At 37.9% G+C, this 72,089-nt stretch overlaps 2 protein-coding genes across 2 annotated transcripts; one reads left to right on the forward strand and one right to left on the reverse strand.

Moving 5' to 3' along the window:
* Positions 1-17,836: 17,836 nt before the first annotated feature.
* On the reverse strand, positions 17,837-29,962 carry LOC127812726 (uncharacterized). Its single transcript, XM_052353250.1, has 4 exons — positions 29,504-29,962; positions 26,681-29,283; positions 18,296-18,417; positions 17,837-18,033 (listed from the first exon to the last, which is right to left on the reverse strand). The coding sequence occupies exons 1-4, from the start codon at positions 29,960-29,962 to the stop codon at positions 17,837-17,839; spliced, it is 3,381 nt and encodes a 1,126-aa protein (XP_052209210.1).
* A 15,886-nt stretch (positions 29,963-45,848) lies between these two features.
* LOC127812727 (calcium permeable stress-gated cation channel 1-like) lies at positions 45,849-46,636 on the forward strand. The gene is made up of 2 exons (XM_052353251.1): positions 45,849-46,196; positions 46,502-46,636. The coding sequence occupies exons 1-2, from the start codon at positions 45,849-45,851 to the stop codon at positions 46,634-46,636; spliced, it is 483 nt and encodes a 160-aa protein (XP_052209211.1).
* The last annotated feature ends 25,453 nt before the right edge of the window (positions 46,637-72,089 follow it).

Below are 72,089 nucleotides of genomic sequence, written 5' to 3' on the forward strand. Positions count from 1 at the left end.
CTCATGGGTTTATCCTTTAAAGTTGAAATCTGATACCTTACAAACCTTTGTAAATTTTCATAAGCTAGTTGAATTACAGTATAACTCCAAGTTGAAAGCCCTGCAAACTAATAATGGGGGTGAGTTTAAGGCCTTTTTACCCTATCTTCGTACTTGTGGCATTTAGCCTTGTTTTTCTGGTCCTTACACACACCAACAAAATGGTGTAGCTGAGAGAAAACATTGCCATATTGCTGAAATGGGACTAAGCTTGCTAGCTGATGCTCAAATGCCTTTGTCCTTTTGGGTTGCAGCCTTCCACACAACTGTTTATCTCATTAACCTTTTACATTCAACTGTTCTTAGTTTTTCCTATCCATTTGAGCTGCTCTATCATAACAAGCCTAACTATTTTGCTCTTCAACCTTTTGGTTGGATGCACTTGTTTTCCCTATCTTAGACCTTACAACCGGCACAAGTTTGATTTTCATTCCTCTAAGTGTTTTTATTGGGTATAGCCATGATCAAGTAGGGTATAAGTGCTTACATCCTTCAAGAAGAATGTATATCTCAAGGTATGTTCAATTTAACCCCAATGAGTATCCCTATCCTAACCTTTTTCAATCCTTGGGTGATTTAGTACCTATGACTAAATCTGAATCTGCTGGACCTTCTACTGAAGTTTTCTGTTATGTTCCCTATTTTTCTTCAAGTGTTCCTCAAGTGATTGAATCCTCAATTCCTTCCTTGTCAAACACTAGTAATGTTGGCTCGGTCCATGCCTCTCCAGTGCCTTTGGAGAACCCAGCAGTGTCCCATCACTCTTCTTCATCCTCATCTAATCATTATATCTGTTAGCCTTCTTCGCCTCCTCGTGTACGTACGAACTTCCTCCATCACCTTCAGTTCATCCTATGCTTACTCAATCTCAAGCTAAACAGTTTGTTGTTGCTTCTCCTTAGATGTTGTTAACAACCTTAGAACCTAGTTCAATGCATGAAGCTCTCTTAGATCCTCATTGGACTAAGGCTATACGGGAAGAGTTCACTGCTTTACAGTCCAATCACACTTGGGATTTGGTTCCCTTCTTCGTGTCAAGAATAAATTTGATGGATCCACTCTCAAACACAAGGCTTGATTGGTAGCTAAGGGTTTCTTACAAACACCCGATATAGACTATGGAGAGACTTTTAGCCCTGTTGTAAAGGCTCCAACAATAAGAGTTCTCTTCTCTTTGGCTATAAAATTTGGTTCGGATATACAACAGGTTGATATTAACAATGTTTTCTTAAATGGAGATCTAACTGAAGATGTATATATGGCACAGTCAGAAGGATTTACTGATTCTCGATTTCCCTATTGTGTTTGCAAACTTAAGAAGTCCCTTTATGGGCTAAAGCAAGCTCCAAGAGTACACCAAGCTGCGACAAGCTTTACAAGGGGGTTTTGTTCGATTAGTTTCAAATGCATCCTTTTCCATTAAACAAACTGCTAAGGATGTGTTATACCTTTTGGTGTATGTGAACGATATTCTTATCACGGGGTCTGATTCTTCAACACTTAAAGCTTGTATACATGATTTGGACACCTATTTTGCTCTCAAAACCTTATGTTCGGTCAATTACTTTCTAGGGTTTGACGCATTTAGGGATAAGAATGGAATGTACTTCACTCAATCTAAATATACAGTGGACTTGTTGCACAAGGTTGGTATGCAAGATTGTAAGCCATGTGTGACACACCAGTGAATTTGGGAGTTCCTTTTACTGATGAAGGTGATATTTTCTTGGATCCATCATTGTATAGAACCATTATAGGTTCACTTTAATACTTGACCTACACCCGGCCAGATATTTCCTTTGTGGTAAACAACCTGAGTCAATTTTTGTCTGCTCCTAAAATACAACATTGGACAGACTATCGGCTTGGGGTTGTAAACATTTACTTCAATATTTGAAAGGTACTATCGGCTTGGGGTTGTTGTTTACACCTATTGTATCTGATTTGGCCTTAACGATTTACACAGATGTAGACTATGCTAGCTACAAGGTAACCAGAAAGTCCACCAGTGGTATTTGTGTAATGGTTCAAATTTGTTGGTGTGGAGCTGAAGAAAGTAGTCTGTTGTTGCTCGCTCAGTGGGAGAAGCTGAGTATCAAGCTATGGCCCAAGGGGTAACTGAAGTTATGTGGTGAAAATCCCTTTCACTGAGTTGGCTAATTCTTTGTCACATGTTCTAGTTTTGTGGTGTGATAACCTAGCAGCTAAGAGCATAGCAAAAAATTCGGTATTTCACTCCCATACAAAACATATTGAGATAGATGTTCACTTTGTTCGAGAGAAGGTGGAAAATGGAGACATTAAGATTCGGTATGTTCCTACCCTGTATCAAGTAGCAGATATTTTTAACAAAGGGTTATTGAGGGATAGATTCTCTTTTCTATGTAACAAGCTTGGGCTTCGGTGGCCTCCCATTCATGCTCTTATGACAATAGATTCAAGTTCAGATGAGGCTAAGCAATTGTGTTCTACTACTACCAGGAGGTCTACATTGAGGGGGAATGTTGAAGGAATTAAGACTGCTTGAAGTCTTGTTGAGTTGCTGATAAGTTTTCTGTTATGATTGTTTAGTAATAGCTACTCTTTGTTGTTGTTATTTCTATTATGTTTAAAGTGTTATTAGAAGAATAGGTTAGTTGTATAAATATATGGTTCGCCTATCATTAATTAGTAAGTGATCGAGGCATATTTCAAACAATTTTTCTCTCTCATTTATGTCTATCTTTCTGTTCAAATTCATCAACCCTAATTACAGAGCAAATGCTAGAGTGAGCTGATAGATACAGTCTTTAAGAACCCCCGAAGTAGCACTAGTCCTGATCCCTTGTCCTTGAAAAAACAAGAATCAGAGTGAATTTCAGCAATTAAATTGTGATCTTTAAGTAAGTTGAGAAACACTAATAAGGTTATTTTTCATGTTAGGAACATGAAGTACATTAGGTAAAGAAATGAAGGATTTAGGAGTACTTTGAGTATACAACAAAGGCCGATATTAGAAATAGAAAGCTTCTTATCGTTGCCAATTGCAACCTTGTCATTGCCATTGTAAGGAGAGCGGAGAGAGAGAGATTGCTAAGGTTGGAGGTTATGTGGTTACTGGCTCCAGAGTCTACAATCCAAGAAGGTTCACTGTGATAGGATGAGGCAGAAAAAAATTGAGACTGTTTCTGAAGGTTGAAGCAAACAGCCATAGTAAGTTCCAGGATCAGATCCTAACTTAGTCAAGTAGGCTTCATTAGAACCTATGGGATGAGCTATAAATGACTATGAACCAGATTGCAACATACCTCCTCCTCCACCAAACTGTGATCCAAAATTTGGAGTGAAACTCCTTTGAAAATTCTGATCAAACCTATAATAGCACCTATCTGCAAAATGACCAGGCTTCTCACACAATTGGCAGTATATTCTCCTATGTGAGCATCTGCCACGTCCTCGTCCTCCTCTAGAATTTTCTCCTCTAAAAGAACCTCCTCTATTTGAAGAACCACCTCTATTCAATCCATTCTCATTTCTAGACCATTGAGAGGCTAAATTTACATTTACATATTCAAGACCAAAAATTGAGAAGTTAGATATATTCTTGGCAATAAGCCTTTGTTCACGCATCAGTAATAAGTATTGAACATTTTCTATGTTGATTTCATCCATTTGATACTTAATAAGACTCATAACTATTTCATAGTCGTTATCCAATCCATGTAATATTGCTATCAATAATTCTTTGTCATTTAAAGGTTCTCCAATAGTAGCTAGGGCATGTCCTATGGTCTTCTTTTTTAGAATATAATCATTTACAGACAAATCATTCTTTCTTATAGATCTAGGTTGTTGTTTCAATTGAAAATATTTGGCAACCGTCTGTTGTGAGTAAAGATTCTCAAGAACACTCCAAACTTCGGTAGATGATTCGCAATGAATCACTTGCACCAAAACTTCTTTCTCAATAGTAGAAAACAACCAGCCTAAAAGTAATTGATCTGACCTTATCTAATTGAGATATTCGGGATTTACAACCTGAGCCTCGTGATCAGTATTTCCTGGATCATTGATGTACTTCGAAGGTGCTGGAGATATGTTGATGTAAGGTAACAAGTCAAATGCCCTAATCATAGCCAATATCTAAGCTTTCCAAAACAGATAATTGTTGGAATCAAGTTTGATCGGCATGAAATTGAATGATTTTACTACCACTGTAAAGTCAAACTGAGAAGTCGATGACAACGTAGAAGCGGAGTTAGGTAAGGAGAACAGGAAGAACTGAACTCACGATTGGAAGCCATTAACGTAGTTAATTGGCTTTGATACCATGAAGCGAGAGCTTTACAGTCGGAAAGAATAACAATCAGAGATAGAAAAATACCTCAAAAATATTAATCTTTTATGCTTGCAAAGAAAAAGGTGAGCCAAGAACGAATGGAGTTTCTTTCATGACCTTCGCAACCATAAGTAGACAAACAGTTTTGACTTTCAAAGAAGTCAAAGATAAACAGAGGTCGTAGAAAATAAGAAAAAGAAATATGTAGTCTCTAGATGAAACTACTGGTATGCAAACTAACTAAGCCCACCGCCACGTAATGCCTATCATTTTAAGTTGTGTATTGTGTCCCCTACCTAGATTTACATGATCCAAGTGACCATACTCTAAAACTTATTACAAAAAAAACCTAATTTCAATTTCTATCTTTCCTTGCATGCCCACACATCCATTGCAATATCACATGCATATTTTTCTCTAATATTCTATGAGATAAAACAAACCTGATCTTATAGTCATCCAATAAAGCTTTCTTTTAAGTTTGAAAGGGAATTCTATAATTACATAACACGGTGGAAGCATTTCTCCACTCATTTCTTTAAAAAATGAGAAATCTAATCTAATTTCTTAAAAAATTAATTTTGGGAAATCAATAATCTCCTCATTTCTTAAAAAGTTTATTTTGAGAAATCTAATATAATTTTTTCTTGAAATAATTTGATCCAAGTCTCATCATAACATCATCCATAATCCTATTTTTACTACAATTACATCCATATATTTTATTTTCAACCCACTCAACTTGAAGCCTTCTTATGTGTGCCTCCATAAGTCCATCTTAGTGATCGTGCCTACTTTTATCTCATTAACTAACACAATATCTTTTGCGAATAGTGACCAACCCACCTCTTCTTAGGCATGCCTAATCAGTTCATGCATCACTAGAACAAAATGGTAAGGCTTAATGCAATTCCTTTGATGTAATCCAATTGTAATTGAAAAAGTCATAGTATCTTCTTCGTGAATCCTAGCACACGTTTATGCTCTATGATACACGTTTTGGATAATTTGAATATAAGCAACCCAGACTCCCTTTGAAAAACCCTCTAAAGGAAACACCATACTTAGTAACACAAATACTTCCGTTTATCTCTATGCCACTACATCAAATGCCCTAGCAAATAGATAGCTATTGTTGTCTACCTACTAGGCATGAAACTAAATTAGTTTTTATACTAGGATTCTCTTCTTTAGCTTTTGCTTAACAATCATTTTCTTTTATCACAACCTAAAATAATAGAAGTCTTAACCACCACCATTGTAAGCCTTTCACACCAACTATGAGAAATTAGAAGGTTAGCTATGAGAGATTACTAGATTTCTAAAATATGACAATAGAATGTTCATATAAAAATTGTATAGAGTTTGTGGTATCCTTGAACCGAGTACCAAACAGAAAACAAATGATAGAGGAAGGTCAGGAATCCAAAACTGATTTACCTGTATGAAAAGAGCCAAAAAGTTGCGCCATTATTCTTGTGATCACATCTTCATCATCAATTGCCAAAGGAACCTATTATTCATTTATAAGGTTCAAATAAAATGCCAATTTCAATATCTTCTATGGAAATCTAAAATTTCAGATGACCAAAATATGTTGTTATCATTACTACCGTCTATCTCAACATGCTCGTTAGATCTTCAAATCTTTTTACTGGCAACCCTTTTGTCAATATATCAGCAACTTGTTCCTCTAATGGAACATATGGCAGGTGAATGAGTCCAACTTCCAACTTCTCTATTATGAAGTGCCTGTCTATCTCAACATGCTTAGTCCGGTCATGTTGGACTGGATTACGTGTTATACTGATTGCTGATTGGTTATCACACCACAACTTAACTGTGTCTTAGACTGAAATTCTTAGATCATCGAGAACAATTCATAGCCATAGAATTTCACATAGAGCAACGGCCATAGCCCTAAATTCTGCCTCTGCACTTGATCTTGCCACAACACTTTGCTTCTTGCTTCTCCAAGACACCAGATTCCCTCCTAGGAATACACAGTAGCCACTTGTAGATCTTCTATCAGTCATGGACCCTGCATAATCTGCATCTGAAAAACCTTGAATGTTCAATTTATTTCCTACTTTAAATAGGATCCCTTTACTTGGAGTAGCCTTGAGATAACATAAGATTTTTCTAACCGCTAACATATGCTCCTCAGTTGGGTTGTGCATGAATTGACTTACCAAGCTGACAGGAAAGGCAATATCTGGTCTTGTGTGAGAGAGATATATCAATCTTCCAACTAGTCGTTGATACCTTCCTTTGTTTATAGACTTGCTATTAGGGTTGTTCCATAGCTTGCAGTTAGGTTCAATAGGAATTTTTTCCCTTTTCCCTCCAATCAATCATGTTTCAATCAATAAATCAAGCACATATTTCCTTTGAGAGAGAAAAACACCTGCCTTAGAATAAGCTACTTCAATTCCCAAAAAATACTTGAGCAACCCCAGGTCTTTGATTTCAAATTCCTTAGCTAGCCTTTCTTTAAGCTTTGCCTGTTCTCCTTCATCATTGGCAGTTACTATCATGTCATCCACATATACCAGTAGCACAGTAACCTTTCCTCCTGTCGAGTGTTTGATGAATAAGGTATGGTCCCCCCTACTTTGACTATAACCGATAGTATGCATGGCTTTAGATAACCGCCCAAACCAAGCCCTAGGGGATTGTTTGAGCCCATATAAGGCCTTATTTAGCCGACATACCTTCCCACTGAGTCCCTCATGAAATCCTAGGGGTAAATCCATAAACACTTCATCTTCTACATCTCCATGGAGAAACGCCTTTTTAACATCTAGTTATTGTAGATTCCACCCAAATGAGGCCGCCAATGACAGAAGAATACGAACTATGGTCATCTTTGCCAGTGGTGCAAATGTCTCTAGGTAGTCAATCCAATATGATGAAGGATCATCACGAGGATACATAGCATGCAACGGAAGCGTTTTTAAATAAAAACTTTCCTCGTATTGATTAGAATCTAGGAAACTTACTTTTCCTTCGGATTACCGGACGGAATGAAGCGATAGGAGGAGGATGGGCGGGAGCTTCTTCTCGTGGTGGAGATGACAGCTATCCTGCAATCCTTCGGCTCCTTCGCATCAGAACTTGAATGTTCTCTTGATCTTCCAAAGGTATGACTCAAACTCGTGGCCTCTCTTTTGGTGAAGAAGAGTAGAAAAAACCCTTAGATGAAAAACAACCAAGGAGAGAATATATATAGGGAGAACTCTAGGGTTAAAACCCTAGTGGGCCAAACTCTAGTGGGCCAAGTTCATTTAATTAATTTTCTAATTGGGTCAGCCCAATTAATTAATTAAAAAACTAATGAACTATTATTTTATTCTAGCCCAATTAATTATGGACCATTCTGAATAAAATAATTCTCTCTCAATGTAATTCACCCAACAAGCCAAATGTATTAAATAATACATGAGTTATATCGAGCTACCCCGGGGACCAAAAGACAAATTATTCACGGCTACTAAAATGATCAAAATATCCCTGCTACCTAGTAGCTATATTTTGTCATTCTAAGTGTTCCAACTATCACCATATGGTAACACTGACCCCACGAATAATTTTGCATATGCAATGTCTTTGACCTACTAGTGTAATGACGAAAATACCCCTCTGCGTAACACCCATCATTTAGAAAGGAATAATGTACTAACACCTCTCTAAATGATTTCTACCATCATTAGATCACTAGTCCAATAATCCGTGACTACTCGAATGTACTTGCTTATCACTGGGAGCTACCCAGAAGCACACACTCTTAAGTCACGTTCCCAGGGCCCTGGATTATTTGATTATTCTTGGACAATCACAAGGGGGTGAATCATAGAAACTATCTTGTATTAGTCTGTCTTAGCTAATTAGAAACCATACTCCCAACTCAAAAGGTTATTGATCTTTGATAGACCTCACCTACAGTGAATCTAAGAATATAGCTCTAGGTTCACTAGACCACCAACTAATACTCAAGTATTAGAGTACTCGTCCACGTAGTAGCAGTGATAGACTAGCTCCATGATAATTAGTATTTTGTCATTAGCTTCTATCACAGGTCCACTCTACGCATTCCAAATGCGCTTGTACAATTAGAGTAAACGGACTGTTTACTGGCTAAGGCAAGCCATCCTCCATTAGGATCTATTGCACAATGATCTTATCATGATAGAATGCCCAGTTCTATCAAAAGATCAAGAGTAATATTTTCTTGCTTATTAAGTACCCATGATTCATGCCTAACTGTGAAGAACGACCCATCACATGAATCACTTACTTAATAGCATGGACACTTTTCCAACAATTAAATGCAAATAATATATGTGCCATAAACTGACTAAAAGAAACATCATTACCATAAATTAAACAAAACGTGTCTTTAGGGCATACATTTCCAGCAGCTCCATCATGCACGGCCGCAGCCACCGCAGCGCTGCACCACACCCGATGCTTCCATAGCTGCTGCCATGGCCACGCCTTCTCTCTCTCTCTCTCTTTCTCTCCCTTGCTTCTCGGATTGCCCAGCCCAAGCTCTCTCTCCCTTGCATCTCTCGCCCTTGATCACTGCCAATTTATAGGAAGCCATTGCGGCTCTCCACAGGCGTATATATAAATACTATACATCACATTAATTGCTCAATCCTTAAATCTTGCTGACATAATCTCTCATTCTTGCGCAAATCTCAAATCTTGCTGACATAATCTCCCATTCTTGCTCAAATCTCGGCCGATTTTGTAGAGGCATGGCTGGAATGGAGTTGCAGGGCGCCTGCTACGTACATACATATATATATATTTATATATCATATATTACATAAAATTATGCATTAAATCTCAATTTTTCTCATAATATCACTTGGGGAATTCCTTTTATTACAACTATGCCCTTAGACTGCAAATTAATTTGTGTTACAATACCGAAAATCCATAATTAATAACTTCAAAGTTACTCGATTTGGACGATTTTGTCCCAGTGTCCTCACCAGGCTGTCGTTTCATCCCGAACCCACTGAAGGGTTGCTCGTTACGCAAAATCGGAGCCCCCCTAGGGTTCCGTTGATTTTTCGAGAATCTCTTACCATGATTCGGTTTTACAGCCTAATGACAGCTGTATTTTAGCTATAGCGAAAATCGTTCCCGATCTGATTTCTTTCGATACCATAAATCTTATCTCGGAACTCTCATCAAGACCATATAATTTTTCTTAGATAATTTCACTCTGAGGTATTCCCTATAGCCAATTCGGTACTTATAACTGCTATCAAACCAATTTTTCGGTATTCTAAACTCATCGAAATGACGTGGCGGCCTTATACAAACATGGGGTATTACACTAAATATGCCTATCCCACCAATAATAACACATGTTCATATAATAACCCCAGTATCAACTCCATGTACTTCAAAAATATGCAATTCAACAATGGTACTTAAGATTCCTATAAAACCAAACCATATTTAACCTCAAACAGGTTATCCAAACTGACTTAAAGTTATAACAGCCGAAAACACAACAGAGACTTGGGAACAAAGCAGACTACATAATCAGTGCCATCCTCGTGAAAATTGCCAAGATAGTAACTCACATGGTCAAAATTATCTCCTATCATAGAACTAAGTTCCCATCAGTTATTATGAAACATTGTTATAGACAGATTATAGTTGGTTAGATCTTGCTTTGCGAAAGCTAGCAATCAACCAAAACATATATTAATATTGAGTTCGTCACCAATGTCTTATGCAAGGTGTGGCAACTCATATATGTGCCTCAACTTATTTTCAACGATAAGATGCATAATTCACACAGTACCCTTTATAATAGACCACTTAAGGCAATATTTAACTGTTATTTATCTCGCATTGATTAAGGGAATTTTGCACCCCAACCTCATCAAAAATATGCCAAACCAAAACAGAAAGGAATAAGAAGAAAACAACATATCAAACCTCTATTCCACAGCAATAGGATAAAGAAAAAGACAACAGTACATCAAAATATTACCTTCAAAAAAGGGAATGGTTAAATCAAGGTGTTTGGCGGCTGCCAAGAATCTCAAGTTCGAAAGAAACAGAGCACATCTGTAGAATTTCAATGAGCCACAAAATAACTATTTCTCACTAACCAAAATGAAAAATTATGAGGCAGCAAGAATCGTAATTAATTAAATAAAAGGAAAGCAAAAGAAAAATAGTTATGGGTGAATCTGAGTACTTAAATAAAAGCATAGCATATTATAGTTTTTGCAAGTTCAAAAAACTCGAGAAGATAACATCTGTCAATGCCATTTAGAAAAACAAAATCCACGAGTGAATCAGAACAGCATTCTATAAAGAATAAATGTTCTAGAAACATTAGAATCCTAAAATAAATACTTAAGAGGCACAATCCAACACCCATATCGGTTCCTCCAACAATGACAATATTTTATGTTACGGATAAAGAACCTTATCATTTAAGATAAGGAGTGGCGGTTAAATGATGAGAAGATAAGGAAGCATGAAGTCTAAGAAGATAAATCAAGTTTAAGTTTTCATATTTTGTATAAATCTGTAAATTATAGATGATTATTGTTCATACTTATTAGGTTGTTATCCTCTCCTAGTTTTTAGGAGATTTATTAGCATACTTTTGTATATATAGGGTTTCATACTCATGGAATAAATAAGAGAGAATTTATATTCAATCCAAACTCTCTCAACATGGTATCAGAGCTTGGTATCTAGGGAATTCTGTTTAGGCCTTCATTGCCGATTTTTCCTACTTAGTACCATTCCAGCCTGGTTTTTCTTGTTCCGTTTCTTGAAGTGATCAAAGTCAGTTATCACTTTCTTCTTCACCCTTCATTCGTTTGGTTCATCATCCGATAAGTAAGTCCGAGTTTTTCCTAAGATGTATACCGTCTCCAACACCAAACCTACATCAGAAGCGGTTGAAACAAGAAACCCATTAGAAGCTCCATTCACTGGATCTAGCAACTCAAGTAACGGAGGAGAACTACAAAATCTCTAAGCGGCCTACCGGTTGAATGGGAGAAACTACCTAAAATGGTCCCAGCTTATCCGGACCTTTCTCAAAGGTAAAGGTAAGATAAGTCATCTCTTAGGAACTGACCCTAAAGAAAGAGATCCCATGTTTGCTGCATGGGATGAGAAGGACTCTTTAGTTATGTCTTGGCTTTGGAATTCAATGGTGCCCGAGATAAGTGATACAGTGATGTTTCTAACAACTACTAAGGATATTTAGGAGGCTGTCAACCTCACATATTCTAAAGTGAAGGATGCAGCACAGATATATAAAGTCCGAACTAAGATTGCAGCAACCAAACAAGGGGTAAGGTCTGTTACTGAGTACTCTAATACGCTGCAAACTCTATGGCAAGAATTAGATCATTATCGATGTCTAAAGATGAAATGTAGTGAAGATGCAGCCTTACATAAAAGATTTGTGGAAAAAGAGAGAACTTATGACTTCTTGGCAGGTCTAAATATGGAGTTTGATGCAGTCAGGGTTCAAATACTTGGAAAAGAGGATATACCTTCCCTAAATGAGGTAATCTCTCTAGTCCGAGTTGAACAAGGGAGAAAGGAGTAATGCTAGACACTACTCCTATAGAAAAGTCAGCATTAATAGCGTTCAGAGGTCCTAACCGGGGTCCTAAGGAGGAAAGGAAGTCTGCTGGATATAAAACTTCCAGCGATAGAGATTCTCGAGACTCTCTATGGTGTACCTTTTGCAAGAAACCAAGGCATACCATAGAGAGATGCTAGAAGCTACATGGAAAACCATCTAAAGGAGGACAGCTTGGGGTCCAAAATCAAGCCTATATAGCCAACAGTCAACAGTAGCAGACAGAGCACAAGCAAGGGGAACAAAAGGAGCAGGCAGATGGTTTGGAGTTCAACCGAGCAAAAATTGAAAAGCTAAGAAACTTTCTAGACTCTCTTGAAAAGAAAGAAAAAGGTACCTATTCTCTTACACTTACAGGTATGTCCTCTCATTCTCTTACCTCACATGCTTTAAAAATAACCCAATCTAATTCTTGGATTCTTGATTCCGGGGCAACAGATCACATGACCCCTTTATCCCATTATTTCACTACCTATAGTCCTTGTTCAAGCTCAAAAAAGATAACACTAACAAATGGCTCTTTGACCACTGTTACTGGCTAAGGAAATATTATCCTTAATAACCATCTAACTCTCAAAGATGTTCTCCATGTCCCTAAACTCTTCACCAACCTCATCTCCATTCAAAAGCTTACCCTAGATAACAATTGCAATTTTAATTTTTCTTCTACTTGCTGTGAAATTTAGGAACAGGGTTGAAAAAGAGGATTGGGCTTGCTAAAGCTAGGGCTGGCCTATACTACTTTGATGGATCAAATGGGGAAGAAAACAAGGACAAGGTGAATCTTGTGTCTTGTTTGGTGCAATCTAATAAGGACCAGATCTGGTTACATCACCATCGTCTTGGTCATCCTTCATTTTCTACTCTTAGAGTTATGTTTCCAGCTTTGTTTAGGAGTTGTGATATTCAAGACTTTCATTGCCTTATTTTTGAATTTGCTAAACATAAAAGGGTGTTTTGCCCTTCATCCAATAAAAGAACCTCTAGTCCATTCTCTCTTCTCCATAGTGATGTTTGGGGCCCTACAACTGTTCCCAATCTTTTTGGGGCAAGGTGGTTCATAATATTTGTGGATGATTGCACTAGGGTAATGTGGTTGTTTCTTATGAAAAACAAATCTGAAGTAAGCACTATTTTTCCTAACTTCTATAACATGATTAGTACTCAATTTGGAGTGCCAATCAAGAGGCTAAGGACTGATAATGCCAAAGATTTTTTCAATCAATCCCTTGCACATTTTTTCCAACAAAAAGGAATTATTCATGAATCATCTTGTCCATACACACCCCAACAAAATGGGGTGGCTGAGAGGAAAAATGGGCATCTATTAACTGTGACTAGGGCACTACTTTGCCACCATAATGTTCCAAAAAATTATTGGGGAGAGGCTGTTCTAACAACCACTACCCTTATTAATAGACTGCCATCTCAAACTCTTGAATCCTATAGCCCTTTTCAACTCTTAAGCAGTCATTTTCCTGATTTACATATATCTAGCTGTTGGAAACCAAAAATATTTGGGTGTGTATCATTTGTACATGTTCACAACCCTAATAGAAGCAAATTAGATCCCTACGCTCTGAAATGCATTTTTATTGGATATTCCTCCAGCCAAAAGAGCTATAAGTTTTACCACCCTCCTTCCAAAAGATTCTTTGTCTCAGCTGATGTTACTTTTGTGGAAAATTCTCCCTATTTTGATCACTCTCATGACAGTACAAAAGTTGCCGCAAAAAATCCAATTATGTCTCTACTTGATTTAGATCCCTCACCTCAAACTTCCTCCTCACCAGATTCGGTTACTACAAAAGATACACCAGACAAGACTCTAGAGGAAACCTCACTAAGTACTCCTCCCCTACAGGTCTACTCAAGGCGGCAGAAGCTGGCTACTAGCCCAGTGCAAATCCAAGAATCTACTTCCTCCTCTGAACCTGTTAACAACACTGACACCAGCAGCTCTCTTGTGACACCAGCAGGCAATAATCCTATTGACTCCACTGCATCTATAATTGAACATCACACACCTCAAAATGCTCCTACCTTTTCCCCCAGTGATCTGGAATGGCCTATAGCCCTCAGAAAAGGCACCAAGACCTGCACTCAGCATCCTTTACACCTGGTCCTATCCTACTCTAAACTGTTTACCTAACACAAAACCTTCCTAACCAGCCTACATACCATTCCAATTCCTCACCATTTTTTTGAAGCAATAAGGGATGAGAATTGGAGGACTGCCATGGAAGTCGAGATGGCAGCCCTTGAAAGAACAACACTTGGGAACTCGTTCATTTACCCAAAGGAAAACAACTGGTAGGATGCAAATGGGTGTATACAATCAAATACAAATCCGATGGGAACCTAGACTGGTATAAGGCAAGGCTAGTAGCAAAGGGATACACTCAAGTATATGGCATTGACTATCTAAACACCTTTGCCCCAATTGCAAAGCTAAATACAGTGAGACTTCTTCTATCTCTAGCTGCTAACCTAGGCTGGCCATTGATGCAATATGATGTAAAAAATGCCTTCTTGCATGGAGACCTAGAAGAGAAAGTTTACATGGACTTACCACCGGGCTATAGTACAAATATTAGCGGGCAGATAGTGTGCAAACTAAAAAAGGCATTGTATGGCCTTAAACAATCTCCTAGGGCCTGGTTTGGCCAGTTTACCCATGTGATGCTTACCTTAGGGTATAAACAAAGTCAAGGAGACCATACCCTTTTCATCCATCACTTGGACACAGGGGGAGTAACAGTCCTATTGGTATATGTGGATGATATTGTTGTGACCGAAAATGATGAAGAAGGTATGACTAGATTAAAGGAATGCCTAATTAAAGAGTTTGAAATTAAAGACTTGGAGACGTTGAAATACTTCTTGGGCATAGAAGTTGCACACTCAAAAGAAGGCATCTTTATTTCTCAACAAAAGTATATTGTGGACTTGCTAAAAGAAACCGGGCTACTAGGTTGCAAGGCTGCTACTACTCCAATTGAATTTAACCACAAATTGGGGGAGGTTCCAGAAGATAAAGAGGTGAATAAAGAATCCTACCAAAGGCTAGTAGGGAAACGAATTTATCTAGCTCACACTCGGCCAGATATTGCATATGCAGTGGGGGTGGTCAGTCAATTTATGCATTGTCCGAAAGAAACTCACCTTAGAGTAGTTGTTAGATTACTTCATTACTTGAAAGGGACACCAGGGAAAGGCATTATTTTCAAAAGGGGACAGAGTATGATACTTGAAGCCTATACTGATGCAGATTATGCAGGGTCAGTGGTGGACAGAAGATCTACATCCGGCTATTGTACCTTTCTAGGAGGTAATCTTGTAACTTGGAGAAGCAAAAAACAAAATGTGATGGCCCGGTCAAGTGCAAAGGCAGAGTTCAAATCCATGGCGTTAGGGGTATGTGAGTTACTTTGGTTAAAAATCTTGTTAGATGATTTGAAGAACACTTTGGTGGAACCTATGAGACTATATTGTGACAACAAATCAGCAATCAGTATTGCTCACAATCCAGTACAACATGATAGAACCAAGCATGTTGAGGTGGACTGACACTTTATTAAGGAAAAATTGGATAGTGGTCTAATATGTACTCCATATATATCATCTTGTGAACAACTTGCAGATATTCTCACTAAAGGGTTGCCTATAGTTGTGCATCAAAAGTTGACTAGCAAGCTTGGAATGGATGACATCCATTCTCAATCTTGAGGGGGAGTGTTACGGATAAAGAACCTTATCATTTAAGATAAGGAGTGGCGGTTAAATGATGAGAAGATAAGGAAGCATGAAGTCTAAGAAGATAAATCAAATTTAAGTTTTCATATTTTGTATAAATCTGTAAATTATAGATGATTATTGTTCCTACTTATTAGGTTGTTATCCTCTCCTAGTTTTCAGGAGATTTATTAGCATACTTCTGGTATATATAGGGTTTCATACTCATGGAATAAATAAGAGAGAATTTCTATTCAATCCAAACTCTCTCAACATTTTATGTGACAAGGCACATAATAAAAATGCCAATCCCACCAATGAGAACACATCTTGACATAATAACACTAGTATTAATTCCAAGTACTTCAAACATCTGCAATTCAACAATGTTACTTAAGATTCCTATAAAACTAAATCATATTTAACTACAAACTACTTATCCAAACAGACTCAAAGTTACAACAGCCAAAAATATAACAAAAATTTGGGAACAAAGGAGACTACATTATCAGTGCCATCGTCGTGAAAATTGCAAGGATAATAGCTCACATGGTCAAAATTATCTCCTATCATAGAACTAAGTTGTCATAAGTTATTATGAAATAATGCTATAGACGGATTATACTTGGTTAGATCTTGCTTTGTGAAGGCGCTATCAACTAAAACATATATCAATATTGAGTTACTCACCAACGTCTTATGCAAGGTGTGGCAAGTAATATATGTGACTCAATTTATTTGAAACGATAAGTATGTATAACCTACATGGTACCCTTTATAATATACCCCTTACGGCAGCATAACCTCCAAGCATCAATAAAGAATTCCTCTCACTAAGACCAGGATGTGGGACATATTTCTCCAAGGCATGCAATCCAAGTGTTAGTAATAATGGTCGTGATGATGGCAATGAAACACCTATGAACATATTACATATGAGAAGTTTTTTCCAAGTTCATATAATCTCCCTAATGAACCTCATGTGGGAAGCATGATTAACCATTGAATAATCATGGTCCAAATAATAATCCAATAAGCAAGGATAATGAACTTATGCTACTATCTCTATCACCCTAAAAAAGAATGTGTATTTGTACAGTAATGTGACATCTGTACAATTTCATTTAGCCACAAAATCACAACTTCTCGCTAACCAAAATGAAAAATTATGGAGACAGCAAGAATCACAATTATTTAAATAAAAGGAAAGTAAAAGAAAAATAATTATGGGTGAATCTAAGTTCTTAAATAAAAGCATAGCATATTAAAGTTTTTGTAAGTTCAAAAAACTCGGGAGGATAACATCTATCAATGGTATTTAGAAAAACAAAATCCACGAGGGAATCAGAACAGCATTCTATGAAGAATAAATGTTCTAGAAACTTTAGAATTCTGAAAGAAATACTTAAAGAGGCACAATCCAACACCCATACCGGTTCCTCCAACAATGGAAATATTTTATGTGACAAGGCATAGACTAAAAATGCATATCCCACCAATAATAACACATGTTGATATAATAACACTAGTATGAATTCCATGTACTTCAAACATCTGCAATTCAACAGTGTTACTTAAGATTCCTATAAAACCAATAGACATAGATGCAAATCTCCTTTTTCTCCTCCAAGTCATGTGGTATCAAGTAGATTCCTTAGTAATGGAACCATCTTATATTATAGAAATACTACCAACTTAAAGGCTCATGACCTATCTAAATACCTGTAATCAACTTTTCATGCATATCATGCGCCCTAAAATTAAGGGTCCAAGGAGATATGACACTTCGACGCACCCGCACTGGATTTCATACTGAGTTCATGTACTAAAGATTTGATTGGTATGTAATTCAACATTCAAAAAACTAGTCGAAACTACTAAATATTTATGCGTAGCTATAGTGAAGAAAATGTTATATCCTAGTGCAAAAGGGCAACATCATGGAAGAAGTGCAAATTAATATCTCCAACTTCCCCGTCAGGCTGCTAAAGGGAAGATTTATGCTCTTAAGGGAAGACTCCAAACTTCAAAAGATAGGTGTTCATGTAAAATGCTACCAATGGAAGCAATCAGAGATGATTTCTTGCACCATTGTCCTAAGAAAACTTCCAAAAGGACACAGAAGGCATAGGTTGTTCAAACTTGCCAGCTTGAATATCATCAAACACTGCATGACATCCTTCCATCTTCTCCATTCTTAACCTACACCCTTCAAACATCCTTGCAAAAGCATCAACCGCTTTATCCGATGCACCAAAAATTATCTCATTAATATACATACAGCAGTGCTGGCCTGTTACACCAACAGAACTGATCTAGTCCTATTGTACCAAGCTTTCCAGCTTTCTTTGTCTTTCACCTAACTTCAGCAACCAATTTCCTCAAGAAGCCGAGTGGAACGTCAATGACAATTGATAGGGACCCTTCACTGCTAGAATCTAGTCACAAGGATGATAAAATAAAAAGAAAAAAGAAAAAACCAAGGCTAAGATTGGAGCAGAGAATAAAGACCTAAGGCGAATGTAGTAACTTCTTTTTCTGAATATGAGGAAAACTTGAGTTGTCATATGGAGTAGCATCTGTGATTGCCTCATCATCTTTGGTATAGGAAATGCTAGCTCTCTTCTCAGTTAATGACTGTAGGTATCCAGTTAAGGACGATCTTCCTGAAATAAGTCTGTCAAGAGAACTAGCAAAAACTGAATTCTGACTCAAGCAGAGGGAAAAAAACATCCAAGAATCTAGCAGTTGTCACCTACACAATCCACATACAATATTAGCAAACATGATCATTACCAAGGCCAAGAAGTGGAAGAAATATTCTAACTAAGCTGATATGGTTAACGAGAACAAATACAACATAAGTAATATCAAAGAAGGAACTTCTAACGACTCTCCAGTGTGCTTGTTTCCAGCTTCAAATAAATTATCTCCTTTAACAGAAGAACGTTCTGATATAATCTGGTTGGAACCAAACCATTACTTCTTTGTAATGAATTCGGACATACAATTGTGAACCTTGTCAGTAGTCATAAACCCACTCAATTACCTCCAAAGTCAAATGAAAGATCATTAAATATTATTAAGCAGGTTAAAGTTATGATATAGTCAATTCAAGAAATCCTGTATTATTAAGCAAGGCCACTAGAAGCAGGGATACAACAACCTTTCCTAACACGAACAACCTCAAGAAATCCTGAACTAGACAGAGAATGAGATACTGAAATCAAAACCCCCATGACATAATCGATACCGAGATGCATCAAGAAATCATCACACCTAGACAATGAAAAATAGCAAGGAGAGGCTGATGCCAAACCAGAATTTCACCTTAAGCTTGATTGCACTGAATATTTAAAAATAGGAACATGACATTGGAGACCCAATTCTTCCAATTAAGTTCAACCACATTTTCCTATGGAAAGATAAATAACAAACTGCTTCTCCTCAACTCAAACCACTCATCCTTTAGGACAGCCTTCAAACTATCAAAGACAGCATGGAGACGCCAAAGAAGACATGGGTTACTTTATCTCCAACCCCACCTTAAACTAACTTCAATAAATGAAGACCCAAAAATGCGATCAGGAGTAGAACTCATGAAAACAGAAGATCACCTGATACTTCCAATCTGCCCAAAGCAATCACACATCATTACCTGACCCCCTAACACCATGAGCCTTAAATTCTAGAAGCCAACTCACAAATTGCATACCAAATGCTGCTCTTACGATCTCATTGTCTTGTATGTCAATTTGAACAAATAAGCTATACCAGCATGCGAAAACCATCGACGGAAGCAATCAAAGTACAAAGAGACAGAGAGAGAGAGGACCTGCCGAAATCGAACTCTCAAATTGCATTTTTGCTACTAAAATGGCTTATTGCCTGAACGCGTTCGTTGTGTCTACAAAGATGGAGAATTCTCTCATGACGATGTAATTGCCAAACCCTAGTAAGAGCGGCGAACCTCTTTGGGCGATGGGTTTCAGACAAAGACTATGGGAGATAGTGAGAGAGACAGAGAGAGAGAGAGAATGGAAGGTTAATAGAAAATATATATTATAGAATTCGGCTCTGGCCTTGGAGAAAGGAAATGTGACCTGCAAGTGAGGCTGTGTGTTGTCTCGAAGAGGCGCGAGGGAAAAGAACTGGCAAATTCTATACTGGTGTGGGATGGCTTCGAGAGAATGTATTTAGCCCTTGGGTTTCACGTAAAGCTGGATCCATATTATATACCTCCTGTGCAAAGGTTATAAATTGAAGAAAGTTAGGTCAAAATAAATCATGGTAGTGGAAAGTCTTTCTATGAATATAAATTTATTTTCTTAGGAAGCTTAGGGATACATCGACTAAGCTGATTAATATTACTTTCATATGAGAGAGGGGGATAGAGAAATTATATGATTTCTTCACCAATCAATCACTTGCAATGTTGGTTGACAACACATTCCCATATAATGACCTAAATACCCACAACCCTCTTCACTATTTTTCTTCTCCCAGATATATATATGTATAATTTATTAAATATTATTGTATGTATTCTGTGTATGTTTGAATGAGAACTGCCTGATGAAGCCAAGGCAGAGGAACTGGACATGGCTGAATGCCCTGGCGTCGCCATCCACAGAAGAAATCCTCTTCTTGCTGTTACCACTCCATGCCTGTGCTAAGTTTAGTTTTCCGCTATTTCATGAAGCTTATTTTCAAGATCCGTACTCTGTCATAATTATCCCCTTAACTGTGTTCAATGTGTTATGTGGTTTGAAGAACCTTTTTTTTTTTTTTTGTCTTATTTTTACCTCTCAGTTCAATTGTGGCTTAGTACCACACTCATTGTAAGGAACCAAATCTCATTCAAACTTAAGCACCAAATCCCATTTTGTGTATTTTGTGTATGTATGTATCCTGTATATGTATATATATTTTTATGTAGAACGTGTATATGTATTCTGTGTAACTCCATTTCCTATATTCTGTGTAAACTCCATTTCGTGTAACTCCATAGGAAATTTCGCGTAACTCCATTTCGTATATTTTGTGCGTGTCTTTTTTCTGTGTGTATATTTATGAAAAATCTGTGTATATATATTTAACATATATTAACATACGTTAAATATATTTAACATCTATTAACAAAGAGAATGAGTAACTTATATATAAAAATAACTTACATTTACGTCAGAATGAATAATCATAGGGGCTTTGAGAATGGATCATAAGGTAGTTTCAATTTTAGATCCCTTGAACATAGCATGAGAATGCGTAGGGGTTGTTCATCATCTTTTCCCTTGAATACTAAAGAACACCGTTAAAGTAAATTTGTTAAATAGTTGTTATTTACAGTCCCGAAATAATATTTAATATCATGCTCAAAACAATATATTAAATAGATTAAATAGTTGTTCGTCATCTTCGTTTTGTTTACCAAAAAACAATAAGTTTGTCGACACTAAAATACAAACAACTTTTTAAGAAGTGATTTGGAAAATCAATTGTTTTTCATTGCTCTTATAAACTGCATGAGTAAACTAATAAACTAATAAGTTTCTGACGTGGCTGAATGAGTATCTTATATTTACGTGAATGAGTAACCGTGCATTTTAATCTTAATCTTAATATTATTTACATTGAGTTGAGCTATGATTTATTTTTAATCTTAATATTATTTATACTGAGTTGAGCTATGATTTAATTATAATGTATGATGATTATAAACAACTAAAAGCAGACTCTTCATAAAATAAAATATAAAAATAATTCTTATAATTTATGTAGGACGATTTCTCTATTTTTTGATTTCTTATATAGTTATAATTTGATGTCAGTAGCACTAATTGGTGTGCATTTTAATTTTTGATTTCATTTAGATTGCAGAGTACTGGTTGTTGTGTATTATTTGATATTTAATTTTTTTTTATATTTGATTCTTTTGGAATTGTATAGTATAGGCTGATAATTAATTATAGAATATAGGTTGAAATTATAAAACCCAGGTTGCTTTATTATATTGACTGATATTTTTTTGTAAAATACAAATTGAAATCTTTTTGTTTATACAATAACTTTATATTCATTGTTTGATAATTTTGTGTTTAAGAACTATATATATTGTCTTCAAACACGTGATATAAGCGAGTTTAGGTTCTTAATTTAATATGTATCCAAGTTCAATGCTTGATTATTTTTGCATTTAAATTCAATGTTCGATATTTTTAGTTGCACCGTGCCTTCAGGCACGGATTATCCCTAGTACATATATATATGTAAAACAACAACAGAGGCAAGGAAAGCTTTTTCCAATTTGCTAAACATTATTTTTTTTATTATTTTCTCATTCAAACATTGCTAACAAAAAGTTTCATTCATATCTTAAATTCGATAACATAATTCCAACTAAAGATGATTAACCATGATTGTCTAATAACGTAATTCCAATCAAAGCCTAATAAAGTTATTTTTTTCCAGTGTGAAAGGTATGTAATATTTGCGGCTTAATTCCTTTTTTTCATTTTTTTTCCTGCAACAATATGTGTTTTGTTCATGTTTGCAATTGTTTTTGGTTTTTTTCTTATATTTATACTTGTGTTGTTGTTTGCTATGAGTTGGCCATATGACACGATATAGGTTTAAACTTGCAGGAAATGGCTTGAAAAAATGATTCCGTCAATGAAATAACGGCTTTGAAGGAAAATTGGAAGATTAAAGTTAGCGTAGTTCAGATATGAAACCTACCAAGTTTCAACAAGTCTAATGAAATCAATAATGTTGAGTTGGTTCTGATGGATGAAAAGATATGACAATCTATGATACGATAGAATATTTTGTTAGTTATGCATCTTTACTTAAACAAAAATTGTGTCCATTAAGGTGACAAAATCCAAGCATTCATCAAGAAAGCTGTTACTTGTAATTTTAAGTGGTTGGTTAAAGAAAGATCAGTTTACATAATCACAAATTTTGGAGTTGGCCAAAATAATGGATATCGCACCGACCAACCCGACACTCATTCAAGAGGACTGAGAGATTCCAAAGTATGGCTTTGTTTTCATACCTGTTAGGGATACAAAGAGTATAGATGCGTGTGTTATACAGAAATAACTTGTTTGATACTAGAAAACCAGTTCTAACCCACTACAGAACAAGAAACGTAAACTACAACATTTAACTATTATTATAACAGTTGATATTATTGGCAATAGAAGCTTATAACCAACAACAACAAATGAGCAATAACAGATGTTACTAGACCAAAACGACAAGATGGAGAAGATGGTTGAACAACAACGCTCGCAGCTGGAATGGCAAGGAAACAAGAACAAAACTTCTGGAACGTGGAAGAGGCAGGAACAAAAGTAGGTTGAGTAGCATTGTCCTGAAGACAGTTACCGCCCTGCGCCGGCAGCAAGCAAATTGTGGCGACTGTCTCAGCAGGATGAAACGACCTCTCCGGTGAACGATAGCCACGAACAATCGAAGCTAGCAGAACTAAAAAAAATGGACTTGTTCTCAGTGATGGAAACTCAAGAAGACCAAGTTCCTTTCCACAAACTCAAAGAAACTTAGGGAGATATATATAAGCTAAAAGAACTTGGGAACCAAGCAAAGCTTGAACTTGGAGACCAAGCAAAGAAGAACTTGGAGACCAAGTAAGACTAGAAGACCTTGGAGATGAAGGAAAGACGTGGAATGACTTTGCAAGACTTAGCAATAAAGGAAAGACTTGCAAAGACTTAGGGAAGACTTCCAAAGACTTAGCAAGTAAGGAAAACCATACACACACACACTCACTCCCAACAATCCCCCATATGAGTGCGTGTGTGCGGAAAACAAACAAAACGACATGAAATCACTAAGAGCAAATAAATAAGTTATGCATCAACAAGGTGTTTTTGGACTTGAACCTTCCTTAGTGAATGTCTATTGAATTTACCGAAGAAATAGTGAGACTAGCTCTTGAACTATCCTTCTGAAGGTAAATCGAGATAATAGACATCACACATAACATGTCTTGACCCACTGAGTTCTATACAATTGTGTCCATTTTGGTCTTGGACAGCATCCTCAGTTTCATGAGAGCTCTAGAGAACCCAAGCCATTGAATAGTTCTCATAGAAGCGACCTCACTTCTACTCTTACATAGGGAAGCATTGACTAAGAGTATCCTATCACTACTCCTCTTATTTCAAGATATTAATCTTCCCTTTAACGTCGATAGGACACACTCTTCAATTTCTGAGACATGGGGAGAAACTAAAAGTTTCATAGTGTAACGACCCGCTCCCACTTACGGGCGCCACCGGTAAATAATCGACCAGATTACTCACCCGACAACCACAACTGAAGGGTTGGACTATGTTTCAACAGGAAACGCCCTAGGTGGGAACTAGGCTTCGTCCTTCCCTTCACTCCACTCAGGAATCGGTCCCAACTCAAATAAGAAAAATCCAGCGGACCAAGACCCGAAACCTAAGTGAGCTTCACCTCTCTTCAGCTCACCCTATAGCAAGCCAGAGCTGACCCAGGCACAAAGCTAGCATACAAACACTTCGCTGAGTATTGGGGATTTATGAGAACATACCTTGCTGATCTTGACTCGGTCCGAAACTTGGCTTTACCGACTATGCCACATTCAACAAGCAATCTCACAATCATCTATCACACTTTGATGATTACACAATTAAATACATTTAAGCTCAATGACATAGACATTTACTCACAAGGGTATACATACACCACGCCCCCTGGCTACATACAAGCAATATTAAAAATACATAAATCGGGCAATTCAGTTAGTTGCCACAACGGCCTCCCGGCACCATCCCTGCTTGCATCCGGACTTGCATCATCTACACATGAGGTAAAACCTCATGAGTCATAAAGACTCAGTAAGGGTGCAATGCATGTAAATATGAGTATAATCATGTTTATGTATGCCAAATGCATGCAAATGAGGCTAGGCTCACACATCCTCACAACCCACTAAGGTTTGAGGCATCAACCTATCAGCCCCCACCACTAGTCCTCCTTATGGCCATAGGTCCACTAGGTCTTGCATCACACAAGATATAACCACTACATGCCAATGCAACATAAAAACATTATCAAACACATTTACCAACTTGCAAGGCCACCTCCACATGGGGCCATCCCTTACCTGGCTCGAAGCCTCATCCCTACCTAGGCGAGAACGCCAGCCCGAACTCGAGCTCTCTAGGATCACCGCCTTTTCGTTCGAATCTAGAGGCAAACACACAAAAACCCAACTCCATTAACATTCGGCATTAACCCAACGCCCTCGATTTCGCCACACATTGCAAAATCACCATCAACATTATTTCCAAACAACGAACCACGGCATACATCAGCCGTTTAATAATTTCCAACCACCCCGACACGGGATTAAATCCCACAATATTACACAATTCAATGACTCACATAAAGGAAGTATTCCAAAAAGAATTAATTTACTTACCTCGGTTAAATCGAGAAGAGAAAATCGATTAATCGCCCACGCCGACGTTGCTTCCCGAGCTACCATCACATGCTCGAAATCCCATTCTCGAGCTTCCGGTATGCTCTACAAGCCTCAATATAATTTACAGGACCTTTCCCCAATTTTCTGGAATTTTTCGGGATTTTTCCCCTATTTTTCCAGATTTTTCTCATTTTCTATTTTCTTTCTTCTTTTTTTTTCCTTCTTTCTCTTCTCCTTTCTTTCTCCCGCGCGCGGCCACTGTTCTTCTTCCTTCTTCTCTGGCGCGCGCACAGCGCCTGTGCGCGCCTCCTGCCACTGCCGCGGCTCCACCAGCCCACGCCGCAGCTCCGGCCACCACCGCCAGCCGCTCCTAAGCATCACACGAACGCCAGCCGTCGGCCATCACTGCCGCGGCTGGCTTCCCTGCGCGCTGCAACACCAGCGTGCGCGACTGCCATGGCCGCACTAGGCCAGCTCCGCCGCTGCTGCCTCTGGCTCCCCTTGCCGATGCTGCCGGCCGCACCATGCCCGCCACCTCGAGCTGCCGAGGGCCGCCTCTGCCTCGGCCATGGCCATCACTGGCCGCTGCCCGACGCCGCTCCAGCTTCATTCGTCGGCTTCAATGGCAGCTTCTCCCATGGCCGAACTCGGCCGGCTCTCTCTCTTGATCTCTATCTCGCACTCTCACTCGAGATCTCTCTCTCAATCGCTCGAACGCTCTCTTCCGAGTTCTCTGCCTCCCTCTCTGATTTTTGAAATAGCCGAGGCACATTTAGGAAGCTTCAAGGAAGCTTCCTCACGCGCACTCACTCATATATATATATATAATACACAAACTAATTTAATTCCCCAATTTCACATTAACCCCACTTAAGCAATTTAAATTACACTTGGGGATTTCTATAATTGCACTTGGACCCTTTAAGCTTTAATTAATTATTATTAAAGCCTCACGATAACTTGATTTCTCTACAATTAATTGCCGACACCTACTCGGGAATATCGATTTCGTCCCTACGCCTGCGTGGGACCTCTATTCGACCCGAAACCACTTAAGGGTTGCTTTACTCAGAAAACCGAACCACCCCTAGGCTCCCCTCAGCTTCCAGGAGGTCCCCTCCAACTATTCGGTATTGGCACCCACTCGGGCTTATACAGAATTTATTCCGAAAATTCTTCCTGGTCGGACCGCTGTCAACCTCCTTAATCTCATCTCGAGACGCTCATCAATCTCTTGTCCTCTTCCCTGGACATCCAAGTCCCGAGGCACTCCTATCCGCCCATTCGGTAATTTTTATTAATTAATTACTCGAAATTTATAGCTGCTAATTCCAAGTCGTGAGTTGGGTAGTTCTGCTCATGTCTTTTCAATTGCCGAGATCCGTAAGCGATTACTTTTTCATCTTGCATTAGAACACATCCCAACCCTATTCCCGAAGCATCACTATACACCACAAACTTTCCTGCCTCCGTTGGCATTGCTAGAATCGGTGCCGTGGTTAATCGTGCCTTAAGTTCTTGAAAACTTTGCTCACATTTATCATCCCATTCAAATTTAACTTCTTTCTGCGTCAATCGAGTAAGTGGAGCCGATATCTTTGAAAATCCTTCTACAAACCTTCTATAGTATCCAGCTAGTCCAAGAAAACTTCGGATCTCCCCAATGGTCTTAGGTGCTTGCCATTTTTGAACTGCTTCAATCTTTGCTGGATCGACAGCTATACCTTCTGCAGAAATTATATGTCCAAGAAATGCTACTTGAGTAAGCCAAAATTCACATTTCGAGAACTTGGCGTACAATTTGTGGTCCTTTAAAGTTTGCAAGACTATCCTTAAATGTTTTTCATGACTACTCTCACTTGCAGAGTATATCAGAATGTCATCTATGAACACTATTACAAACTTGTCCAGGTATGGTCTAAACGTTCGGTTCATTAAATCCATAAATGCAGCAGGTGCATTGGTCAATCCAAACGGCATCACTAGATATTCGTAGTGACCATACCGTGACCGAAACGCAGTCTTGGGCACATCTTCCTGTTTGATCTTCATTTGATAGTACCCAGACCGAAGATCTATCTTAGAAAATACTCTAGCTCCTTGGAGTTGGTCAAACAACTCTTCAATCCTAGGCAAAGGATACTTATTCTTTATAGTTACCTTGTTCAACTGTCGGTAGTCAGTACACATACGTAGGGTACCATCTTTCTTTTTCACGAACAATATCGGAGCTCCCCAGGGTGACACACTTGGTCTGATAAATCCTTTGTCGGTCAAGTCCTGTAATTGCTCCTTCAATTCCCTCATCTCAGCTGGGGCCATCTTGTACGGAGGTATGGATATTGGCTGAGTACCTGGTACAAGATCTATCGAAAATTCAATTTCTCTTTGGGGAGGTAATCCTGGTAATTCCTCGGGAAATACCTCAGGATACTCATTCACGACCCTTACTAACTCCAACTCGAGACTTTTCTTTCCTGGTTCGGGTTTGGCTGACTGTAACGTGTGCAAAGTCATGCCTTTTTCCTTCTTAATCTTCCTATTTTGACCTTGAAACACAATCCACTCTCCGTTAATCTTGGGTAAGCTCACGGTCTTACTTTTACAATCTATTTTAGCCTCATGAAGCGATAGGAAATCCATACCGATAATTATGTCGAAATCTTGAATGTCTAACACCACTAAATCAATCTTGAAACTTTCCGATCCCATACTAAAATTACACTCGCGGCATCCTACTGCAGTTCTTAGAGTTGAACCCATAGGAGTGGCTATTACCATTTGATAACCCAGTTCCTTAGGTTCTAATTTTAAACCTTCTAATGATGCATGCGACACAAATGAATGCGTAGCACCTGGATCAATTAAAGCATGAGCTGGAATATTCGAAAAGAACAGTGTACCTTCAATAACTGCAGGATCGGCCTCAGCGTCCTCACAAGTCAGATTGTACACTCGGCCTGGACGAACATTTTGTGCACTTCCACTCGGTGGTTCCATCTTCTGCCTTTTTAAACAATCGCGCGAGATATGCCCTGGTTGACCACAATTGTAACACACCACCTTTCCCTGATTCCCAACCTGGGGCATTGCTTTGATCTTTGGGCAATTTCTCCCAATGTGACCTTCTTCGCCGCATCCATAGCACCGCAAGACACATCTCTTCCCAGGGTGTTTTCTCTTACATCGAGGACACTTCCCGTCATCCCTTGGTTGAGTCGTCGGACTGCCTAGTTTACCGCTCTTACTTCCTTCCTCTGTCTTGATGATCTTGGCTCGTGTCAGATTTCTCTCAATGGTCAAAGCTCGGTGCAATGCTTCTTTGTAAGTTTCAACGTCCCATCCACTTAAAACTTGCTGGAGATGTTCTTGTAGTCCTGAAACAAACTTTTGTGCCTTCTGACTCTCGTCAGTCTCGTACATGGGTACGTACTTAATCAGTTGAATGAACCGATTATCGTATTGACTCACAGACATCTCTCCTGTCTGCTTGAGCCTCATAAACTCCCAAATTCTTTCTTCCTTCCAACTCTTGGAAAAATACTTGGCGTTAAACTCCTCCTTGAATCCCGCCCAAGTATACATTGGTGCATCCTCATTCTCAGCTTCACGCTCCTGTTGAGACCTTGTTAATGATCGTTCGGTAGACTGCCACCACCGACCTGCTTCTTCTTCCAGTGTGTAGGTTGCACACCTCACCTTCTCCTCTTCACTGCATTGGAGATGTTGAAGTAGTTTCTCGGTCTGCTCCAGCCAATACTCGGCTGAGCTAGGATCATCGCCTGTCCTTCCTTTGAACACAGGGGGTCTCAAATGTCGGTATCGCTCCAAAGCTGTGGTCGTGTGCCGCGTAGGCTCCTCTCGACTCACGTATGTTAGCATATTTTCTAAAAATCGCTCCATTCGCTCAAATCGGTCCTCACTGGAGCTCGATTCCCCGACGTATCTTCTGTTCCCTCCTGAGTGATTCCTGCGATCATCCTGATCTTCAAGATTATTTCCTTCTCTTCTTCTTCCACTTACGTCATGAGCTGCGTCCCGTAGCCTTCGTGTATTCACCATCTGAAGTGAATCACGGAAATAGATTATACTCAAGACAAGATTGTTTCTATACAAAGGGGACAGTTTTATTTCTTTATAATATCCCACAAACAGAACAACTTAGTACAACCGAAAAGGAGAATAGACATAACATCTTATTTTATTTTATATTATATTTACATATCGCTTCGTCCAACAACTATCTCTTCGGCCCTACTCAGTAGTTCTTCGGCCTCCAGACCCATGACTCCTTGTGGTCCCCGTCACTGTCGGATGCTACCGGGGGTCCTTCGTCATCATCTTGGACTTCCTGAGATTCCTCATCTGATTCCTCATCAGAGCTAATATCTATGACCTCATCCGCGAGATTTGCAGCAATCTCTGCCTGTTCCTCCTCATCCATAACGTCCCCGAGTAGATCCTGATGCTCGTTCCGCATTCTTGCGCAGAATTCACGTAGAGAGTCGTCTTCCCAGTCCTGCCACAACCATTGCGCAAAAGTCTTCCATTCCCCCTCCAGCTGGTCAATAAGAAATCCGATCTGAAACTCTGATAAATCTACCATCTGTCGGTAACTAGGGGGCACATCATCAATAATTTCCTCCATTGCAAGCAAAAACACATTCATGTCCTCATTTTGCGGGTTTCCTCGAGCTTCGATCCTATTTGCCCAATGTGACAGCAGTACTTGATCCACCATTTTCTACTAATAATACATAAAGATTTTTCTTAGAAACCTCAAACAAATGTTTCCTAAAGTTTTCATATGACACCTAGAATTCATATCCCTGTTCTAAGTTAACAAACCTATGCTAAGTTCAATAACCTAGCCTAATCATCCTAGGGCTTTAACCTAGGGCTCTGATACCAATTGTAACACCCCGCCCTATACAGGCATGTTACTATAAGGAAATTCCCGGGGTTTCTTTTTTTTTGATACCCGCGGCGCCTGTGAGCACAATCTTCACATGCAGATGAAACACCCGTCGTAAAACTACATCCGGCTCCCGTGGTGATCAAAAGAACCACTCCTCATGCAGATATATACCCCGAGAGTTCCAGTCTTACTCATTTAGCTAGAAATAACAAATCTTAACTGAACGAGATAAAATAAACACAGCGGAATACTTGATTAATCAAAATGACGTGGCCCACCACGTGTTACACACAAAATGTTCCCATACCGATATGTGTATACAACATTGATACTAACGATTACAACACCGTCGAGCGATTGCTCATACATACAACATTATAAATACTAGTGTTTCCAAAATAATACAACAATTATCAAATAAACACCACAGATTCACCGGCCGTGTCCTCGACCTCGCAGCTGTCCTTGACTGGAACGTTGAATGTTCCAGGGGCATAACCCATGTTAGATGATAAACCATCTAAGTGAAGGCATGAAACAGATATACAATGCATAAAGACATACGAGCATGGCATACTATACGACAACATGCAAGACACATCTAACTCGAGATATCACCTTGACATACTTAATCCCTCGAATATCCCACTGTGGCACACGTTCACCTGGTCCAACGTTAATCCCTCGAGTGCACCGTCGTGACACCCGTTCACCTGGTTTAACATTATTCCCTCGAGTGCCCCAGTGTGACACCCGTTCACCTGGATTAACATTGTCCCAATCTCAAGTAGACCCCTTACCGCCCCATATGGACCCAACAATGCAATTAGACTTGACCCTATATGATATGAAAATTTACACGCCATGCACCAATACTTTTAAAAATAAACAGTTAATGCAATATTGACACAACGAATGTAAGTAAATGCCTTGTAAAATGAGCTAAGTCTAGGAGCGTACAAATACTCACAAGAACTCACCAAAAGCACTTTAAGACACTTTCGAGTCAAGATAAGGCTAAAATCAAACCACTCACCTTAATTCGGAAAAGTCCGGATTTTGCCTCGAAAAACGTGCCTCACCTCAAAAATTGTGTAATTCTTCTTCCAATGACCCAATTGATTCCTATTTCACCATTTAAGACCTTTAGAATCAATATTTCTATTTTTCCACAATTTCTCTATTTTTATTTATTTTTCAAACATTTCTATCTTCGGAAATTCATTAAAAATACCTAACATCAATTTTCACAAAATATTTTTCCATGATAATTCTTAAAATAATTTTACCTAAATTCTGAAATTAAAATAAAAGAAAAACCATACCTCACGCGCCCTCACGCGCCACCCAGAGGTCCCGCGAGTGGTTGCCACGCGCCGCCGCACAGTCTTCTTCTCCGGTCGTCTTCTCCGATTCCGGCGATGTCCAATGCCCTAAATTCTTATAGGGGCTTGTAGAGCTCTTCAATGCGACCTCAATGGTGCCCTTAATCGTCGGAAAAAGTGGTCGGAGGTGGGTTTAAAACCCAGTTGCAGGTCGCGGCGGCGGCGGTTCGATTTTCCGGCCAAGCTTCCAAAACCCCTCCAAATCTACACCAAACGCTCCCAAATGCTCCAGAAACGATCCTCTCAACCCAAGGAACAAAAGCCCCTTATCCTTCAAGCTCGATTCAAGCAAAAACACAAGAAATTTGAGCAATTTTTGTTTTTGAACCCTCGGCCGAAAACCTCCTTTTATACTCGTTTTGGACCCGATTCCCTACCATATCCGGCTCGTCCTTATCCCTTAAGCCCAAATCTCGCCTCTAAACCAATCGAAAAACACCAAATCAAGCGCTAGATCCCTCGAAAAATTCGGCCAAATCGAAAATCTTTTGGCCATTAATTCCGATCACATCAAGGCCATTTTCCGGCCAATGGGAGCTCCCAACGGCCTCGTCGTCGCCTGGAGGCTAGCCTAGAGCCTTCGGGTGACCTGCCCGATGCCCCAGAAGCGGCCGCCGGCGGCCATAGGCGGCCGGTCGGTTTCACACCAAGCAACTTTCAAAAATTGCATTTTAGCCCCCAACCAACTTTTAATTGAATTTTCTTTTATTTCTTGATACCCCTAGACTATCTAGCACCTTCACTATGACCCTCAGGTTTTATATTTCCTATTTCCCTTTGGAATTTCTGAAAAACTTGTCATCTTGATCTCCCTCGGGCAGTTTACAAAAATTGCACTTTTGCCCGGATGCTCCTAATTGCGTGCTTTTGACTTCAATCCTTTGAAAGTCCCTTGATTGTGTTGAGTATTGCTTATTTGAACTATTTTGACCTTTGTTGATCTATTTGACACAGTCCCTCGCCTTCTGTTTATGTTAGCATATTGCACTTAGGCCCGAAACTATTGTAAATTTCATTTTGATCCCATAACTTCCAAAACTTCTCCTGATATTTAATACTGGGTATTACACATTATATGCAAATGACGTTAACAAGCTTTGGCCATAATGGAACGTCTACAAGAAAATGATGAAGCCACTCAGCTTCTTCGCCTGCTTTGTCCAGAGCTATAAACTCTGACTCCATGGTTGACCGTGCTATACACGTCTGCTTCGAAGACTTCCACGACACAGTAACACCACCTAGGGTGAACACATACCCACTAGTTAATGTAGTCTCTAAGCTATCTGATATCTAATTAGCATCACTAAATCCTTCCAGTACATGTGGATATTTTGTATAGTGCAATCCATAGTCCAGGGTGTACTTCAAGTACCTAAGTACCCTGACCAATGCACCCCAATAGTCATACCCAGGATTGCTCGTGTATCTCGCTAGCCTGCCTACGGGGTAAGTAATGCCAGGTCTAGTACAATTCATGATGTACATCAGACTCTCAATAACTCTAGCATATTCTAGAGAAGATACACCTTCATCATGATTTTTCTTCAACTTTGAATTTGGATCAAATGGAGTAACTACCGGCTTACTCTCGAAGTGACCAAATCTTCTCAACACTTTCTCTATGTAATGCAACTGAGAAAGAGCATACCCTTCAGAATTCCTTATTATTCGAATTCCAAGAATGACATCAGCAAGACCAAGGTCTTTCATGTCAAAATGCGAGTTCAACGTCTGCTTTGTGGATTGTATGACACTTCAATTCGTACCCATTACCAGTATGTCATCCACATACAGGCACACAATGACACATTCTTGGCTTATGATTTTCACATAAATACATTTATCACACTCATTTATCTTAAATCCATTTGACAGCATTGTGTGATCAAACTTCTCATGCCATTGTTTAGGCGCCTTCAACCCATAAAGAGACTTTATTAGTTTATAAACCTTCATTTCATGTCCCTTTACAACAAACCCTTTAGGTTGTTCCATGTAGACTTCTTCTTCTAAATCTCCATTCAGGAATGATGTTTTTGCATCTATTTGATGTATCTCCAAATTGTGTAATGCTGCAATAGCAATCAACATCCTGATAGACGTGATTCTCGTCACCGGAGAATACTTGTCAAAGAAGTCTTGTCCTTCTTTCTGACGATAGCCTTTAGCTACTAGCCGAGCTTTATACTTATCAATAGTACCATTGGCCTTCAATTTCTTTCAAAAATCCATCTACATCCAACTGATTTACACCCAGGTGGCAAATTAACCAATACCCAAGTATTGTTTTGCAAGATGGAATCTATTTCATTATTAATAGCCTATTTCCAATAAGAAGTATCAAGAGATAACATTGCATCACCATAGGTTTGCGGCTCATCTTCTAACACAAAGGTTAGGAAATCTGGGCCAAAGGAAGAGGCCTTTCTTACCCTTTTGCTTCTTCGAAGCTTAATGTCAGTTTCCTGCCCATCTTGGCCTTTTGAAGAACTTGCCTCATGAGTTCTTTTGGAACCACTTGCACTGGGTTTATCTTTCTTAAAAGGAAATATGTTCTCAAAGAACTCCACTTCTATAGATTTCAAAACCGTATTAACATTAATGTTAGGAATTTCTGACTTCATTACCAGGAACCTATAGGTAGCACTATGCGAGGCATAACCTACAGAGACGTAGTCAATAGTTTTTAGACCAAGTTTAGTCCTTTTAGGTAAAGGAACTTACACCTTGGCTAAACACCCCTATACTTTCAGGATTTTGTAAGAAAGTTGTTTACCATTTCACACTTCATAAGGCGACTTGCCAGACTTCTTATGTGGAATTCTATTTAATATAAAATCTACAATAAGCAAAGCTTCCCCCCACAAATTATGGGGTAAACCCAAACTATTTAACATGCAATTTATCATGTCCTTCAAAGTTTGATTCTTCCTTTCAGCTACACCATTTTGTTGTGGTATATAAGGTGTTATCGTCTGATGGATTATACCATGAGATTCACAGAACTCAGATAGAGCTGACGATTCATATTCACCACTCCTATCTGATCTAAGCACCTTAATTTTCTTTCCCATTTGATTTTCAACTTCTACCTTAAATGTTTTAAAAACATCAAAGGTCTCATCTTTACTGCGTAGTAAATATGCATAGCAATATTTACTGCAGTCATCAATAAATGTGACAAAATAATTCTTTCCACCTCTAGTGGGGGTACTTTTCATGTCACAAACATCACTATGAATTAGATCGAGCAATTCACTATTCCTTTCCACAAATGGGAACGGCTTTCTTGTAAACTTTGATTCAACACAAACTTCACATTTGTGTCCCTTATCAATGTTAAAGCTAGGTAATAACCCTAGATTAACCATTCTTTGGAGGGAACGATAATTGACATGTCCTAATCTTGAATGTCATACATCACACAACTCAACAGTATAAGTAGAAGAGTCATTCTTATTATTCTTCTTAGGCACTTGGGCCTGTACATTCAACCTGAACATGCCATTATCTAAATATCCCCGACCCACATATATTCCTCTCTTAGTAAAAGTAAATTTATCATATTCAAAAATGAGTTTAAACCCATTTTTGTTCAGTAAGATTCCAGACACCAGATTCTTACAAATCTTGGGCACATGCCATATATCTGTGAGGGTCAGGATCTTCCCAGATGTCCACTTTAGCAGCACCTTGCCCTTGCCTTCCACAGTTGAGGCTGCAGCATTTCCCATGTACACCTTTTCGGTGCCATCCATCTTCGCATAAGTTGAGGACACAGATCTATCCTTGCAAATGTGCCTTGAAACACTTGTAATACCCAGTATTACATGGTATTGAAAATAAATAAATTTTGATTATTTTGTCAGGATCTCGAGGGGTTCGGGAAGCCCAGGAGTCAATTTCTAGTAATTAATTAATAAAATTATCGAATTGGCGGCAGGGAGTGCCCCGGGACTTGGATGTCCAGGAAAGAGGGCAAGAGATTGATGAGAGTCTCGAGATGAGGATAGTGACGCTGGAAGCAGCCAGACCGAGAATAATTTTCGGAATAAATTATGTATAAGTCCGAGTGGGTGCCAATACCGAATAATCAGAGGGGACCTCCTAGAAGCTGAGGGGAACCTAGAGGTGGTTCAGGTTTTTGAGTAAGGCAACCCTTAAGTGTTTTCAGGTCGAATAGAGGTCTCACGCAGGCGCAGGGACGAAAATGATATTCCCAAGTAAGTGTCGGTTATTAGTTTTTGAAAAAATCAAGAATTTATGTGATTTATTGAAAGTTAAATTAAGCTAGGGAGGGTCTAAGAGCAATTATCAAAATTCCTTAATGCAATTATATTCCCTTAAATGAAATTATTGAGGAATTGGGGGATTAATGCATAATTACATATATATATATAGTCGCGCGAGCTTGCTGGGCAAGCTTCCAACAATGCACCTCCTCTAATATCTTTCAAAAACAGAGAATGAGAGAGAGGGAGGGAGCCTGGCCGAAGATCGAGAGAGGCCGAGAGAGAGAGCTTGCGGGAGAGAGTGAGAGTGATGAGGGATCGAGCGAGAGGGGTCGATTGGCCATGGCAGCGACTGCCATGGCCGATGATGGAAGAAGAAGGTAGTAGCAGGCGGAGCAACGAGACGTGCACGACGGAGCTCGTGGAGGTCAGAAGCGGAGCTAGTTCGCGTTGGCTGCTTAGGTGCTTCGATGGCCGGTTGAGCACCCAGCGATGATGGCAGCATCTATAATGGCAGCTTGAAGCTGCGAGATCGGCCATGGCTGGTGGCTGGTGCGAGCGGGGAGTCGCGGGAGGCCGCTGGGTCACTGCTCGCGGTGGCTGGAGGTCAAAGGCGGTGGTGCGCGGCGAAGGCAGCGGAGCCAAGCAACGGTGGTTGGTGCGTGAGCAGGTGGCAGCGCAGGGAAGAAGAAGCCGCGAAAAAGAAGTAATGGAGAAGAAGAAGAAGAAGAAGAAGAAGAAGAAGAAGAAGAAGAAGAAGAAGAAAAATAGAAAATAAATTCTGGAAAATAAGGGGAAAATGAAGAAAAATGTCAAAAAATTCTAGAAAAATGGGAGAAAAGTCTGGAAAGTATTTTGGGGCTCGAGAAGTATGCTAGAAGCTCGGAAATGGGGTTTTGAGCACAAGGTGGCCTCCCATGAGGCATTGCCAAGTTGGGCATTTTTCGAATTTGTCCTCCAGATTGGTTAAGGTAATTAATTAAATTTCTTTTCGACTTAATTTCCATTATTTGAGATAGTGATCTGTGTAGTGTTGGTTGGATTGAACCCTCGGTGGGGTTGATTCGAAATTTGTTGATGGATGGTTTTTGTGGTGTGTGGCGAAGTTGAGGGCATTGGTTTATTTCCAGATGTTAATGGAGTTGGGTTTGTGTGTGTGTTTGCATCTAGGTTCGACCAGGGAGGCAGTAATCCTAGAAGAGTTTGAGGTTCCGGCTGGAGTCCATGCCGAGGCAAAAGAGGCTTCAAGCCAAGTAAGGGATGGCCCCATGTGGAGGTGGCCTTGCAAGTTAGTAAATATGTCTGATAATATTTTTATGTTGCATTTGCATGTAGTGGTTAACACTTGCGTGATGCGAGATCTAGTGGACCTGTGGCCATAAGGAGAACTAGTGTTGTGAGGGCTGATAGGTTAATGCCTCAAACCTTGGAGGGTTGTGAGGATGAGTGGGCCTAGCCTCATTTGCATGCATTAACATACATAAACATGGTTATATTCATATTTACATGCATTGCACCCTTACTGAGTCTTTGTGACTCATGAGGTTTTACCTAATGTGTAGATGTTGTAAGTCCAAATGCAAGCAGGGAAGGCACCGGGAGGCTATTGTGGCAACTAGCTATGTTGCCCAAGTTGTGTATTTATTTATCTCTTGTACGTAGCCATGTGGTGTTATGTATGTATACCCTTGTGAGTAAATGTATGTGTTGTTGAGCGTTAAATATATTTAATTGTTGTAATCATCTTAGTGTGATAAATGATTGTGAGATTGTTCGTTATATATGGCTTAGTTGGAGAAGTCGAGTTTCGGGCAGAGTAAAGACCAGCGAGGTATGTTCTCATAAATCCCCAATACTCAGCGAAGTGTTTGTTATGCTAGCTTTGTGCCTGGGTCACCTCTAGCTTGCTATGGGGCGAGCTGAAGAAAAGTGAAGCTCACTCGAGTTTTGAGTCTCAATCCGCTGAATTTTTGTTGTTTGAGTTGGGACCGATTCTTGAGTGGAGTGAAGGGAAGGACGAAGCCTAGTTCCCACCTAGGGCGTTTGCTGTTGAAACATAGTCCAACCCTTCAGTTGTGGTTCGTCAGGTGAGTAATCCGGTCGATTATTTACCGGTGGCGCCTGTAAGTGTGTAACACCCAGTGTAACCGGTGTTAAGAGAATAAGAAAGGAAGTGTGGAATTTCCAAAAATACCCTTGAGAAGGTGATGGATCCTTGAGAATGAATGTGCCCTATGAGAGGGGCATTTTGGTAATTTGGATAGTAAAATCCAATAAAAGGTATTTTGATAAATTGAAAATAATTCCTATGTGTAATTAAATGTGTAAGTGAATTAAATCTCAATTTTGTATTTATGTGGAGATATATGGGATTAATAATTCATAAAAAGGTATTTGGTAATTTTGAAATTAATTCCATAAAGGAATTTAATTATGAAAAATAGGGAAAATGATAAATATTCAATTATTTGAGAGAGTAATTAATTTTTCCTAAAATAATGGATTAATGTGGTGATGCCACATGGATGGTGGAGATGGAAGCTTGGAAGTCAAGGTTAATGTCTAAAGGTGACACTTGGCAAAGTCTTGTTCAAGTATAAATGGGGTGATTTAATTAAATGCAAAAAAAATGCTAATTGGTCTTTCAAGCATTTAATGAGAGGCATGATTATATGGATTAAAAAAATCCAAAAGAAAATGGTAAATGGTCACCATTAATGCCTTGAAAAATATGAGATTTAATTAAATGTGAAAGGGAATGGAAATTCAAGATGATCCAAGGGTGGAGGATTATTCTTGAAAAATGAAGTGATCTAATGGATGAGATAAAATCCTTCAAGTTGGCATGGATTGCCAACTCAATTAAGGAATCTCTCTTTAAAATTGATTTTTGAATGGTGGAGGCCATTAGTTAAAAATGATGGAAGGCTAGGATTAAATCCTAGCAAAGCACTTGGATTGTGCTTTAAATTGAAGGTTGAGATCTTCTCTTGAAAGGTGAAGAAAATCCAAAAAAGAAATGAGAAATTGGGAGATGGTGGTTAGTGACAAATGGCATAATCTTGTGAAGCAAGAATAAGCATTTAAATGAAATTCAAATTGGTGAATTAATGGTCTTTCAAGTGTTAAATGTAAGCCATGATGTTGTTGCCTAAAAAGAAAATACAAAATAAAATAAATTAGTCATCCATTAATGGTGTGAAATTGTAGAGAATTTCTTTAATAGAAAAGAAAGTGATTATGTATTTCAAGGCTTGACTTGAAATTAGTCCAAATTAAATAAATAGAAAAGAAATCTATTTATGGGACTTGATCCAATGGTGGTGGATGACTCTTGAAAATCCAAAGGCTTGGATTTAAAAAGAAAGGAGCACATGGATTGTGCTTTCTTGTGTTTTCTCCAAGAGAAGGGATGGGTTTATTTGAAATGGATGGTTGAGATTAAATCTCCCTTAAACACAAGAATTGTGTTTTTTGTGAATGGCCTAGATTTATTCTTGAAATATGGAGGCCTAGTATAAAATGGCAAGTAAGGAAGTCTTATCTTCCTTTGGCCACTTGGAGAAAGAAGTGAAGAAGAAAGGAAATAATGAAGAGAAGAAGGAAAGGAAAGAAGAAAAAGAAGAATGTAAGTATTCTTTCTTAGGCTTGTGTAAGTTTCTTCCATTTCTTTTAATGGTAGCTTAGTTTCTTTAAAATTTTGTTTTAAGGAGCTCTTAAGGAGAAGAGTGGGAAATGAAGCTAGGAGATTCTTGATGTTTCAAAGAAAAAATGAGGTAAGGGATAGCCCCATGGGATGGTGGCTTTGCAAGTTGTAAGTATGTATTTAAACTTTGAGTGTGTGCATTGGCATGTTGTTTGTGCTCAAGGACCTATGGCCATGAGGTTGTGTGGGTAGGGTAGTGTAAAGCCTCAAACCAAGGTGGTTGTGAGGATGTGGAAGCCCTAACCATGTTGCATACATGCATTTGGCATCACATATTATGTTTTTGTTCATACTTATATTCATTGCACCCTTATTAAGCTTTGTGGCTCATGAGGTTTTATCCTCCCCTTGTAGGTTGCTCTTATGTCAAAAGAGAAAAGGAAGAGTTGCAAGCATGTTGGTTGGAAGCTCATGGTGTTTAATTATTTGTTGTAAATTTATGGCTTAAAGAAGCCTAAGCATCACTACAAGAAATAGGGGTATTGCCGGCGAACTTTTCCCGGCGGTTCTTCAAACCGTCGGAAAAACACCACAATCCCCGGCGGTTTCTAAAACCGCCGGGGATTTAACACAATTTTAGGCGGTTTGTCAAACCGCCGACTATGCATAAACATCTCCGGCGGTTTTTAATAAACAGCTGGTGATGTAGACACATCCCCGGCGGTTTTCAAACTGCCGAGGATATGACCTATATATACCAAAAATTCCCCCCGCCTACGCCCAAATCTTCCCCTCACCTTTCTCTTCCAAAATTCCCCTCTGCAAACCCTAACCTGCTTCTCTCGCTCGCGCCTCGCCGTGTCTCTTTCGCTCGCTCTCGCCGCTGAGTTTCGCTCGCTCACTCTCAGTCGCTCGCACCTCGCTGTGCCTCTCTCGCTCGCTCTCGCCGCTGAGTTTCGCTCGCTCACTCTCAGTCGCTCGCGCCTCGCTGTGTCTCTCTCGCTCGCTTTCGCCGCTGAGTTTCGCTTGCCCTCGCCCTTGCTCGCTCACTCTCAATCGCTCTTGTCCTCGCCCTCTCTCGCTCACTCTCAGTCGCTCCCGCCCTCGCCCCTGTCCTCGCTCGCTCACTGTTAAAGCCCCTATTCTCTCCATCGACACTGTTAAAGCCTCCACCAGCTACTTCGGTCGAGGTGGCCACTGTCATTTTGGAGAGGCTCTTCCAAATCTCTATTCTCAAGTTCTACCAAAGGCGAAAAATCTATAAATCCAAGGTCAGAGCAAGTGAGTAATTCTTTTCTCTTTTCTTTTACTTAATTGAACTTTACCAATCTCGTCGATTTCATGCATTGATGGATTTTTTATTTTTATGATTTGAAACCCATGTGATTATACTAGCAGGCAATGCCTCTATTCGAGCTTTTGATTATTCATTAATCGAACACTATGTTCAGTAGTTTTCTGATTTTGCTAGTCTTTGTTAAGTGAAATGGGCTCTTGGTGTTCACTGGCTATGGAAAGTAAAACCTGCTCTAGCAAACTGGATATGAACCGAACTATCTCTGAGAAACCTTCATATAAAAAACTATATAGCAGGCAAGCAACATTGATATACGGAGTTTCCTGGAGAAGAGAAAATTTGCTTTTGTTTTGTTGCTTTTGTTGTTGTTGTCCTGCTTCAGTTTTAGCTGCAAGTGAATGCTATAGCCTGCTTTGGTTTTGCTTACTTTTTCTTTCTTTTTTTTGGTACATCAGATGAATTATTTGTTTCAGCCACAGATTTTATCTGATACTGATGATAGTGTGCCATCTTAAATTTGTGAATACCCGGAAGATCAAATTCATGTCTGATTAGATACAAGTATATGGAATTTGTGTTCAGAATTGCTAAATGACATTTTTACGGAATTTTTGTACAAAAAATGACACTAAAATGATGCCACAGTGACATTTTATAATTATAAACTACTTAAGAGGGAATTTTCTGTTGTAATTAAAATGAGCTTCCTTGCTTTGCAAACGATTGGGAGAGTTATTTATATACATAACTTTACCTTTGCACCGCGTGATTTTTTTAGACTTACTTGTGCTGAATATCTATAAATTATTTTATCAAATATATACAAATGATTTTATCTATCTATCTATCTATCTATATATATAGATAATAATCCCAAACTTATTTAAAACTAATAGATGGATCCGTGGAGTGGAGCCGTGACCTGACACACTTTTCAATTGTTATAAGAGAACATGTTCATTTGTAAGCTTTAGATAGGAATGAAACTTGGGCATTTAAAATCCTAAAGAGTAAAGACTGTTTAGATTGTAATGAAACTTGGGCATTTAAACTTAAATAATTTATATAAATTAATGCCAAGCATTGTTTTCTTAGCTTTTCTGCCCTATACTGATTTCCTCAGATGGCATGTTTGCATATGGTTTTTTTTTTTAATTATAAGTATTAAAACTCCCATCCTTAAATTATTTCTCTCTCCTGCTCCACATCAAACCAACCACTGCTAGGCCTATTGAAATAAATTCACTTACCTGAAATAAACCCAGATACTTTGCATCTACCTTTACCACAGTGTGGTACAGTGAATAAGTCATCGAACCTTAGAAAAAAAAAAAAGAAAGAATAAACCATCAAATTACCTCCTTTTACTTTAAGAAGCAAAATTGGTTATAGATTATTAAACTAATTAGATAGATGCACAAATATTGTCTAGCCTCTCTTCTATATGGCTCGTTATTCTTGTCTAGATTAGTTTTAATAATTTTGTCTTGTGACTTCCAAAACATAATAGATTGACCTAATTAAGAATTAGCTCCACATAAGAGTGTTTTCTTTTTCTTTTTTAAAGGTGGAAGACCTACTTTGAAAAGGTGTGAAAACATATAATTTAGAAAGAGTAATAATTAAAGTGCTTCATAACTACTTTCAAAAATTAGCTTCTAATTAGTTTCTTTTATAAAACTAATTTAAAAATGATAGGAACACTAATTATAAACTAGCTAGAATTTGGAGTTTGATGCCACTGTTTATAATGGCATTCAAAAATCACTTATTATATATAGTTGCCTACAATTACTCTATACAACTCACAGCCTTAAATATATATATCAGCGCCTCACCTAAACTTTTGGCCCCATATATATCTCTCATTACTACTCAATGCACATTAGCAGGCAATCCAAGTCTGTGTTTGTACCCGTCAACTGAATCAACTTTCTCGGCATTATGTGACCAATGATATATCTAATCAAAAAATTTCAAACAAGCTAGCTACTTAAATTTTTAAACATTTTAAAAAATTTAATAAACAGTTTAATAAAAATTTTGTAATATTTTTCAGCCTTATTTTGACCATTTTATTTTTTTGTCCGAAAAATAAAATGGTCAAAACATGGAATTCTTTACTAATTTACCATTTTAAAAAGTGACAACACCACCACCACTTGCAAAATAAATTATACTTGGTTGTATTTTGTTTCTCTTGTGATTGTATGACTATTACCGATTATATTATCTAAAACTTTAATATATTATAATCCCATTCTTAGCAGGTTTGATATATAAATTATTCTAATGGAGCTGAATAAGAGTTGGATTAACATATCGAACAGGCTAGATTCTCGATACGAACAAGGAATTTAGGAGTTCATTCAGTTTGCCTATAGACATAAGTCTGATGAAGACTACTCTTCTGAAGAATCTGATGAGGATGGTATGCTAGTTGATATATCAGATGACGACGACAATTCCATTCCTTATACTGCACATAGTGATGATAATGATTTCTAATATTGAAGTGGCATGTATATGTCTTCCTTGCATAATATTTAATGATGTGGTATGTATATATGTTTATGTTTTTAGCTTTTTATGTTTTGATTTGTTATTTTTGTTTAACCTAAATTGATATGCTAACAGATTGTTTTTTATATTCAAATCAATAATAGGCAATTACACTGATGGCACCTAAGAGGCAGACTCGTTGGCCAATTGGATTCATGTCACGTAGTACAGATTCACACCACAATGATTCACAATCAATTCCATCCCATCATCCAACCCCAAACCCAGTCCCGCCACATCTCCATCATCCTGAAGAGGACTTGATCCACTCACAATCCAACTCCCAAAACTCACATAGTCAGCAAGGTAAATACCAAAAATTTATATGAACAATAATAAATTATTATTCTTTCCTAATTCAATCTGAATTTATTGTGTTATTATGTTTTAGCAGGTACAAGCTCCATGTCATCTACTGCCAAGAAAGGAAGAGGAATATCAAGACAAATTTCAAAGTGGGGAAAGGAAAAGATTCATATTGAATTTGATGCTGAAGGACAACCAGTTGGGGAGATGGCAACTAAGTTGGAAACCCAACTAGGTGTGATGGTAAGGAGTATTGCTCCCCTTACATTTACTGATTGGAGATCACCAGGGATGGAACCATATAAGAAGCGCATCTGGCAAGAGGTCTTGGTGAGTAAATAACATCTCTCTGATTCTTAGTTATTTGACTCTAAACTTTTATACTCTAATAAGGATATCATTGCAGGATAACACTGATGTACCCACAACATGGAGATCAATTTGCTTGCAACATGCTTCCAAGAAGTGGAGAGAATACAAAGCCACATTGAAGAGGCATTATGATTGCCATGAGACAGATGAGGCTCGCCTGTCAAAAATACCGCCTGGGGTGGACCCAGAACAGTGGAAAGTTCTTGTGAAGTATTGGGGATGTGAGCAAGCACAAGTATGTATGATTTATGTATGGGTGGATATATCAGATGGATTCTCTATGCCTAGTTCTAATATCATATTACAAGTAGGAACGTAGTGTGACAAATCGTGCCAATCGAGATAAGCAAAAGATGGGTCACACCAGCGGTAGGCGATCACATCCTCAGTTTAGACACCAGGTAAGAATAGAATGGATATTAGTTATATATATTTATTGATAATTTAATTAGTAATGCCTAAACTTTAAACATTTAATATGTTTCATATCTTATATATGTTTTTAGATGACTATTGAAAGTGGAGATGAGCCAGATAGAATCAAGCTCTTTAGAAAGACACACACCAAAAAGAGCGGAGAGATAGTAGACTCTACATCTTCATATATAATTGTATGTATTTCTAAAATTTGAAAGTTGTAGATATATTTTGTTTCTTTTACTTGTCGACTTATGTAACTAACTTGTGAAATGTTTCTTGAGGAACAAATGGATGAAAGGTTATCACAAATACCCACAGATGAACAAACCCCAGATTTGGTAGAGGATGTCTTTACTCAAATACTAGGCAAAGATGGGCATGGCAGGGTAAGGATGGGAGGACTTGGAACATGCCCAACTAAGGTTAGACAAAGACAACAGTATCAAGTGCCTCGAGAGCAATATGACCAAATGCGTGCGCAAATTACTGCCGAGCTAGAAGAAAAATTTCAAGTTCAAATCCAAAGTCAAGTTCAAATGCAAGTTCGTGCAATACTTGAGGCAATGGGACATATACCACCAGCTCCAGACAATACACCACAACCGAGACAGGTATGTTGTTCATTAGTGCATTTGATTTAAAATTACATGTTTACTATATATATTAACTAAACTATTTTGAAATATAGCCATCCTCATATGCTAGTGCTTCTGCCACACATGCAAGCACACCATCACCCGAAGCTGAATGCGCTGGATCATCGATACCAGAATGTGATAATCATTTAGAGGTAATTCGCTACCAAATAGTTAATATACTTCAAAATCAAATGCACTATTGATCTTGCCCAATTCCTTGCAAAAACCAAGCCTGCCACTTTTTATGTTTGAACACTCTTTTAGTTTTCTGCATTTTATCTCAAAACACTTTTTAGTTTTAGACTTATTCATATACTCAAAACTCTTTTTGTCCCATTAATGTGATGCTGTTTATGTTTTGCACTTTTCTTTTTTAACAAAATGATTTGACTGCTTGGGATAATAAGAAATTGGCAATTGTCTTGTGATCCATTTGCGAACAAGATTGAAAATTAAAGAAAAAGGATACTTCTTATCTTGCTTAAGGGAAGCCTGTTCATGAAATGAAATAAATAGTCAATCTAGGAAATGAGATCTTGTTAGTTTTTATTTGTTCATTGTTGGACTGCAACATGAATTTTGTCTTTCAGAATACAAGTTAGTTTAAGAATTTGTATAGTTTCTTTGTCAATAAAGTGCTCTGATCTCTTTGAATATTTGATTGATATGATTATGTCCATTTTCAAGTTAAAGATTTTTACTGAGTTATTTGTCTTACCTTTTTGTTGATTCACTTCCGAACTAATTCCATTTTCTATCCTAACAAACTTTTGGTTTCCACTATGATGTCTTGATTGTATTGATCAGTAATTTGTACACTGCTTTTTAGTTTGAGATTTTGGAGATTAATGAAAAGCGATGCTTTTTGCAGGATCCCTAAAACCATTGGTGTATCAATTCCAATGAAAGCAACTTTCTTCATAACCTACATAATGGTTGATGGATGGGCTGGTGTTGCTGGGGAGATCTTAAGGTTGAAACCACTTATTATCTACCACTTGAAAAATATTTTATTGGTGAAGACTGAAAAGGATAGGGAGGAGGCAATGGATCCCGGTAGTGTTGGTTTCAACACTGGTGAACCTCAAATACAACTCTATTTTCTACTAGGCCTTGTTTACGCTGTGGTGACACCATTTCTACTTCCTTACATATTGGTTTTCTTTGGCTTCGCATATCTCGTGTATAGTCATCAGGTAAAAGCATATATTTGTTATATAAGATATTAGAGTCAGGATGCACAAACGCCATATGCACATATTATATATTAGCACTTGATGATTCCTTCTGGCATTTGGTAATCTATATTATATTACTGCTATCTTCTTTCATGACTGTAGCCTCATAAGTAGTCCTGTTTTCAGAAGTATTTTCTATATACCATTATTGAGAGCATTGAATGGACAAGCTGGATTATGTGCTCGTTTTTCAACATAATCATATATATATATTTTCCTTTAGTTTCTTTATATTAATAAAGAGTTTCTCCATTATAATTCAGATCATAAACGTCTACAACCAAGAGTATGAAAGTGGGGCAGCATTTTGGCCAGATGTCCATGGACGTATTATAGCTGCATTGGTCATCTCGCAACTACTTCTAATGGGATTGTTGAGTACAAAACATGCTGTATGACCAGATTTTAATTTTCACATATTCATTTTTAGTTTAAGTTTTCAAATTTTGTGTTTAGTTTTGGTTTTCAGTTGGAAAAATCAAAACTGAACCTTGCTTTGTTCTCATGGATACTCATATTTTTTCAATGCAGATCGAAAAAATATGATATGCAATTTTGGTTGGAGCAGCATGGTGGTGTAATAAATAGTTATCTGAGGTCACTTGGACATGTTTTAGTTTAGGGTTGATTTGTATGTGTAAAAATGGTATTGTGTAGTGGTATTTAAATAGATCGAGATAAGATCGATCTTTTAAAATTGTAATGGTATTTAAATAGATCTATTATATACAATTGTTATACTTATTGTGTGTAGTGGGTGAATCTTTTAAAATTGTTGGTAGTTTTTTGTTATACAGGTTTTGATTACATTTTATTAATGTTATATAGTGTATAGGTTGTAAAAAAAATTTTTAGTATTGCCGGCAGTTTTGGATTTTTCGGGGCGGTTCACCTTTACTACCGGTAATAATATTTTACTGCCGGTAATTCTATTTTACCGGCGGTTTTCTACCGCCGGCAAAGGAAGAAAATTTACCAGCGGTTTCTAAACCGCTGGTAAAAATTATTACCGGCGGTTTTTAAACCGCCAGCAAATTTAAAACTTTGCCGGCGGATTTCTAAAACCGCCGGCAATTATTATTTTTACCGGCGGTTCAATAAAACCGTCGGTAAATTTTTTTTACCGGCGGTTAAAAATCGTCGGTAATATTTTCCGACGGACGTATTTCCGGCAGATTAAATTACCGCCGGTAAAATTTTTTCCGGCGATTTTCTAACCGCCGGAAAAAATCAACCCTCTTGTAGTGCATGTGTTTATTTCATTTGTGACTTTATGGCTTGGGAAAGCCTATTTGTTGTATTGATCATGTGTAATACTTATATTTGGAGGTTGTTATGTGAAAAACAATAGGTTGTGTAAGGCTCATATAGGAAATTGAAGGAAATTTTGATGTATGTTGTGTAATCATCAAAGAGGTGGTGTAAACCTTAATTATGGAGAAATAGAGGCAAAAATTGAATGAATATGTTATATTTTTATTTAATTTTTTTTCTGGGAAGTTTGGGGTTAGGAATGCACAAGAAAAAGAAAAAAAAAGTTGGAAGCAGCAAGCAGCAGCCCCGCGCATGCAGGCAGGGCCGCGTGCGGCGACCGGGCACGCGCGGGCAGTAGTGGTCGCTCGCGGTATGCGCGGCCAACCTAGAAGAATTTTCAAAATAAATTTTCGGGCATTTTGGAGAATAAAGCCGAAATTTTGGAAAATTGAAAATCATGAGTTTTTCCTCCAAAAATTGGTAATCAAGCAATAGATTGATTTAAATAGTGATTTTTACGGAGCCTGATAAAAATTCTTGAATGGAAAAAGAATTAAATACGAATAAGAAAATGGTGGTTGGACATCTTCATGAGTTTTCTTTTCAACCAAGTACGGTGTGGTTGAAGCCCAATTCAGCTAGTGAATCTTAGGGTTGAGGGAAGGGAAAGACGAGTTTAGTTCCCACCTAAGGCGTTTCGTCTTGAAACATGGTCTACCCTTCACCTAAGGCTAGGCATGTGGACAATTCGGGTAATTGTTCACGAGTAACACCCGTAAGTGGGAGCAGGGCGTTACAAAGTAGGAGCGGGTCGTTACAGCACCTGTATCAATCCACCAGCCTTTGGCGTTATCAACCATGCAAACTTCAATGATGACTGCAACGAGCTCATCATCTTCCACCATATTGGCATAAGAAGGCTTAGACTTGCGTTGGTTGTTATCAGAGCTTTGACCCTTCTTGTGTCTGCAATCCACAGCCATATGGCTTGTCTTACCACATACCCAACAGGTGCCTTGAATGCATTTGTTGGCAGTGGTCTTCTTCGGACCCAGCGATCCACTTACTCTCTTGCCTTGTTGCTTCTTAGGATGAGATTTGGGAGCCTTAGCTAAGTGGGCCTTAGCTTCAAATCTATCTGAGACTTTTTCTCTTTTACGGTTGTCTTCTTTAATATGAAGACGAAGAGCCAGATCTTCTATAGACAGCTCCTTGCACTTGTGCTTGAGATAGTTTTTGAAATCCTTCCATGAAGGCGGCAACTTCTCAATCACAGCGGCAACTTGGAATGGCTCATTGATGACCAATCCCTCGCTATGCAAATCACTAATGATGATTTGCAATTCTTATCTTGTAATCCAAGAACTTGCCCACTAGAAATTTCTTGGTGCCAGCGTCCTCAAGCTTATATTTCTTTTCCAATGACTCCCAGAGTTGCTTGGAAGTAGCACATGCAATGCAATACATTATACAGCGGGTCGGCCAAGCCACTTAGAATATAATTTTTACAAAGAAAATATGAGTGCATCCATGCCTCCCTCACAGCCACAGTTTCTGTGGTCATGTTCTCCTCTTTGATGATGTGGGCTAGATTCAGCATAGTCAGATAGAATAACATCTTCTGTTGCCACCTTTTGAAATCTTCACCATTAAATGGTGGTGACTTCTCAACATGTGGGGTTGGGTTGGTCACAGTTGATCCGACCCCTTGCATAATAGCTGTTGCAAAAATAGCAACAACAGGAAGGTGAAGACCCGAGGCAACAATAAGGGGCGAGTTTCAAACCGAGGCAACACCGGTAGCAACGGCACCAGAACCATTTGCAGGAGTAGGGGCATCCATCTTTTCTAATCTCTCTTAACTGTCTTCAGATTGTTAGGGATACAGAGAGTATAAATGCGTGTGTTATATAGAAATAACTTGCTTGATACTAGAAAACCAGTTCTAACCCACTATAGAACGAGAAACGTAAACTACAATATTTAACTACTATTATAAGAGTTGATATTATCAACAACAATAGCTTATAACCAGAAACAACAAATGAACAATAACAGATGTTACCAGACCAAAACGACAAGGCAGAGAAAACAGTTGAACAGCAATGCTCGCAGTTGGAATGGCAAGGAAACAGGAACAAAACTTTTGGAATGTGGAAGAGGCAGGAACAAAAGTAGGTCGAGTCGTGCTTTGCGTTGTCCTGAAGACAGTTAGCGCCCGACACTGGCAGCAAGCAGACTACGACGACTCTCTCAGCAGGATGAAGCGACCTCTCCGGTGAACGGCAGCCACGAACAACCGAAGCTAACAAAACTCAAAAAATGGACTTGCTCTCAATAATGGAAACTCAAGAAGACCAAGTTTCTTTCTACGAACTCAAAGAAACTTAAGGAGATATATATAAGCTAAAAGAACTTGGGAACCAAGCAAAACTTGAACTCGGAGACCAAGCAAAGAAGAACTTGGAGACCAAGTAAGACTAGAAGACCTTGGAGATGAAGGAAAGACTTAGAATGACTTTTCAAACTTAGCAATGAAGGAATGACTTGCAAAGACTTAGGGAAGACTTCCAAAGACTTAGCAAGTAAGGAAAACCATACACACACACTCATTCCCAATAATACCTTTCAATAACATTATATATTTTATTAGTCCCTCAAGATTAGGGGTATTTAGTGGATATGTATCTTAAATTAGTAAGCATGGCATGTATTGAATTATATATTTTGCTTTTCGCCATTTTATTAGAATAACTAACCATTATCTCTATCATCTGCTGAAATAATATCAGATGTAATAATTGGAGATTACATATAAACAAATGAGCTTATTGGGATTAGTGATGTTGAGGAGATTACAAAGGACGGCCGAAAAAATCAAGCGATTGACTGTTGAATTGGAAGATTTAGAGTATATATGTCATCCTTAACATCAATGAGATGATACTATGCTTAAAGTATTTTTATTAATACATCTAAAACTAATATACTTATTTATTTGTACGTATATTTTTTCCCAAGTTCATTTATTAATTAGTTACATATTGTGCCTTCTAGGCTTATTGGACAAGTGTGGTTATAAAACAATTGTCGTTATATAGCCAATTATCTATCAACTCAGTCACCCTATTCTATCCCCCATCGATGGCTTCATTCAACTGACTACTTGAAAAACTTTCGATGATATTCCGGAGGTAAGTTAATTAGCTCATTATACACGATTAAGGCTTTTAATAACATACATATATGTGTTTTGTTCTGTCCAAATAATTGGTTCTCCAACCAACCATTGTTTTGTTCAAAGAGTTCTTCTATAGGGTCTGACTGGTTGACAGACAAACTTATAAAATGGGGGTTAAAATATTAAAATATCCTCACCAACATTGCATTGAAAAAAGTACAATACAATATGAGCGAGAGTATTTTAATCTTTTAGCCCTCATTCTGTAAACCTGTCTGACTCTTAAGAATTATTCTTGTTCAAATTATTCGTCTTCATGGATATCATTAACTATAATTACTTCATTATCTTAATTGTTCAGGAATGTTGCTGTGTGATATTTGTTGAAAATTTTGGAATATTTGTATATCCGCTTGGACCAAATTGATGAATGAAAATTTGATTGAAAAATTATTTGAGGCATGTGTAATATAATATATAATTTATATTATTATAAAAGTAAAAAAAATAAAAAAATACAAGAGGCACACTATGCACTAAAATTATGAGGGTGCACTATGCGTGCACTGTGTGAGACGACTGATTAAAATTACTAATGCATAATATTATACAAGTTACTATTTCAATTATTAATATATTTGAAAGGGCCTACTTTATTATATATTATAAAAATATTATATATATTTATATATAATTGAGGGAGCCAGCGAAGTCTCTAATGGCTTCTCCCTTAGTAGCCACCTCCCCCTTCATCTTTTTCTTTCTCTTCCTTCTTCTTTTTCTTTTCTTCCTCCTTTGTAAATAGAGGGCTTCCTCTATTGGAATAAAAGAAAGAATTCACTAATATAATTATTTTCTAAAAAAAATTTATACTCTTTTAATTTTAATAGTGTTCAATTAGTGTTCCAGTTCGTTGTTAGACTATATAGTTTGTTCTAACTTCTCAGTCTATAAACTGTTGTACTTTGAAAAATAGATGTCAATTAGCCCCTAGCACTTTCGATGAGATAGCGAATCTGTTTTAAGGGAACTGTATGTTACATATGCCTCGATTTTATCATCTATTTATATACTATTGTGCTTTTAATTTTTTCTTGCACAGTATTGTATTATTTCAATATTTATGTACTGAAAATATTGGTATCAGACTTTTATTATTCTCAGTATTTGACTTAAATATTAGAGTATTTGCACGAGCATCCTCCCATGCCCTCTAACTATTTTTTTCCTTATAGATTCAGGCGGTTTAACGATAATGTTTTTCAATCAACTAAATTTATTATTGTATCTTAATAACAATAAAAAGATTTCCCAACATTATATTTATAATTTTTTTATTTTGAAAATAAAATTTAACATAACAAGAAATTTTCTAATAAAAATGTAAAAAAATAAAATTTCAAAAAATGATATCACATATATATATATATATTTTGTTTCAAACACAAAATTTAAAAAAAAAAAATCGGCCAAGGAAGCTTCGGGTAAGGGAGATTTGGCTGGAGAAGCTTTGGCTGTGGAAACTTTGGGTGTGGGGGACTTGGGCTGGAGAAGCTTCAACTAAGGAAGTTTCAGGTAAGGCAGACTGTTATTATGAAGTTCATGGACAATAAACAAAAGGTTCTAGGAGAGTTTAAATATTTCGTCTAATTATATATTAGTGTGTTTGATTGCACACATTTTTTTATAGAAAATAATCAAATACTTTTAACTTTTTTATAAAAAAATATGTATGGTATAAGCATTTAAAATTTCTTTCTATAGAATTTATTTTCCAAGGGGGTAAGGTGGTTTTTGTTTTTTAGGCAATATTACCTAAAATTAAATTCTACATAATATAATCAAACACACCTTTAATTTAATTATTTGTAGGTCCGTTGGTCACGTGAGCCTACCTTTAATTTTATCTGTACAATTAGTCCTGTACAATTTACATGTTTGATTCTGGGAAAAACTCTCTTTAGCGTTTCAATCATGTATAGTTTTGAATTGGAACCTAAAAACTACAATAATATATATACCAACTTCGATTACATTACATACATGAATTGCATGGCGTTTAATTATAACGACATATGTACCAAATGTTATTAAATGTATGACTTCTATTTTAAATTTTTGCTGAAAATAAATTTACTTGAATATTTGAGTTTAAAAATGTTGATTCTATTAAAAATTATGTTACTAATAATATATGTTTGGCTTACAATATAAAAATATATTTTAATTAAACTAATAATAGTGTTCCCCATGCATCCCACGAGTTGCCATCTAGTGTTATAATATTTAAGAGTGATTTTACTTGTTTAAAACATAAAATATCTAATAATTTGAGAGGGTGTGTATTTTACGAAATTAAAAATTTTATTATTCTGTTTTTTTAATGTTGTTGGAATTAAAATTGTAATAATTGTAATATCATATTTACTTTTATGCCCCTATGAAAAAATATCTATTTTTATATAATTTTCATCTACATCCGATAATAATATTTAAATTAGTAAAACTATGATTACTTATTTATTTATACTATAACATCTTGAGATAAATATTCCTATTTAGTTTCAAAGATAAAAACCAAGTTACTAAATTGTTTCTCTCAAAATTCATTTAATTTCAAAACTATAAAAAAATTTAAAACCACAGTGGTGGTAGACACCAAGCTTCCTCTAATTACTTTTGCTTTTTATAAAACAAAGCTCTAACTAATTATGTATCCATATATAGACTTAAATTCATCTTACCATTATTTAATAAATGAGTTTAATGAGGGAAAAATGAAAAAAAAAAAATCAAAACTAGCTCATTGAGGAATAACATCAAACAATTGGTACACGTTCGCTACCATCAACTATTGCATATCTTGTTCAGCTTGTTTTCCACATACTCATCCACCGAATACTATAATCGTCATCAAATCTTTCATTCAAATCACAATATTAAGTATGTTGATTCTGTGTATGCACTTGCGTAAAAAGCTAACAACAGTGTGCGTGTAAGTACGATTGAATAGTTCACGGAGAGCATCAGAGTCACTAGGGTTGATGTCTCTATAGTTGACGAAGTTTTCTCAAGCATACTTTGAAAGTTTACTCTAAACACTTAACAACAGATGAAAGAAATGAAGAAAGTTTTTAAAACTTTTTCAAAAACCATACAAATAAGTTGCAGAAACGAATCATCTCTTGCAAAATACAATGGCAACAATCATATGCATATAACAAAATCATATAATATGGAAATGTTTGAACATTAACAATTACCTCAAGCCCGAAGAAAATGTTGGTTGCTTTTGTTGCACGTCTGACTTGAAACATTTAGTCTCCTAGTTGAGCTTCTGTGAACCTTTCACAAACCAACTCCATGACTACTCTCAAACTTGTCTTTGGTTGACTAAGCCACCCCCACAAACCTAGGGGAGCAAGTCAGTCCATGCCTAAGCAACCATCGAAACCTTTCATTGGACTTACGTGCTAGACAATCCCAAATAATAAAGGTGACTAAGAGCTAAGACTGTTCTTCATGATCAATCCATCTCATGGACTTAAGAAGCGAGATTTGACAAAAAAATGGTAGGGAGCTATAAATCCACTGCCGAAAACTCTTGTTATGAGAGCTGCTAGAAAACTCATTAGAAAATGTTGCCGCTGTTACTACTGGCAACTCTTACCATCATAACAGTTGTAATAGCCGAACAACATGCTAAAATTGTTATTAGCTGTTTGCAACAACACATAGAATGCAACTTGCTTGTTGCCTACATTGGTCGTTGTTGCAACAAAGATGACCAACTCCTTCACCACACTAGCTGTTGTTGTCATTATCTAGGCTATTATGATTTTCGTCGATTAAGCCTTCCATTTGCGTCAAAGCTTCTCCAAGAAGCTCTTCCTGACAGCCTCTACTTCACCTACTTTCATACATCTCATATGATATATATATCGCATATGTATATATACAGGGCCGACCCTGAGGGTAGGCAACCAAGGCGGTATCCTAGGGCTCCCCAACCATAAAAGGCCCCCAAAAAATTAAATTTGGGTTTTGGATTTATATTTTAAATATATAATAAATGTTAGTGTAGGTGCTCTAGACCCAATCAGATTGGGCTTGTTGTACACTGACAATTGTAATCATGTTTATTGTTTGAATAAGGAGTTATTTAAATTCACAAGAAGTCATTCTATTAGTTTCTTGTTATTATTGTAATAACCGAATGAAACTAGATAGAAGTCCATATGATGTATACTGTGATTAATCTATAAAGATGTGAGATGATGCATCACAGTTTCTAGACATTATTAAACGTCCCAAGTCGTAGCAATGTCAAGAATGGACATTAACAATTGCGGTAAGACTTGTATGTGCTATGTTTTTGCTATGTGATAGCAATGGGGGTCTCACACCCATAGGCATGGGGATGCTTAGACAAGTACATAGGTGACTAATGTTGTAGAACGTGTCACTGGACATGACTCGGCATGAGAATCCATTTTGGTTATATGTTGATGGAATTCTCATACGAGATGGGTGTAACTAATCCTTGGACCTGAAGTTGTCACGGTCATCTCATAAGAAGACCGGTATGCTTTGACATCGTTTCGATGGACCTAGAAAAAGGCTGCATGTGGGCGATTGTTGGGTATATCGTGAGGCTTATGGAGATGGGTGTATAACCAAGATGGGACTCGTCTATCCCTTGATAGAGGATGATGTATCTAAGGCGCCTTCGGCAGATATTCACTTTAAATCCATGGCCATGGTGAAGGAGATCAATAAGGAGTTATTGATTTACTTTCTAATTAAGTGAAGATATCCGGAAGACCGAAGAAAACTCATGTGATCGTTATCAAGCAACACATCGCCATACTTGAGATCACATAAGATACATTGACAAGAGGATCGAATTACACGGTAACCATGCTCATAAAAGGTTATTTGTGAATTATGAATCATTCTGAATAATTGGGTAAGCATGATGCCTTACTAGAGGCCAATCTTGTCTTATGTGTTCGTACCGACACATTGCCAACATATTCGGAAGCCTAATGAGTCATACGCAATAGGCACAATCCCTGGCTTAAATCAAGAGAGTGGACGTATGGTTAAGTGGGATACTTCGGCAAGAAGTTGTGCCGTCGTAGATTCTCACGGAAAAAGAACAAATAGGCGTAATGACATCGATATGGCGAGGGGTCATCATAATGGAAAGAGTTTCCTAAAATGGCAATTGATTAAATTAAGAAGGAGTTTCTAATTTAATAATTTTCTATTTGTTGGAGTGGCAAATAGGAAATAAAATGTTTTTGGGCTTAAGTTAATATTTGGACTAAATTAGATTTGGACCAAATATTAAATTAAATATTATATTTGGACTAAATTAGATTTGGGCCAAATATTAAAATAAATATTATATTTGGACTAAATTAGATTTGGGCCAAATATTAAATATTATATTTGGGCTTGAATTAGATTTGGGCCAAAATATTTTATTTAAACCTATAAAAGGATTTGGGCCATTCAATTATATTTCTAGTTGGACTAGAATAAGCCCACTTAATATTCTAATTAAATTAGAATTATTGGGCTAAGCCCAATCCATTAGGGTTTTAGAAACCCTAGGATATTTCACTATAAATATCTCTTTATGGGTTGCCCAAAATTGTAGTATATTTGGTGTCGTTTTTCAAGAGTTGAAAAACGTATTGCCGTTCACTCTTCCCGTTTTTTTTGGCATCGATTTGAAACGTGGGTGTTCTTTTACCATCCATACACAAGCCGCTCAAAGGAGAAGGAGCTAGCACTCCTATTCTGCTCTCCTTGCCAACGGACGCGTGCCGTGTATCACAAGTTAGAGGCTGGACACTTGGACGACTCGAATCCGCGAACGACTCGATAATCTAAAGGTTAGATTTATTTATTTGTTTGTGAATGATTTAATTTCGACGTTGATTCAATCGCCGGGATCGGGGTAAGTTCAAAATTTTGAACTACGCTGTTTACCCCGTAGCGATCTTGCTTTACTTTCAATAAATATGTGCTAAAATACATAATTTACACCAATTCTATTTGAGCTTAGTTGATGGAGTAGTGGGTTGTAAATCAAAAGTTTCTTAGATCACTGGTTCAAGTCACTCCACTAGCATGTTTGAATTTTTTTTATATTTTCATGTCTTTTAAACAATAAATATGTAATACCCCAAAAGCCCAGAAAAGTTAGTATATATTGGGGATAGTATAAGAAAGAAAACAATACTACCTGGATACCTTTTGGGCTAAATGCAAGAAACTCCGGGATTAAGCGTACTTGAACTGGGGAAGTTCAAGGATGGGTGACCTCTTGGGAAGTTCGTGTAGGCCCATCAGGATAAGTTATTCTGATCTTTCATATCGCTCGATGCGGGATGTTACCAATCTCACAAATTTTGTAAGAAAAAATAATGCTTTAGTGAATTTTTTTACATTTTAATGTTTGCTAAATAATAAATACCAATTCCACAAATTTTGTAAGAAAAATTAATGCCTTAGTTATCTATATTTTAATATTTTTTAAACAAAAAATATAATTCCTGTATCGAAATTTTGTAAGAAAAATTAATCCTTTAGTCATTGGACTTTGAAAGTTTTAAGTTAAATTTTTTAAACTTGAAAGTTAATCGTGTGAACCGTTAATATCATATTCGATTTAAAATTTTGAAAGTCTAAGACCCCAATAAAATTTTGATTTATAAGCTTACTTAAGGGCCCCAAAATCTCAGGGTCAGATTTGTATATATATTAATAACTGAAAGAATGAGAATGCTGAGAGAGAAAGACAGAGAGGGTGAGTGCTTCTTGCTTCTGGCACACTATCTCCCTATCTTATATATATCATATATATATGTACATGGTTGAGAGAGAAAAAATGAGAGGGTATATTTTGTAGGTGAATGCACTATGTATATATTGTTAGGGATACAGAGAGTATAGATGTGATGTTATACAGAACTAACTTGCTTGATACAATAAAGTAGTTCTAGCCCACTACAATATAAGAAACGTAAACTACAAGATTTAACTACTATTGCAACAGTTGATAGTAACGATAACAAGAACTTATAATTAAATGAACAACAACAGAGGTTACCAGACTAAAACAGCAAATCAGAGAAGATGGTTGAACAGCACTGCTCCCAGCTGGAACGACAAGGAATCAGGAACAAACTTCTGGATCGTGGAAGAGGCAGGAACAGAAGTAGGTCGAGTCACGCTTTGCGCTGTCCTGAAGACAGTTAGCGCCCTGCACCGGCGGCAAGCAGACTACGGCGACTGTCTCAGCAGGATGAAACGACCTCTCCGGTGAACGGCAGCCACGAACAACCAAAGCTAGCAGAACTCAAGACGGGCTTGCTCTCAGTGATGTAAAACTCGAGAAAACCAACTCTTCCAAAGCTCAAAGAAAACAAGTCTTAAAACTCAAAGAAAATCAAGTCTCTTCAAAACCTCTATCAAGCTTAGGGAGCTTAGGAAATATATATAGGGTTGATGAACTTGGGAACCAAGAAAAGCTTGAACTTGGAGACCAAGTAAGAATAGAACTTGGAGACCAAGCAAAGAAGAACTTGGTAGGAAAGTCACCAAGCTTCTAGGGGAAGAAAAGCAAAACTTGGAAGGAAAGTCACCAAGCTTCTAAAGGAAGGAAAATAAAGCTTGGTAGGAAAGCCACACACACACACACACTCACTTCCAACAATCCCCCACATGAGTGTGTGTGCTCAAAAAATTATCAAAACGACATGGAGTCACTGAGAGCAAATAGACAAGTCATGCATCAACAAGGTGTCTTTTGGACTTGAACCTTCCTTAGTGAATGTCTATCGAATTTACCGAAGAAATAGTGAGACTAGCTCTTGAACTATCCTTCTGAAGGTAAATCGAGACAATAGACATCACACACAACATGTCTTAACCCACTGAGTTCTATACGATTGTGTCCATTTTGGTCCTGGATAGCATCCTGGATTTCATGAGAGCTCTAGAGAACCCAAGCCATTGAACAGTTCTCATAGAAGCGACCCCACTTCTACTCTCATATAGGGAAGCATTGACTAAGAGTACCCTGTCACTACTCCTCTTATATCAAGATATCAACCTTCCCTTTAACATCGACAGGACACACTCTTCAATTTCTGAGACATGGGGAGAAACTAAAAGTTTCATAGTGTGTCAACTATGACTTATTCCAGCCAGTTGGCCAATTTAACCTAGATCTTGGGATCTCCAGTCAACTAGGTTTGGTTACCACCGGAAAAGTCATTTAAAAGGCTTTAACCCCATTCCCTTCGATGTAAATTTGACTTGCTCATGAGTCACTCCTTTCGTCAAAGGATCAGCTAGATTTTCTTTCAATTTTACATAATCAATGGAAATTATTCCATTTGTGAGCAACTCTCTGACAGTGTTATGCCTGCGCCTAATGTGTCTTGACTTTCCATTGTAGACATTGTTCTTAGCCCTCATTGAGGCAGCTAAGTTGTTACAATATATGCAAATGGCGTTAACAGGCTTTGGCCATAATGGAACGTCTTCGAGGAAATGGCGAAGCCACTCAGCTTCTTCGCCTGCTTTGTCTAGAGCTATAAACTCTGACTCCATGGTTGACCGTGCTATACACGTCTGCTTTGAAGACTTCCATGACACAGTAGCACCACCTAGGGTGAACACATACCCACTGGTTGATTTAGTCTCTAAGCTATCGGAGATCCAATTAGCATCACTAAATCCCTCCAGTACATGTGGATATTTTGTATATTGCAATCCATAGTCCAGGGTGTACTTCAAGTACCTAAGTACCCTGACCAATGCACCCCAATGGTCATGCCCAGGATTGCTCGTGTATCTCGTTAGCCTGCCTACGGAGTAGGCGATGTCAGGTCTAGTACAATTCATGATGTACATCAGACTCCCAATAATTCTGGCATATTCCAGAGAAGATACACCTTCATCATGGTTTTTCTTCAACTTTGAATTTGGATCAAACGGAGTAACTGCTGGCTTACTCTTGAAGTGACCAAATCTTCTCAACACTTTCTCTATGTAATGCGATTGAGAAAGAGCATACCCTTCGAAATTCCTTATTATTCAAATTCCAAGAATGACATCTGCAAGACTAAGATCTTTCATGTCAAAGTGCGAGTTCAACATTTGTTTTGTGGACTGTATGACACTTCGATTCGTGCCCATTATCAACATGTCATCCACATACAGGCACACAATGACACATTCTTGGTTTATGATTTTCACATAAACACATTTATCACACTCATTTATCTTAAATCCATTTGACAACATTGTGTGATCAAACTTCTCATGCCATTGTTTAGACGCCTGTTTCAATCCGTAAAGAGACTTTACTAGTTTACAAACTTTCATTTCATGTCCCTTTACAACAAACCCTTCAGGTTGTTCCATATAGACTTCTTCTTCTAAATCTCCATTCAGGAATGCGGGTTTTACATCCATTTGATGTATCTCCAAGTTGTGTAACGCTGCAATAGCAATCAGCATCTTGATAGACGTGATTCTCGTCACTGGAGAATACGTGTCAAAGAAGTCTTGTACTTCTTTTTGACGATAGCCTTTAGCTACCAACCGAGCTTTGTACTTATCAATAGTACCATCAGCCTTTAATTTCTTCCTGAAAATCCATCTGCACCCAACTGGTTTACACCCAGGTGGCAAATTGACCAATACCCAAGTATTGTTTTGCGAGATGGAATCCATTTCACTATTAATAGCCTCTTTCCAATAAGGAGCATCAGGAGATGACATTGCATCACCATATGTTTGTGGCTCATCTTCTAACACAAAGGTTAGGAAATCTGGGCCAAAGGAAGAGGCCTTCCTTGCCCTTTTGCTTCTTCGAGGCTCGATGTCACTTTTCTGCCCATCTTGGCCTTTTGAAGAACTTGCTTCATGAGTTCTCTTGGAACCACTTGCACAGGGTTTATCTCCCTCTAAAGGGAAGATGTTCTCAAAGAACTCCACTTCTATAGATTCCAGAACAATATTAACATTAATGTCAGGAATTTCTGACTTTGTTACCAGGAACCTATAGGCAGCACTATGCGAGGCATAGCCTATAAAGACACAATCAATAGTTTTTGGACCAAGTTTAGTTCTCTTAGGTAAAGAAACTTGCACCTTGGCCAAACACCCCCACACTTTCAGGATTTTGTAAGAGGGTTGTCTACTATTCCACACTTCATAAGGCGACTTGCCAGACTTCTTATGTGGAATTCTATTTAATATAAAGTTTGCAATAAGCAACGCTTCCCCCCACAAATTATGAGGTAAACCCGAACTATTTAACATGCAATTTATCATGTCCTTCAAGGTTCGGTTCTTTCTTTCAGCTACACCATTTTGTTGTGGTGTATAAGGTGCTGTCGTCTGATGGATTATACCATGAGATTCACAAAACTAAGACAGAGCCGATGATTCATACTCACCACCCCTATCTGATCTGAGCACCTTAATTTTCTTTCCCAGTTGATTTTCAACTTCTGCCTTAAATGTTTTAAAAACATCAAAGGTCTCATCTTTACTGCGTAGTAAATATACATAGCAATATTTACTGCAGTCGTCAATAAATGTGACAAAATAATTCTTTCCACCTCTAGTGAGAGTACTTTTCATGTCACAAACATCACTGTGAATTAGGTTGAGTAATTCACTATTCCTTTCCACAGATGGAAACGGCTTTCTTGTAAACTTTGATTCAACACAAATTTCACATTTGTGTCCCTTATCAATGTTAAAACTAGGTAATAACCCTAGATTAACCATTCTTTGGAGGGAACGATAATTGACATGTCCTAATCTTGAATGCCAAACATCACACGACTCAACAATATAAGTAGAAGAGTCATTCTTATTAATCTTCTTAGGCACTTGGGCCTGTACATTCAACTTGAACATGCCATCATCTAGATATCCTCGACCCACATACATTCCTCCCTTAGTAAGAGTAAATTTATCAGATTCAAAAACGAGTTTAAACCCATTTTTGTTCAGCAGGGTTCCAGACACCAGATTCTTGCGAATCTCAGGCACATGCCATACATCTGTGAGGGTTAGGATGTTCCCAGATGTCCACTTTAGCAGTACCTTGCCCTTGCCTTCCACAGTCGAGGCTGCGGCATTTCCCATGTACACCTTTTCGGCGCCATCCATTTTCTCATAAGTTGAGAACAAGGATCTATCCTTGCAAATGTGCCTTGAAGCACCTATATCGATCCACCAGCCTTTGGCGTTATCAACCATGCAAACTTCAGTGATGACTGCAACGAGCTCATCATCTTCCACCATATTGGCATAAGAAGGCTTAGACTTGCGCTGGTTGCTACCAGAGCTTTGACCCTTCTTGTGTCTACAATCCATATCCCTATGGCCTATCTTACCGCACACCCAACAGGTGCCTTGAATGCGTTTGTTGGTAGTAGACTTCTTCGGACCCAGCGATCTGCTTACTCTCTTGCCTTGCTGCTTCTTAGGCTGAGATTTGAGAGCCTCAGCTAAGTGAGCCTTAGCTTCAAATCTGTCTGAGACTTTATCTCCTTTGCGATTGTCTTCTTCAATACGAAGACGAAGAGCCAGATCTTCCATAGACAGCTCCTTGCGCTTGTGCTTGAGATAGTTTTTGAAATCCTTCCATGAAGGTGGCAGCTTCTCAATCACAGCAGCAACTTAGAATGGCTCATTGATGACCAATCCCTCGCTATGCAAATCACTAATGATGATTTGCAGTTCCTCCATCTGGTTGACCACCAATTTGGTATCAACCATCTTGTAATCCAGGAACTTACCTACTAGAAATTTCTTGGTGCCAGCATCTTCAAGCTTATATTTCTTCTCCAAGGTCTCCCACAATTGCTTGGAAGTGGCATACGCTGTGCAATACACATTGTATAGCGGCTCGGCCAAGCCACTCAGAATATAATTTTTACAAAGAAAATCTGAGTGCATCCATGCCTCCCTCGCAGCCACAGTCTCTGTTGTCATATTCTCCTCCGAGACAACGGGGCAATCCTCTTTGAGGATGTGGGCTAGATTCAGTGTGGTCAGATAGAATAACATCTTCTATTGCCACCTTTTAAAATCTTCACCATTAAATGGTGGTGGCTTTTCCACATGTGGGGTAGGCTTGGCCACGGCTGAATCGAGCCCTTGCATAGTAGCTGTTGCAGAAACAACGGTAGTTGGCGGGCGAAGACCCGAGACATCAACATGGGATGGGTTTGAACTCGAGGCAACACCAACAGCAGCAGCAGCACCGAAACCATCAGCAGGAATAGGGGCATCCATATTTTCTAGATTCTCTTACTAACTGTCTTCAGATTGTTAGGGATACAGAGAGTATAGATGTGATGTTATACAGAAATAACTTGCTTGATACAATAAGTAGTTCTAGCCCACTACAATATAAGAAACGTAAACTACAAGATTTAACTACTATTGCAACAGTTGATAGTAACGATAACAAGAGCTTATAATTAAATGAACAACAACAGAAGTTACCAGACTAAAATAGCAAATCAGAGAAGATGGTTGAACAGCACTGCTCCCAGCTGGAACGACAAGGAATCAGGAACAAACTTCTGGATCGTGGAAGAGGCAGGAACAGAAGTAGGTCGAGTCGCGCTTTGCGCTGTCCTGAAGACAGTTAGCGCCCTGCGCCGGTGACAAGCAGACTACGGGGACTGTCTCAGCAGGATGAAACGACCTCTCCGGTGAACGGCAGCCATGAACAACCAGAGCTAGCAGAACTCAAGACGGGCTTGCTCTCAGTGATGTAAAACTCGAGAAAACCAACTCTTCCAAAGCTCAAAGAAAACAAGTCTTAAAACTCAAAGAAAATCAAGTCTCTTCAAAACCTCTATCAAGCTTAGGGAGCTTAGGAAATATATATAGGGTTGATGAACTTGGGAACCAAGAAAAGCTTGAACTTGGAGACCAAGTAAGACTAGAACTTGGAGACCAAGCAAAGAAGAACTTGGTAGGAAAGTCACCAAGCTTCTAGGGGAAGAAAAGCAAAACTTGGAAGGAAAGTCACCAAGCTTCTAAAGGAAGGAAAATAAAGCTTGGTAGGAAAGCCACACACACACACACACACACTTCCAACATATATATATTATACATGTGGGACAAATGAAGGAACGAAGAAAAAAAGTTTGGGAATTGCCCCAGGGGCATAGCTGGATGGCAAATGAGGGGGTTGTAAAGTCATGTTGGAGGTTGACACTGTGGGATCGATTTCTGGGGGAAGCAAAAATTTGCATCCTTGGTAAGTGCCAATAGACGTAGCTTCAAAAAAAATAAAAAAATAAAAAATCCTGGTCACCCAGATACATCCCTGATTTACCTCCATCGTGATAACCTTGGGGAGGATTTGACGGGAGAGCGACTAATAGCGTGAAATCTAAAAAAAAAAAAAAAAAAAAGTTTGGAAGTGAGGGAGAATTTTTCTCCCTTAGCATTAAATGCAACTAATGGGCACCACTCCCTCCATCAATTCTTCTTCCAGCCCATTTAATGTTTTTCGGGCGCAATTGATGTGCTTTTGTCGATTTGGCTTTCATGAAAAGCCAATTTCCCTTTTTCAATTTATTGTCAAATTCTTATATAATATATAATATGTATAACTATTATACACATTAATATATTATTAATTATTAAGAATTAATTACATGTAGATAACTTTTATGTTTTGTGTCATCCCTCTAAAACACCATTAACCCTTAATGGTGGAAACATATTAGCTCAAAGTTACTAATCCGATGCTATGCTTAGATTGTGTGTGACCTTTTAGGATCACATCCATATAATAATTAGGACACTTTAAACTCTTTGACATCAATCAAATACTTAATCTACTAAGAAAATCTCTCTATTTCATTAAAACACCTTGAAAGGTCCTGAGTGTCATCTAGCATAGATTCAGGATGATCTTAATGGCAAATAAGTTAGACTTTAAGTAAATTTATTTTAGATTTCGATCCTCTATCTCTTTGCCTCCAACACTTCCCCTTGGGAAACCTCCAAAGCAGAAGCGGTCTCTCGTTGAACCTTCTTCTGATCCTCTAGCTCGTCCTTTCACTTCTGGGCATCGGACTAAGCCTTTTCACCATCAGATTCAACTCGACGAAGCTCTTCCTAGAGACACTGGACTTTTTGTTGGAGATTCGCTTTGTCTGACTCCAGGTGACGAACATTCATGTTTAGAACTTGTTGCTCCTCGTTCCAATGGCAGGATTTTTGTCTCCACTCATAAAGCTCGGCCTCCAAATGAGCTAGACTCGCTCTGGTCATGGCATTAGCCACTACTGCGGCTTGAGTCCCTTACAAAAAAGGAATGAGAAAAGTAAGTGCATCACACCCTTAAAAGTAAAGGAAAAAATGGCAAAGGCGAAAACTTATTATGGGAAGATGACGTTCAAATTCGTCCATATCATGAGGAGAGTTCTTGAAATACCAGTTCTCGTTGACCAAGATGATTGTGGAATAGATGAGGCAGGCAGCAATCCCGGGCGCTTCCACCGAGTCTGTGTCTAGTACCCCTGGTTGCACCTAGAAATTCTCCCCGTGTGCCAAGGCTCCAACTTTTAACTGAATTCCTCCTCTACGGGGAGAGCCCGTAGCAGGCAAGATAGGAGTCAAATTCTGGGCAATTACCACCTTATCGGTGTGGAGAACCCGACAGTCAGCTCGCTGAGGGTTGATAACATCACACCGTGAGCGTCCTCACCCCCTTCCCTAGACAAAGTCAACAACAACCTAATCTAGACGGGAGGTGACTTCAACCTCTAGTCCTCCCAGAACAGGCAGAGCCACCCCATGACCAGCAGCTCCCTCTCTAATCGGACTTGGCACATCTTCATGATGAGCCGACATCTTTAGATCGGCCAGTTGTTGGTGGGTCGGTTGCGCAGCAAATCGAGGACCCTTGGCCTAATCAAGGAGAGTCAAATCTGTGATAGGCTTGAAGGTCATAGAATTTCTCTCCACCTATCAACAAGTTCTTTTCCTACAACGAAGATCCATCGAGGTCTCCCCAATATGTTCGGAAGGGGTTAAAACCTCGGGAGGTAGAGAATGAGCCTCAAGACTGGCAACGGGAGGTGGCGAAGCATTAGCACTAGACAAACCGCCCAACTCCCATTACTGGGAAAACCTGATCATTCTCTTCATGGCTTCCACAAAAAAGCACAACACTCTGTCAGATCATCAGAAAAAAAAAAAAAAAAGAGGAGGGAAGAAAAAGAAAAGAGAAAAGAACAACAAAGTACAATTAGGAGGATTCACACCCTCGGGAGGAGATGACTCATGTTGAGGAGCAACCTCATGTTTGGTTGGATCCTTGGTCACCAAATGAGCTTGGGGTTGCGAAGGTAGGGCGTTTGACCTCCTACGTCGCTATAACTCATCTGGTGTAGGAAGCTAGCCAACCCTCGGCAATTTGTCTATAGTGATGAGGTCTTGAAGATCGAAGAGACCTCCACGAATGAGGAGGTTTCGACTATCCCTAAATTCCTCTCGAACTTGAGGGACCGGTTTGCTCAAAGAAAGACGAGCCACCCTAGCAGGATTTGTGCGCCAATCTTGAGAGGCGTACCATACCCTCTCAGAAGACTTCACAATGAACAAACAAGAATCAAAATGATCAACCTTCAAAGGGGAACCGTGAAAAATACGATCCTCCCATCTAGCCCTATGAAGAGTATACAAATGGTATTGCTTTTTGATTAAGCGAAGATGAAAAAAGCAGAGAAGGAACTCGGTAAAAGAAACTAGCTCTTTTTCATGACATAAAACGAAAAATCCAATTAGTTAAGCCCACCCGTTAGGGTGTAGTTGGGCAGGAGCTAGGTCGTTAGGGCAAAGAAACTTGAGACTGAAGTCATGAAGGGGAAAATGGAAGCCAAAGTGAAAATTAGCCTCGTGAATGGCCATCCAATCATCCTGAATGAAGGCCATGCATTTCTAATCCGCCTCGGGAAGCAAGGTTCCGTTGATTTCCCAAAATTCTCCTACAACCATTCGATTTTTTAGCTCAAATCGTAGTTGTACCGAAAATTATCTCGGATTTGACCGTTTTTAGTGTCATAAATTATGTCTCGAGACGCTCGTCAAGGATATACCTTTTTCCTTAGGTATCGAAGTCCTGAGACACTTCTTGCCACCGATTCAATGATTTATTTTACTATTAATCCATCTTTTTGATATTTTAAACTCACCTAAATCACGTGGCGACCTTACAAAAATATGGGATATTACAACTTCTCTCGAGGCATCCTCTCTCTCGGGACTCACTCAACTCGGGGCATCCTCTCTCTCGGGACTCACTCAACTCGGGGCATCCTCCATCGGGATACACCCCTCTCAGGGATTACTTTTTTCGAGACATACCCCTCTCAGGGCACGATTTCCCTTGGGGGTCATTTTTTTCGGGGCATTCAGTTCTCTCGGGACATACCCCTCTCAGGGCACAATTTCTCTTGGGAGTCATCTCTTTCGGGGCACTTTCTCTCTCTCTCTCTAGATTCAAGTCTTTCAGGAATCCTAATTCTCTCAAGAATAGTTCTTTCAGGAAATTGCACTCACTCATTTTACTGTGCTTTGTGACCCCACACGTCAATCTATCCCACTAAATAAAATTTTAATTATTGTATTTTGATAACAACAATTACCAACTCTTATATGCATCAAATAGGTGATTTAACTCATTCTTAAAAGATCACAAATAATATAGACTCAACACATTTATATCATAGAACTCTAATTTATTAAAAAACTAAAAAAAATAATCTACAATTGATGTTAGCTCACAATAAGAAAATTTCTAACAAAAGAATCATAATTCAAATTAAACTTAAAATTGTACCAAACAAACTAAGTTTTTTTCTTTTTTTTTTAAGAGAAAATTTAGATGAAAAATAGAAAAATAGAGATGCTAGATCTAAGCCTGTCTCATGTGCACTATAAAGAATTTATATAAATAAATAACTCAACCATTATTAAAATTTCTAAAATGTTAGAATGCATAACAAGAATTATAAAAATTATAAAAGTGGAATAAAAAAATTACGGTAAAATAGGTAGAGTTTTAATATAATTGGATATATCAATTAACGGAGCTATTCAAAAGTAAAATATGTTCTCAATGATGAGAGGGCTGTGCGAGTCGACGAAAAGTTGCTGAATTTAACAGTTTGCAAAGGAAAAGGTTGAGAAAATCCAATCAAACAGACGACAGCAGAGAGAGATGAAGAGCAGAAGAGATACACAGCGTGATGGGCCACACGGCAAATGATTAGAAGCCATCAAAATCATATCATCATACCCATGAGAAGTGGATCGGACGGCGGGGCCACCGCTTTCAGAGAAGGCTGGCCCACACAGTAAGAGAGATTTTTTTTATGTGCCCCAGCTTTTATCTCTTCTCATCATTTGCTTGCAGAGATGCATATGATGGAATTTACTTTAAAGGGCCGGCCGCCTGTCATCTCATTCTCATCTCTAAGTGTCAAGTTGTTACAGTATTTTTTATTATTTTAAAAATTAAAATTAGTATAAAAAATATAAGTTTTCTTTAAATTATTTTTACAAAATTAGGTTTGACAACATTAAGTAAATATTAATGTTGTGGAATTGGACATCTAACCCTATAAGAAACAAAAAACAAAAAAAAAAAAAAAGAGAGGCTATAATAATATCTTAATTTTGATTAATTTTTTAAATTTGTTATATAATTATGAAAACAAAAGAAATAATAATATGGAGAGTGCATTAATTGGAGTGCCAACTTAATCAGCAAAATCGTGATTGTGATTGGGTGGCGAACAGAAGTCTCTCTCTCACTCTGAAGAAGTAGTGATTGTCACTGTCAAGCAGCAATTAATAACATCGCCTCCTGTTTTTGGTACGGTAATTCAGTCAATAAAAGCTGCATGCATGCTCATGCTGGGGGGGCCGGGGGGCGGGGGGGATTGTTCTCTTTATTGGATTCGTCTCTCCCATGCCCCTAATCAACTAAAGTACTGCTAATATATATATATATATATAATTAAAACGAATAAATGCTGGTTTAAATTAATTTGAATTATTATCATATTTTAATGAATAATTAATTATTATTGGACCATAAAATAAACAAAGATCTTGCAGGACTTATACTTTGATCATGCGTGTAAATGATCAAAATATTTTTTATTTAAGATGATAAGATAATAAAGTGAGATATGAAAAATATTTTAATTATTTACGTGTTAATGTGTAAATTAAGAGGCAGTTCTCGATATATAAATAACAAGATTTTAAAATAAATTATTATTTTTTTTTAAATCTAAATGATGAGGAATTGGTTTATGATAGGCAAAGAAGCATGCATGTTTGAGGGGAGGAGGGGGCCACAGCTCACATGCCCATGAAGACGTGAAAAAGCAGTTCAAAGCACTCTGGTGATTTTGATTTGACAGCTAAAAAAAAAGGAAAAAAAAAAAACCTCCCACTCCATCAAAAGGGTCCAAAAGCAATAAATGGAGAAAGTACATCACAATCACGGTTATATAGGATACAAAATAAATATCTATTAAACTTTACCCTCTTTGCATATACAAACATACTATTTCGTCTTCACACTATTAACCTGAAGGTATAGAAATATTGTTCCTTTGCCGATAGTCAGACATGAGTTTGAAGCGACCGAGAATAGATTTCAATAATAATTGACATGATGGAGAGTGATTGACATTTACAAGTATTTCGATAATTAAATAAATAAGAGATTAAAATGATAAAATATCGATAAATTAAAAAAAATATACACTAAGTCTTAATAAACTAGATTTATATAAAAGGATGAGAAGTTCTCCTGCATATATGCTTGCATTAGGCATTACAAGGTGATAGGACTAAATATACAACGTTGACAGAACTCTTTAATAGTGACATGGTATTGACGAAATCTTCATTAAATATAAATAAGATCTTATTAATAAAGATATATCTTGACCGAACATGAAAATATTTAATATATAATAATAATGATTGCTGTCACAAATTAAAGTTGGATCAAGATCAAGCCGTGAGCTGTGTAATTTCTGGGCCTTGATGGCAATTTCGAGCCGTGAGCCGGGCAATTTCTGGTTTGACCGATACAGTCCAAATATCATTGATGGCAAAGCTTCGGGACAATACTTTGAACTATTTTATCGCATTCCTCCAACAATAACAATTCGGAGTCTGAAGTCTTGATAAAGATATATGGCTGTAGTTACATACATCGTGGTTTGATAGAAATCAAATCATGAAGAGAATTCCACATAGAGAGAGAGAGAGAGAGAGAGAGAGAGAGATGCATTAATTTATTGCAAGATTTATGCTCTCATATCTGTCATGAGTAACTACTTGAGTTATAATAAATTAATTAGTTAACAGCGTGTTGAAGGCGTGCGTGATTCATGAATCAAATCGAACGATCAATTTTTCATTTTCGTGCACCCCCCCCCCCCCTGCTGCTTTAAAAGCAGTCATTAATTTCGCAGGAATTGACTATCACGTCCACTTAACGCAGACTCGAGTGTGGGCCACCTACAATTAATGATATTTACAAGAGTAATGCTGTACGTACACCGTGGGCTACACCCACAACTACTGAAATAATTTAATATAAATTATTAAATTTTTTTTCCTCTTTTACTTTTTCAACCCCACCGCCCAAAATCCATCTATCCAAATTCATCTTCTCTCTCCCTTGCTACTCGCCCAAACCCATCTTCTTTTGTTACTCTCGCTTTCTCTCTGAAAAATCTCTCACGGCCAAAGCCCATCTTCTCTTTCTCGCTCCATCTCTGTTGCTCTCTCTTACTTTCGATCACCATTACCCCAAACCCGTCTTTGTCATTGTTGTCTGGTTTTTGTGGTCCAACACCTAAGGGTGATGCACCAACTATGCAACCCACTGCTCGTGTCCAGCCACAATTGATCGGCAAATCTCCCACTATTTGTGTTCTAATTTTAATATCTACATAAAAACTTAATATCTATATAAAAACTTGTTCATACAAACACACTAATATCTACATAAAAACTTGAGTAGATATTAAGTTGTTCTAATTTTAATATCTACATAAAAACTGTTCATACAATTTTATATAAACACATAAAAACACAAACACATTATCACATTTTTTATCATTGTTCCCAAATGTCAACCACAAACACATATCTAATAGTTCACTGTAATTACAAAATCCACACTTAATACAAAGACATGTCAACCTCATTCACTGTTCATACAAACACATTAATATCTACATAAAAACTTGTTCTAATTTTATTAGATCGAAGATGGGTTTGGGGCAATGGTGATCGAAAGTAGGGGAGAGCAATAGAGATGGAGCGAGAGAGAGAAGATGGACTTGGTCGTGAGAGAGGTTTTTTAGAGAGAGAACGAGAACAACAGAAAAGATGGAGAAAGAAGATGGAGAAGATAGGTTTGGGCGGGTAGTATGGGAGAGAGAGAAGATGGATTTGGGTAGATGGGTTTTGAGCGGGTGGGACCTCGCAAAAGAAAAAGAGAAAAAAAAAAATTTAACAATTTATTTTAAATTGTTTCAGTAGTCGTGGGTGTAGCCCACGGCATACGTATAGCATTACTCTATTTACAAAGAATACAAATTTGCTGGATTTTTAAAGATAAAATACCTACATATTAATATTACATTTTGGAAATAAAAAAAAATCTTAAAGTCTTTAAAAGAGATGAAGAAAAAAAATTCAACGAGACAGATGGATATGACTAAATTAAAGAAAGAATAGAGAATTCATCTTGGAGAAGAGAAGAATTGTGTCTAAGTATGCCCATACATACAAAGGCAAATCAATTCCTTATATATAGTCAGAGGGAGGGTCCCTCAATGACTAAGATAATAATCTCCAATCCCATGGCAAAATTAATACCACCATTATTTCAATCGATCACTCTCTCACTCACTAGAGGAGTTTGGAGACGTCAAAATCTTCCAACCATTCCTGCCAAATTGCTAGAAATATAATCACTTTTTCACTCGACAAAATATAATTATAATTAATATGACATAGATCATGACCTGTTAAATGAGAAGGACCAAACCCATGGAGAATGAACAAAAATCCAAAAAAAAAAAAATAATCGACAAAGGTTCTAAAAGACTTTCTTGATGGAAGAGTCTCTCATATACATTTCTCCAATAGACTCTCAAAATAGGGGAGAGGAAAGAAGCTCCTAAAGACTTGTGAGTCTCGTAGAGACCTTTCTCTCAGGAGGTTCCTAATAAAAACACACAAATAGATAACTCTGACGGTCAAAATTATTTTTGAAAATTTTGTAAAGGATA

This window comes from Diospyros lotus, chromosome 11, assembly GCF_014633365.1.
Source record: "Diospyros lotus cultivar Yz01 chromosome 11, ASM1463336v1, whole genome shotgun sequence".
In the NCBI taxonomy this organism is placed as follows: domain Eukaryota; kingdom Viridiplantae; phylum Streptophyta; class Magnoliopsida; order Ericales; family Ebenaceae; genus Diospyros; species Diospyros lotus.

Bases quoted from the DNA above. Each gene is read 5' to 3' on its own strand.
- LOC127812726 (XM_052353250.1), bottom strand. From the start codon at position 29,962: ATGGTGGATCAAGTACTGCTGTCACATTGGGCAAATAGGATCGAAGCT. The intron at 29,284-29,503 runs GTCTGGAGGCCG...GATTCACTTCAG, and splicing joins GGGACCACAAGGAGTCATGG to ATGGTGAATACACGAAGGCT. The intron at 18,034-18,295 runs GTTTTCCTCATA...TTGGTGTAACAG, and splicing joins TACTCCATATGACAACTCAA to GCCAGCACTGCTGTATGTAT.
- LOC127812727 (XM_052353251.1), top strand. From the start codon at position 45,849: ATGAAAAGCGATGCTTTTTGCAGGATCCCTAAAACCATTGGTGTATCA. The intron at 46,197-46,501 runs GTAAAAGCATAT...ATTATAATTCAG, and splicing joins ATCTCGTGTATAGTCATCAG to ATCATAAACGTCTACAACCA.